At 42.9% G+C, this 72,089-nt stretch overlaps 2 protein-coding genes and 2 pseudogenes across 2 annotated transcripts; 3 read left to right on the forward strand and 1 right to left on the reverse strand.

Moving 5' to 3' along the window:
• The first annotated feature begins 2,861 nt into the window (after nt 1–2,861).
• Nucleotides 2,862–22,110, forward strand: LOC104673223 (zinc finger protein 717-like). The gene is made up of 7 exons (XM_010377192.2): nt 2,862–2,899; nt 6,420–6,478; nt 9,275–9,340; nt 10,158–10,182; nt 19,485–19,611; nt 19,845–19,937; nt 21,790–22,110. The coding sequence occupies exons 3-7, from the start codon at nt 9,324–9,326 to the stop codon at nt 22,071–22,073; spliced, it is 546 nt and encodes a 181-aa protein (XP_010375494.2). The 5' UTR covers nt 2,862–2,899; nt 6,420–6,478; nt 9,275–9,323; the 3' UTR covers nt 22,074–22,110.
• Nucleotides 22,097–24,053, forward strand: LOC104673195 (zinc finger protein OZF-like). Its single transcript, XM_010377162.2, has one exon. It carries the CDS (start codon nt 22,119–22,121, stop codon nt 23,700–23,702), a length of 1,584 nt encoding a protein of 527 aa, XP_010375464.2. The 5' UTR covers nt 22,097–22,118; the 3' UTR covers nt 23,703–24,053.
• Nucleotides 24,054–24,758: 705 nt separating this feature from the next.
• On the forward strand, nt 24,759–29,843 carry LOC104673221 (annotated as a pseudogene).
• Nucleotides 29,844–63,781: 33,938 nt separating this feature from the next.
• On the reverse strand, nt 63,782–64,985 carry LOC115896346 (annotated as a pseudogene).
• Nucleotides 64,986–72,089: the final 7,104 nt, after the last annotated feature.

A 72,089-nucleotide genomic window follows, 5' to 3' on the forward strand; every position in this document is an offset into this window, starting at 1 on the left:
TGCATGCCAAGAGTAACTCCACCTTGTTCCCCTAGGACCCCAGAAAAAGACTGTTGGCATTGCATATCGTAGCACCCTGGCACACAACAAAGGCCAATTATGCTTACCAAAATGCCAGTGAAACCAGATTGTGAAGCAAAACCCCGTAATCCTGTAAATGTCACCATTCTAAAGCCAGACATACCCATGTAGACTGCAGGTCACCCCATACATGTCTGTATGCACACACACTCAGCAACCTACATACATGTTATCAAAAAAAGACCCCAGACCCAGCCAGCCCAGCAACTCTTAAATCATTCTATAAGCAAGTAGACCAGAAGTTACCAGAGCCTACTCCTTTAGCTGAAAACCTGTTTGCTCAGGTGGCTGAAAACACTGCTGGCAGCCCAGGCGTTTCATGTTATGCTTTTAGAAAGACTAACATAGGAGACCAATGGCCTCAGGAAGCAAAAGAGTTAATGCCACAAGATAATTTAACTCTAATTGACTCTTCCCCAGAACTGATGCCCACAAGTTCAAGTGTCTGGCTCTTAAAAACTTCTATTATCAAGAGATACTGTGTTGCTCGCTGAGGCAGTAGGAGAACTAACCTGCTTAGGACAGCAATATTATAATGAAACACTAAAGAAAACTTTGTGGCGAGGCAGAGATGACTCCAAAGCACCTCATCCAAATACGTTCTCCGGTTTCTCTCCTCTAAACCACATCTGGTATCAGCTTGAAGCTCCAAATGCTTGGCAAGCACCCCCTGGTCTTTATTGGATCTGTAAGCCACAGGCTTATCGACAGTTGCCAGGTAAATGGACAAAGTCCTGTGTGTTTGAAACAGTTAGACCATGTTTCTTCCTACTCCCACTGCAACAGGGAGAAACTTTAAGGTATCCCGTCTATGATGAAGTTAGAAGAAGCAAAAGAGATGCAGATATAAAAAGAGATACAGAAATAGGAGATTAGAAAGACACAGATTGGCCCCCTGAAAGAATAATTCAATACTATAGACCAGCTACGTAGGCACAAGATAGGTCATGAGGATACTGCACTCCTATTTACATGCTTAGCTGCATCATAAGGTTGCAGGCAGTACTTGAAATGATCACTAATGAAACAGCAAATGCATTAGATTTACTGGCCCAGCAAGCCACAAAAATGAAGAATGCTATTTATCAGAACAGATTAGGTTTAGACTACCTCCCAGCCCAGGAAGGAGGAGTATGTGGAAAGTTCAGTCTAACAAATTGATTCCTGGAAACTGATGACAATGGAAAGGCAGTTATAGAAATAACTGCAAGAATGAGAAAATTACCCCATGTTCCAGTCCAAACTTGGAAAAGGCAGTCTCCAGATTCCCTCTTTGGAGGCTGGTTTTCCTTCTTCAGTGGATTCAAGACTTTAATAAGAATAGTCCTGGACATACTAAGAGTTTGCCCAGTACTCCCTTGCCTCTTACCCCTCCTCGTTAGAAGCATTCAGTCAACTATAGAGGCAACAGCAGCTAAGCAAACTACCACTCAGCTAATGGATCTGTGTAAATATCAGCCTGTGCCTAAAGAAGAAAACTTGTCTCTTCAGGCAGAATTAAGTAATAGTGATGCCTTCTATTAAACTTCTTTTATAAAAGGCATCAAAAGGAGGAAACTGAGGCACGAATTTAAAAAGAAATATGCATTCATTCACTCCAAGAAAGGTCACAGGCAAGGCAAAGGTTAAAAAGAAAAGAACCAGTTTTCCTCTGCCCAGTAAGCTCACTGCAAAGACAGTTATAAGCTAACACTGTTTGAGAAGCCGAGGCCAAAGGAATAGGCTCCAGACAACCCCCACTTCCAGAGCAAAGTTAGAAAACAAAAGAGAGAAAGACAAATTCCTTTACTGTTACTGCTTTCCCTGGCTTCTTAAGCATGATGATTTACAAATGTCTGTATTTAGCCGGTTCTTATTTTTCTTTCGAGGCAGCTACAAGGCCACCGGCTACGCAAGGCCACAAGTTACACCAAGTCAACAGTTACCCTATAGATCACGTGACCGGTCGCTGTATGATTAACAGCTTTTGTTTTGCTTCTGTGAGTTTGCTCATAAAAGCCCCGCTCCGTCTTTGTTCAATGCTCAGCTTTTTAGATATGAATCCACGAATCCAGTGCATACCCTCAAATAAACAATCCTCCTGTTCTCCATATTGGTCTGCCTAGTCTCTCTAGTCCTCTATTTCCCGCAACACCAGCACTTTTGAAGGCCAAGGTGGGCAGATCACTTGAGGCCACGAATTCGAGACCACCCTGGGCAACATGGGTTTTGGAAACCCCATCTCGATTAAAAACACAAAAATTAGCCGGGCGTGTTGGCGCGCGCCTGTAGTCCCAGCTCCTCTGGAGGCTGAGGCAGCAGGATCGCGTGAACCCGGGAGGTGGAGGCTGCAGTGAGCTGAGATCCCGCCACTGCCCTCCAGCCTGGGAGACGGAGGGAGAATCCGTTAAAAAAAAAAAAGTTTTTTCTGTAACAGCAACACTTAGAAGTAAAAAAGAAGTAAGATTACTTGCTAATATAATTGACTAGTTGGCCGCATTCGAATTTTCCCAATATTCCCACAATGTGCCTGGTTGTCAAACCAGGATTTACTAACCAGATTCCACGTCTGTCAGGCGGGGAGACGCCAACTCCGATCCGTCCTCGGCTCCGGCTTGGAACAGAATTTCCCGCCTCAGTACCGCAGTGGCTCGTGGGAAATGCCGTCGCGGCTTCCAATGACGTCACCAGCACTGGACGGTGGGAAGGGCTCTTCCGGATGGCCTTTGCGCATGCGCCGCCGCGCCTACTCCACCGTCTTCCGCGGCAGAAACCCGGCTCCTGCTGCCGTTAGGAGGCTGTTCTGGAAGCTCTGGGGTTGGGGTGTTCATCCCTGCAGGTTGGTGGTAGGATGAAACAGGAAACAGCGGGCTTGGAGGCACCATAGGGAGGCGGGGCCGACGTGCCACATTTGGTGGGAGCAGAGGCGTGGGCACATCTCGGGGGGCGGGGCCTGACGCGCAGGTGCGGGCGGCGGACTAGCGCTGGGGCTGGAAGGGCGGCGCTGCTGGGAGGGCGGGCGTGGGATCCCTGCACTGAAGCGAGTTCCAGAGGCGCCGGAGCGGGTGGGCGAAGCCGGTGGCGCGGGGACGGGATCTGCAGGCCGCCCCTACCTGGGAGGTCTGCGGGGAGGCTGCGCTCCGGCACCGCATGGACCTTGTGCGGCATTCCGTGCACCCCCTTATAAGGTCGGCATACGGACAGTTCTAGGAAGAGGCACCTCATTCCCAGATGAGGAGTATGAAGCGCGTGCACACCGTCCTACTCCCTGGCGAGTGTGTTAGTGGGGTTTCCCGGTGTCTTTTCAGCAAGTGAAGATTCTGCTTGTGTCCCCTTCTTACGCATCCCATCCCCGCTTTAGTTTATAGGAGTTTATACAAGATCTGGTTTCTACGGAAGTTGGGGGTGCCAGATGATGGTCCTGTTTTCTTTATAATAAAGTAGGTGTTACGAAGTTTGGAGGAGGGCGCCTTTTAGGAATGCCACCTAAAAGAACAACTCTCTGGACTAACCCTCTCACTGGTGCTTCAAAGCAGGGGAAGTGTCACAGGCGAAGAGTAGTTTGTATGACCCAAGCAATTATTTTCCCATTCCCCAGAGTGGTCCAGATTTGGTTGATAATACCTTATCCAGTAGCTCTCAAATACTGGGTGGTAGCGGAAGGTTTGGACCAACATTCAGAAGGAAGAGGGGAGTTTGGCTGCGGGTGACAGGCAAGGGCCAAAGAGATGTTACTTACTGGAGGGGACTTAATAGTGTTGTCCTGGGTGGAAAAATAACCTGTTATACCTGAGAGGATTTGTCTGGAGTACTCTGTAAAGACACTTTAATTCCTTCAATCTTTTCTCATTGTTTCCAGTGGTTGAACTTTCTTAAAAGTAGTCTTAAGTCAAGGCGGGAGGATCACCTAAAGTCAGGAGTTCGACACCAGCCTGGCCAACATTTTGTGAAACCTTGTCTCTACTAAAAAATACAAAAATTAGGTGGGCGTGGTGGCGCACACCTGTATAGTCCCAGCTACTTGGGAAACTGAGGCAAGAGAATCACTTGAACCCGGGAGGTGGAGGTTCCAGTGAGCTGAGGTTGTACCACCCTGCTGTAGCGTGGGCAACAGAGCGAGACTCTGTCTCTCAAAAAAAAAAAAAAAAAAAAAAAGCCTGTCACGAAATTTAGCGTGCAGTCACGAAATTTAGTGTCCAGTGATATGCCGAAGCTCCCGCTATCCTGGTAGCTCTTCCTGGCAGTTCGGTAAGGCTTTGCCAAACTATTTGCACCTTATGAGAAAGATGAAAAAAATTTGACTTTGAGGAGCTGTGACTTGCCGGCGTCACATGATATGCAGATGTTATGCTTCCTGACTTTTTGGCTAGTGTTATTCATTTTGCCCCAATTAAGTCAAAAGTTTTTTTTTTCTTTTTTTTTTTTAGATTTTTGTTGACACTGAAGTCAACTAAGAACAAACATTGCTTTAAAGTACTTTCTCAGCCCCTCCGTGCCTGCCCACCCCTCCCACTGTAAAAAATAATAATAAAGTACTTTCCCTTGCCGGGCGTAGTGTCTCACAGCTGTAATCATAGCACTTTGGGAGGCCAAGACAGGAGGATCGCTTGTGCACAGGAGTTTGAGACTAGCCTTGGCCGCATAGGGATACCCTATGTGTTTATAAGAAAAAAAAAAAAAAAATTAGCTGGTTGTGGTGGCATGCACTTGTGGCCCCAACTACCTGGGGGGCTGAGGTGGGAAGATCACCTGAGCCAAGGAGGGCGAAGCTACAGTGAGCTGTGGTTGTGCCACCGCACTCCAGCCTGGGTGAGAGAATGAGACTCTGTCTCAAAACCGACCAACCAACCAACCAAGCAGAAACATTCCGTTAACCATCTCTGTTCCTTGTTATCCCCAACTCTTCTGTGAATTATGTGACCTCAAGAGCAAATAACACAAGTGTTTCCCACTTAGTGTCAGTAATCTGTTCTTGGAAATCATAAATTCTGTAGGAAAATAATAGCATATTTTACATATTTATAAAGGGAAGATTAGACCGTGTCTCGCTTCTGTTCCAAACCAGTGTCTTAAAATGTAAGTAAAATACAGTATGATGCTTACTTATAAGAGATCCTTTTTGTGTATTATGTTTTTTTAAAGTCAACAGACATTTTTATGATGTGAAGATATGCAAAGAGTTGCTTTTTACGATTCACATGGTCTCTTAGCACCAGCAGTCTCACTGATTTCCATCAAGTTGGCATTGTGATTTGCAAAACTTCTACATGAGGTTGTGATGTTCTAGTGATTGTACTTGAAAAGTAATTTCACATTATCTCCTTCACATGATTTTCTTAAAAACATTGAGTTCTGGTGGCTTAGTTCAGTTACTATTTTCTGTCTAAAGAACCAACGAAACTCACTGGCTTAAAAAGAAGTGACTGTTTTATTTGATAGAAGTTCTGTTGATTCACATTTTGGCATGTGTTCACCTGGGCATTTCCTTTGCTAATGTTGTCTGGATCACAAATGAGGCATTAGTCATCTGGTGCCTTCACTCACATGTCTGGTGGTTCATGCTGACCCTTGTCCAAGAAGGCAAGCACCAGTGGGCAAGTACTTTTCCAGCCTATATTTTCATCATATTTTCTATGTCCCATTGGCAAAAGCAAGTCAAATGGCAGAGCCCTGTTCGTTATCAGAGCATACTCTATGAGGTCTGAGATGCAGGGAGACATGTCATTAGGAAACATTACTAAAACAGTATATCCCAAGAAATATACAATATGTACATTTTTCCCCCTATATAATTGTGGGCAAAAAATGTTGGGTTGCAAGATGCATTCTTTCAGTGATGTGTAGGTATATAAAAGATACATCCTTTCAATGATGCGTAGGTATGTAAAAGATGCATCCTTTCAATGATGCAAAGGTATAAAAGCAAGATGTGTTCTAGTGGAAACACCTGTATGGAATCGTGTAGAATCTCCATATTAGTAGTGAAATAGTTAATGTGGCTGAATTATATTTCTACAATATTAATTTCATTGAAGACTAAGTGTATATTTCTTTGGTTTAAATTATTACATTGTTTCTTTGGACAAATTAATTGTTCCTAAATCAGTAGGTAATACATGTTTTCATTAATCCAAAAATAAATTGTATGTATCTCCACTAGTTAATGTACTTGTGGGTACATCTTCAGTGGGATATTTGTTGTCCCTTATTGAGGCATGAATGACTATTTCTGTCACAGGGAGGTTTTGTTGTTGTTTTAGTCTTTTCCAGCTATTGTGTAGAGCATTTTGGGCAGGAGAATCTAGGACCAAGCCACACCAGTTCTCTCCTTAACCCACTCCATTCGACTGTTCTCCCAGCTGTGCTTCCAGAGTGCTCTGTGCGTTTCCACAATCAACAAACAAAGAATAAATCTCTGGTGAGTTATTTGTTTATATATTCCTCACTTTGTTTTACATGGCATTGTTTGCCTTTATGGAGTCCATGGATTAAAATGAAAAAAATAGAAATAAGTAAAATTCAGGTTAAAGGAAATGCACATAAATAAAATAATGCTGGCTTGTAGACATATGCAGGTTATAAGCCATGGAACTTGAGTACAGATATATCTCTGGTCTTTCTGATGCTGCAACAAAAAGGCAGTCACATTTGTTACGTGATTGGAATGGAACCTGGAAAGTACGTGCTACATTCTCATGGGACGGGAAGACTTGCTATCACTGAAGTCTGGAACATTGACTGCATTGGTCACAGAGATGATGTAGTGAAAAGTTTTTTTACTACCAACCTGGAAATAAACACTATTAGCATTTTGCAGTAGAAATAGTCACTTAGTGCTAAAGTGCAACTCCCGTAATGAGGTTTTTCTGGAGTTGCTGAAACAGTGTGATCTCAGACAGCTTTTGGAAGGTCCTACTAGATTCATGGCTAAAACCTAGAACATCTGGAGGATTGAGTTGACCACAGGTCCTTAACTAACCCCCCATATGTTTCTGTCAATTCATCTGTACATGGAGAATTTGTAGCAGATTGTTCACAATTGTATTTTCTGACAAATATTTCCACTGCTCACTTGCGCTTTCATTCAGTGTAGTCTTAATTCGTTTATTCTGATGCTCACCATTAACCTAAATTATATGCAAATCCATTGGCTATTCTCTAGTCTGCCTTACTTGAATCTTGTGCCATACAGTAATCCCCCTTATCCACAGTTTCGCTCTCTGTGGTTTCAGTTACCCATAGTCAACTGCAGACAGAAAAGACAATAAGATATTTTGAATATCTTAAATATTTTGATATTTTGAATATGTTGAATGCAGTAGAATAAGATATTTTGAGAGACCACATTCCTATAAGTTTTAGTATAGTATATTGTTATAATTGTTCCATTTTATTGTTGTTAGTATCATACGGTGCCTAATTTATAAATTAAACTGTCAAGGGTATGTATATATAGGAAAAACCATAGTGTATATAAGGTTTGGTACTATACAGTTTCAGGGATCTGCTAGGGGACCTGCAGTGTATCCCCCGTGGATAAGGGGGGACTCTTGCATTTCAAATTATCGTTCATGATTTTTCTCTTGGAAATTCTTCTGTGTTAGTTTCTATCATGACCTCACTGATGCTGCTTGTCTTTTTTTTCCTGAATTATTCTCCTTCTCCTTTACATAACTTGTCCAGTTGTTTGATCCAATTCCCCATCCATCCCACTGTGCAGTTCTTTTGTTGTTGTTGTTTGTTTGTTTGTTTTACCAGTTCTGCTCTCTGGTGTGGCAGTTGTGTTTCTCTCCAGCTTGGACTTCTCCAGCCTTTAGACCAGGGATCCCCAACCCCCAGGCCATGAACTGGTACCAGTCTGTGACCTGTGAGGAACTGGGCTGCACAGCAGGTGAGTGGCAGGCAAGCAAGCATTACTGCCTGTGCTCTGCCTCCTGTCAGATGAATGACAGCATTAAATTCTCATAGGAGCATGAACCCTAGTGTGAACTATGCATGTGAGGGATCTAGGTTCCCTGCTTCTTATGAGAATCTAATGCCTGATGAACCGTTTCATCCCAAAACCATGTGAGGGGTCACACCCTGGTATATGGAAAAATTGTCTTTCACAAAACCTGGTGCCAAAAAGGTTGGGGATCGCTGCTCTAGACCACAGGTTCAGCTCTCCATTGAATGATTCTTTGTAGCTATCTGAACGGCACCTCAAGCTTAACAAATCCAAAATAAAAGTTACATCCTTCTCTCTTCCTCTACATATGGTATTAGATTAGAGAGTAATTAGCTTCTACCTTTGAATAAGAGGAATAGTGAGAATCTGTAGCAGTCTTTAGTAAACCAGTTTTCCCTCTGGCTACAAATTATTTACATTCCTCCCATGTGCAAAATATACTTACCTGTAAAGTATTCACCCATGGAACCATCACCACAAACAGTGCGATAAACAACCTTTGCCTCCACGAGTTTCTTCCTCCCCCTTCCCCGCCCCTTTTGGGATACAACCATTTGACATAAGATACATTCTCTGTATAAGTCCGTTCTCCCATTGCTATAAAAAACTACCTGGAACTGGGTAATTTATAAAGCGAAGAGGTTTAATTGGCTGACAGTTCCACAGGCTGTACAGGAAGCGTGGCTGGGGAGGCCTCAGGAGACTTACAGTCATGGTGTAGGATGAAGGGGAAGCAGGCACGTCCTCTGTGTCTGGAGCAGGAGGAAGTGGGTGTTGAAGGGGGAGGTGCTGTACACTTTTAACAACCAGATCTCATGAGAATTTACTATCACAAGAACAGCAAGGGGCAAGTCTGCCCCCTGATCCAGTCACCTCCCACCAGGCCCCACCTCCAGCCTTGAGGCTTACAATTTGACATGAGCTTTGGACAAGTAAACAAATCGAAACCATACCATCCTCTTAACAAATTTTTAAGTATGCAATTCAGTATTAACTACATACATTGGTCTGTAGATTTGATATTTAGAACTTACTCATTGCGTAACTAAGACTTACACCCTGTGACCAATACCTCCCCAGTTACCCTTCCCCCTCAGCCCTTGGCAACGACGATTCAGCTCTATGTTTTTGTAAGTTTAACTGTTTCACATTTTTATGTACATGGAGTTCCACAGGCTGTACAGAAAATATAGCTTCATTTGTGCTGGAACAACAAAATACTTCAGACTTGGTAATTAATAAAGAACAGAAATTTATTCTTAACAGTTCTGGAGACTCGGAAGTCCAAGATCAAGGCACTGTCATCTGGTACCTGATGAGAGACTCCTTCCTGTATCCTTACATGGTGGAGGCAAAAGAGTGATGGAGAATGAATGCACTCCCAGCCCATTCAAGAGGGAAGAGCCCTCACCTCGTCCCTCCCTGGAGGCCTCACCTTACAGTACTGTCACCTTGGTGATTAGATTTCAGCATAGGAATTTGAGGGGAATACATACATCCAGACTATTGCATACATCCAGATAGGATTATGTAATACTTTGTTCCTGTTTGGCTTATTTCTTCACTTAGCACAATATCTTTCTGGCATGTGCATGTTTTTGCAAATGGCAAGATTTTCTTCCTTTTTAAGGCTGAGTAATATTTCATTGCGTATATAGACCACATTTTCTTTATGCATTCATTATCATTGAGAGTTCTTATTACAAATGGGGAAGTGGTTTTTAATATTGGTTTAATTTTTGTTATTGAAAATATTTTTAGATGGTTAGATTCTTTTTGAAAATAGATATACTCTGTTAAGGCAGTTTTAATTTCACAGCAGAATTAGGAAGTACGTAGATTTCCCATATACCCTGATCCACATATGTATGTAGCCTTCGCCCTTTTCAACACCTGCCCCCACCATAGTAGTACATTTGTTAAAATGAGGAACCTACACTGAGACATCATAGTTGTCCAAAGGCCATAGTTTACATTAGGGTTTACTCTTGTGGTTTTACATGCTTTGGGTTTGAGTAAATGTTTAATGACATGTATCCAGCCTTACAGTACCCCACAGGACACTTTCTTTGTTCTAAAAGCCATCCCTGCTCTTCCTGTTTATTATTTATCGTCCCTAACCTTGCAAACCATCTCCATCATTTTGCAGAATGTTACATAGTTGCAGTTATATAGTAAGTAGCCTTTTCAGACTGGCTTCTTTTACTTAGTAATATGCATTTAAGGTTCCTCCTTATCTTTTGAGGACAAGATAGCCCATTTCTTTTTAGTGCTGAATTATGTTCCATTGTGTGTACCATAGTTTATCCATTCACTTACTGAAGGGCATCTTGGTTGCTTCCAGATTTTAGCTATTTTGAATAAAGCTGCTATAAATCCCTGTTTACAGGTTTTTATGCTAGCATTTATTTTCACCTCCTTTGGGTAAATACCAAGAGGTGCAGTTGCTGGATCATATGGTAAGAATGTGTTTACTTTTGTAAGAACAACCAAATTGTCCTCCAACTGAGTGACTATACTATTTTGCATTTCCACACTCTGAAGGAGAGTTCCTGTTGCTCCACATTCTCACTGTCAGTTGTTGTCAGTGCTCCAAATTTTGGCCATTCTACTAGATATGTAGCAGTATCTCGGTATCTCGTTGTTTTAATATGTTACCCTAATGTTACACAATATACTGCATTCTTTTATGTGTTTATTTCCTGTATGTTTCTCATCATTGGTGAGGTATCTGTTAAGGTCTTTGGTCTGTTTTATTTAGTGGTTTTCTTACTGTAGAGGTTTCAGTGTTTTTGGAATGTTTTGTGTAACAGTCTGTTTACCAAGATACGTCTTTTGCAGATATTTTCTCCCAGTCTGTGGCTTTTCTTCTCATTTTTGTGACATTGGCTTTTGCAGAACAGAAGTTTTCAATTTTAATGAAGTCTTGTTTATGAATCATTTTAAAGTGGATCTTGACATTGGTGTTATATCTAAAAAGTCATTACCTTTCCCAGGATCATCTAGGTTTTTTCCTTTGTTATTTTCTACAGTTTTTTTACTTTTGCATTTTACATTGAAGTCTATGATCCATTTTGAGTTAATTTTTGTGATGGGCATAAGATCTATGTCTAGATTCAGTTTTTTGTTTTTTTAAATGTGGATTTCTAGTTGTCCCCACACCATTTGTTGAAAACAGCAACTCTGCTTTATTGTATCAGTTTACTGTATTTATGTGGGTGTATTTCTGGGCTCTTTATTCTGTTCCATTGTTATGTTTGCCTACAATGAATCTATATAATAAGGCTTAAAGTTAGGCAGTGTTAGTCTTCCAACTTTGTTCTTCAGTAATTGACTATTCTTGGTCTTTTGCTTCTCCATGTGAACTTTAGAATCAGGTTTACTTGTATTTTGTGTATTAAGGTTTTATGCTATTCCTCATATAGATCTTGTTACATTTGCTAAATTTATACATAAGTATTTCATCTTTTGGGTGCTAAATATAAATAGCACTCTGTTTTTCATAGCAAATTGCACTTGGTTGTTGCTGGTGCATTGGAAAGCAATTAACTTTCTCCTTTAACCTTGTATTCTGTAATCTTGCTTTTCAGTTCCAGGAGGGTTTTTTTTTTGGTTTGGTCTTTTTTCTTTTCTTGTCTTTTCTTTTTTTTTTTTTAGATTTTCTGCGTAGACAATCCTGTTGTCTGTGAATAAAGTTTTATTTATTCCTTCCCAATCTGTATGCCTTTAATTATATTTTCTTGCCTGATGGCATTCGCTAGTATTTTCAGTATGATATTGAAAGGGGTGATGAGAAAGTAGATCTTTTTCTTCCTCCTGATATTGTGGAAAAGCTTTGAGGGTCTGATTATTAAGTATTATGTTCACTGTAGTTTTGTGTAGATATTCTTTATTAATTTCAGGAAGTTCCCCTCTTAGCTTATTGAGAGTGTTTATCATGAATGAATGCTGGATTTTGTCAACTGCTTTTTCTGCACCGGATCATGTGATTTTTCCTTTTCAGCCTCTTGATATAATGAATTACGTTAATTGATGTTCAAATGTTGAACCAGCCTGGTATCCCCAGAATAAATCTCACTTGGTGATGGTATATGATTCTTTCTATATATTGTTGGATTTGATGTGCCAATGTTTTTGAGGATTTTTATATGTATTTTTATGAAAGATCATGGTCTGTGGTTTTCTATTTTGAAATGTCGTTGGAATAATGCTGGCCTCACAGAATGAACTAGGAAGTATTTCAACAGCTTCTATCCTCTGAAATAGATTGTGAGGAATGGGTATAATTTCTTCTTGAAATATTTGGTTAGTTTACCAGTGAATACATCTGGGTCAGGTACTTTCTGTTCTGAAAGTTATTAAAAAATGGGTTATTCGGATTGTGTGTTTCTTCTTCTTCTTCTTTTTTTTTTTTTTTGAGATGGAGTCTTGCTCTGTTGCCCAGACTGGAGTGCAGTGGCGCGATCTCGGCTCACTGCAAGTTCCACTTCCCGGGTTCACGCCATTCTCCTGCCTCAGCCTCCTGAGTAGCTGGGACTACAGGCGCCCAACACCACGCCCGGCTAATTTTTTGTATTTTTAGTAGAGACGGGATTTCACCGTGGTCTCCATTCTCCTGACCTCGTGATCCACCCACCTCGGCCTCCCAAAGTGCTAGGATTACAGGTGTGAGCCACCGTGCCTGGCCTGTGTGTTTCTTTTTGTGTGAGTTTCAGTAAATTGTGTCTTTCAAGGAAGCAGCCCATTTGAACTGGATGATCAGATGTATGCACAGAGTTGTTCAGAGTATTTCCTTATCCATTTAACGTCCACGGGATGTGTGGTGGCATCCCCACTTTCATTTGTGATATTATTATTATTATTTTTTTGAGACGGAGTCTCGCTCTGTCGCCCGGGCTGGAGTGCAGTGGCCGGATCTCGGCTCACTGCAAGCTCCGCCTCCCGGGTTCCCGCCATTCTCCTGCCTCAGCCTCCCGAGTAGCTGGGACTACAGGCGCCGCCACCTCGCCCGGCTAGTTTTTTGTATTTTTAGTAGAGACGGGGTTTCACCGTATTAGCCAGGATGGTCTCGATCTCCCGACCTCGGGATCCGCCCGTCTCGGCCTCCCAAAGTGCTGGGATGACAGGCGTGAGCCACTGCGCCCGGCCCTCATTTATGATATTATTAGTTTCTATTTTTTTCTTAACCTGGTTATAGGCTTTTTAATTTTATTGGCCTCTTAAAAGAACCAGCTTTGTTGTTGGTAGTATTCTCTTGATTTTTCTGTTTTCAATTTCATTGATTTCTGCAATAATTTATTTTCTTCTTCTTACTTTGGATTTAATCTGCTTATTTTTTCTTTATTTTAGATCATTCTTATTTTCTGATATATGCATTTGATGCCATAAATTTTCTTCTAAGCCATGCTTTTGCCGTATTCTACACATTTTGATACGTTGTGTTTTTATTTTCATTTTTATTTAGTGAAAATATTTGTTAGGCCCAGCATGGTGGCTCACACTTGTAATCTCGGCCAGGGAGGCTGAGATTTGGGAAGCCAAGGCAGGAGGATTACTTGAGGCTAGGAGTTTGAGATCAGCTTGAGTACCTATAGCAAGACCCTGTCTCTACAAGAACATTTAAAAAAGTTATCAGGGAGACATGTGCCTGTATTTTCAGTCACTGGTGAGGCTGAGGTGAGAGGATTGCTTGAGCCCAGGCGTTCAAGGCTGCAGTTAGCTTTGATCATGCCACTGCACTCCAGCCTGGGTGACAGTGAGACCCTGTCTCTAATAATAAAATACTAATTTCTCTTGAGATTTCTTCTTTGATCCATTCATTATTTAGAAGGTGTTCTTTTATCTCACTATATTTAGAGATTTTCCACTTGTCTGTCTATTGCTCATTTTAAGTTTTGATTTCATTGTGGTCTAAGAGTGCATATGGCAAGATTTGTTATTTTAAATTGGTTAAAGGGTATTTTATGGTCCACAGTGTGGTATATCTTGGTGATTATTGAGCCTGAAAAGAATGTATATTTTACTGTTGTTGGATGAAGTCTATAAATAGCAATTATATTTGTAAGAATTAAATAAAGAAGAGAGACACATGAAAGATGTCTTGCCAGTTAAGGCAGATTTATTTTAGAGAAAACAAACCTGAGAGATGCCTTCTGGCCGAGTTAGGTCAGAGGCTCACTCTTACAGACGGTTTTAAGGGTTCAGGGCGGGAAAGTTTATCAAGGCTTGGACTGCTTCTGTGTCTGTGTGTTGTGGCTTATCTGGGAGGGAGAGTTGTGTGTCTGTCCCCAAGCATCTTTCTGCAGCTGCAGGCATGTCCTGAGTCTGCTTTTAGCTTCCCTGTCTTAGTGCACCTGAAGGGAAAGCCATGTGCTTATTAAATGATCAAGGCCCACTGTTTTACTGGGCCTGTTGTATGAGGGTGAAGTTTGGCAGTTGAACTTTACCCAAGAGACTTTCCCCTCACCTCCCTCTGGGGCTGAGCTGTCTTATTGGTATTTTACTGTCTGCTCTTTCTGGCTACTTGTAGTTAGAAGAGAAACGATTTCCTTGAAATGCATGAGGCAAAGAAGGGAGTTGGAACTTAAAGTGGCGGTGTTTGTCCGAGGTGATGGTGCGCCTGCTCTGTCAGTATCCGGTTTATATTAATACTGAATTCAACTATATTGTTACTAATTTCTGCCTGCTGGATCTGTTTCTTTTTTCTTTCCTTTTTTTTTTTTTTAATTATGCTTTAAGTTCCAGGCTACATGTGCACAGCATGCAGGTTTGTTACATAGGTATCCATGTGCCATGTTGTTTTGCTGCACCCATTAACTCGTCATTTACATTAGGTATTTATCCTAATGCTATCCCTCCACCCTCCCCCCACCCAATGACAGGCCCCGGTGTGTGATGTTCCCCTTCCTGTGTCCAAGTGTTCTCACTGTTCAATACCCACCTATGAGTGAGAACATACGGTGTTTGGTTTTCTGTTCTTGCGATAGTTTGCTGAGAATGATGGTTTCCAGCTGCATCCATGTCCCTACAAAGGACACAAACTCATCCTTTTTTATAGCTGCATAGTATTCCATGGTGTATATGTGCCACATTTTCTTAATCCAGTCTATAATTGATGGACATTTGGGTTGGTTCCAAGTCTTTGCTATTGTGAATAGTGCTGCAATAAACATATGTGTGCATGTGTCTTTATAGCAGCATGTTTTATAATCCTTTGGGTATATACCCAGTAATGGGATGGCTGGGTCAAATGGTATTTCTAGTTCTAGATCCTTGAGGAATCGCCACACTGTCTTCCACAATGGTCGAACTAGTTCACAGCCCCACCAACAGTGTAAAAGTCTTCCTATTTCTCCACATCCTCTCCAGCACCTGTTGTTTCCTGACTTTTTAATGATTGCCATTCTAACTGGTGTGAGATGGTATCTCATTGTGGTTTTGATTTGCATTTCTCTGATGGCAAGTGATGATGAGCATTTTTTCATGTGTCTGTTGGCTGTATGAATGTCTTCTTTTGAGAAATGTCTGTTCATATCCTTCGCCCACTTTTTGATGGGGTTTTTTCTTGTAAATTTGTTTGAATTCTTTGTAGGTTCTAGATATTAGCCCTTTGTCAGATGAGTAGATTGCAAAAATGTTCTCCCATTCTGTAGGTTGCCTGTTCACTGTGATGGTAGTTTCTTTTGCTGTGCAGAAGCTCTTTAGTTTAATTAGATCCCATTTGTCAATTTTGGCTTTTGTCGTCATTGCTTTTGGTGTTTTAGACATGAAGTCCTTGCCCACGCCTGTGTCCTGAATGGTATTGCCTAGGTTTTCTTCTGGGGTTTTTATGGTTTTAGGTCTAACATTTAAGTCTTTAATCCATCTTGAATTAATTTTTGTGTAAGTTGTAAGGAAGGGATCCAGTTTCAGCTTTCTACATATGGCTGCCTGCTGGGTCTGTTTCTAATGGAGAGTGTTGATGTCTCACATTGTGATAGTGGATCCATCTATTTCTCCTTCCAGTTCTGTTTTTGCCTCATGTCGTTTGACAGTCTGTTGTCAGGTGCATACACATTAAGGATTGTCATCTTTTTGGAGGATTAACTGCTATGTCATGATGAAGTACCATTCTTTTTCCATGATAACTTTCTTTCTTTGAAGTCTATTTTGTGTGAAATATAGTTACTCTTTTTTTTTTTGAGACAGAGTTTCACTTTTGTTGCCCAGGCTGGAGTGCAAGGGCGTGATCTCAGCTCACTGCAACCTCTGCCTCCTTGGTTCAAGCGATTCTCTTGCCTCACCCTCCCAAGTAGTTGGGATTACAGGTGCCCAACACCATGTCCAGCTGACTTTTGTATTTTTTTTGATAGAGACGTTTCACCTTGTTGGCCAGACTGGTTTCGAACTCCTGACCTCAAGTGATCCACCCACCTCAGCCTCCCAAAGGCTGGGATTACAGATGTGAGCCACTGCACCTGGCCACTCCTGCTTTCTTTCTTATTGTTAGCATTGTATATTTTTCTCTATTTACTTTTAATTAATGTGTGGTTTTATATTTAAAATGGGTTTCTTGTAGACAACATATAGTTGGGTCTTGTATTTTGATCCACTCTGACAATCTCTTTTAATGTGTGAATTTAGACCATTGATATTCAAAGTGATTATTGATATAGTTGAATTAATATCTGCCGTATTTGTTATGTTATTATTCCCATACTGTTTTGTCTTCTACTCTTTCTGCCTTTTGAGATGTTAACTGAGCATTTTATGTGATTCCATTTTCTCTTCTTTCTTAGCATGTGTTTTCTTTATAGCTATAATTTTTTAGACTTTTTGTACTAGTTTAAAAAGTTGCCCTAGGGTTTCAGTATACACTTACAAGTCCAGTTTCAAATAGTACTGTACTGCTTCACAAGTAGCGTGACTATCTTCTAACATAATTTTTCTCTTCCGTCTTCCTGTCCCTTGTGTCATTGTCATCATTCATTTCAACTACATATAAGCACACATAATCGTGCATGTGTACATAATTGCATATGTTTTGTACATAATATGTAGATTGGTTAAGATACCCTCATTCTTTCTTTACTGCTTTTCCTTTCCTTATGTAGACCCAGGTATATGACCTGTGTCTTTTTCTTCTCTCTAAATAATTTTTAATAGTATGAAAGCGATAATTTTAAAAATGGGTTTGATTGATACTTAGTGCATGCGATATGTTAGGCTTGATCCTAAGCTGAATGCCTATCATATTTCAAAATGATTTGCCTTTTCCCTCCTGCCTGCAGGTGGAAGCAGGAGAGGGGAGCTGTCTCCAGTATTTACTGTAGGAGGCTACTTAAGCTCCTAGCGGTAAATTTCACAGTACTGTGGAGTCACCCTCATGACTGGGTCCCCCTGGAGTTTTTAACTTTTGGAGTTGTTCGCACTGAGCCTCTCACAGTTTGTCAGTTACAGTTCGGAATGTCCTCCTCCTGCACTGGTTCCCATGGTGGTTTTTGCTAGTGAATCTCTGTTCTTGTTTTTGCCTGTCTGTATCTCCAGTCTTGGGGCAGTGGATTGTCCTGTGTTCTCCCTCCCTTACAGATCCAAGAAGAGTTACTGATTTTTCAGTTTCTTCAGCTTTTCATTTGTTGTTAAGATGGGATGATGACTTTCAAGCTTCTCACATGCAGAAATAGAAACCCAGAATGTGCTTCTAAAAGTACCTTGTGTATGTCTATGTGCAAAATGGAAGAATTTTTCTTTATAGAACTGTGAATATGGTTATATTAGTATACTTATTAATATTGAGCTTTATTTGTAGAATAATCTTAGAAAGTTTGTCTTGGTCAGTGTTTCTGTAGATTCTGCATTTGTAGGCCGGGTGCGGTGGCTCAAGCCTGTAATCCCAGCACTTTGGGAGGCCGAGACGGGCAGATCACGAGGTCAGGAGATCGAGACCATCCCGGCTAACACGGTGAAACCCCGTCTCTACTAAAAAAATACAAAAAACTAGCCGGGCGAGGTGGTGGGCGCCTGTGGTCCCAGCTACTCGGGAGGCTGAGGCAGGAGAATGGCGTGAACCCGGGAGGCGGAGCTTGCAGTGAGCTGAGATCCGGCCACTGCACTCCAGCCTGGGCGACAGAGCGAGACTCCGTCTCAAAAAAAAAAAAAAAAAAGATTCTGCATTTGTTCATTTTTTCTTTCAGTCTCTTAAACTGTGATGGCTACGAGTACCTTACAAATTCTGATACTTTCTACATATTTATCTTCTGCTTAGATATCTTTTCTGAACTCTGGAATTGTATATCCAGTTGCTAGTTGGACATCCCCACGTACGGTACCTCAGATGTTTCCCATATAATCTAAGTCTGTGTCACTTTTAGTCATCATATTTTTAATTTTCTAAATTTACAGTGCCATTACCTCACTAGACATGATTCTGCATCATCTGAAAGTGAAACTCCGCATTTTACCCTCTGCACAGCAAACTAGCACCAAATTCTTTTTCTTTTCCCCTTTTCCTTTTTAAGGATTACTTTCCTGTTCTGTGTTCTCACTGCTTTGTGATAGGATGAATGTGGTCATCTATCACTCTGTTTTCTTCCCCTCTGAATCTCCTCGAAGTCCTTACCCATTCTCCCTCTAGGCGACTGTGAAAAGGCATATTTGGTCATGTAACATACTTGTTCTTACAGGTATTTACGCACATTACACTCACAGATGAGTGTAAACATTACACAGATTTACACATTATTTACACCCGGTGGTTAGGGAAATAGGAGTGTTCACCCTAGGGTGGACACAAGCAGTCATTGGGCGTGAGGAAGGAAATGTTCAGATGCTTATGTACATTATTTTAATTTATAAATAATTTTAAAATAACTTTTGGAGTTAGGTCAGATATTTACATGCAGACTCACTCCATAATCAGTTCCTTCAGTGTTGTGTTCTCGCTCATTACAGCCTGGGATCATTCAGCTAGACATGGTGCTGTGTGCAGTTCCGTTAATATGGTATGTGTTCTTCGTGTCCTTATGACTAGACTCCGGTGTTGCCTCATAGTCACGAGAACACATGGTTCACATGAAGTACTAAGCATCTTTGGTTTTTCAATGAAGTGCAACCTTCTAATGCAATATAGAACTGTATTCTACTTTCTTTCTGCAGTCGACGTTAAACTTGTCTCTATTAATTCATCTATCATGTTGTTCTAGGTATGTGTTTATAATTTTTGTCACCATACCAGATCACAGAATTTTTTTCTATTTTTATCTTTCACAATAAGGATGATTCTACATCTGCAAGGTAAACTTTGTAATCTATTTTATTAACAAAACATGATAGTGGCAGGATACTTCTACTCTGCTTGTTCTTTCTCCATATACAGTACAGAGAAGCTACAGTTTATGCAAGATACACGTCAGAGACATGCCGCTACAAAAGAATGAACTCTGACATTCCTGTCTTGTGACCCTGGGCTGATGACTTGAGGAGAAATGTGCCATTACAGGAGTTCGTGTCCTTTGAGGAGGTAGCCGTGCACTTCACCTGGGAGGAGTGGCAGGACCGGGATGATGCACAGAGGACTCTATACAGGGATGTGATGCTGGAGACCTACAGCAGCCTGGTGTCACTGGGTGAGTGAAGCTCCCCAGTAACCCCCAGAAGCAGCACTTACTTCCATGTTGGTAAATATAGGAGGCATTTATAAGGCTTAGTGCTATTCCATGTGAAGAATGTGTCAACCCTCTCTAACAAAAGATTCAGGTAGGCCCCTTCATTATACAGCTTCTGACACCGAGCTGTTGTCATTCTGAAAAGGACCTTACTTTGCAGTTTGGCTAAGTCCTCCCTTATTTCCCGTTACCAGGCCGTTGCGTTTCCAAACCTGAGGTGATCTTCAAGTTGGAGCAAGGATCAGAGCCATGGCTAGGAGAAGAATGGGCAAACCAGTGCCTCTCAGGTTAGTCAACTGCATCCTGGGCAGGGAAGCCAGGAAGAGTAAAGCCCGGCAGATATTTGCATCATTGACTTGTTTTCACCACTTTTTCTCCCAGGTCCCATACCTGAGGACAGCTGGTCTTTATGCATCAAACATGTGAATTCTATCATCTCCAAGGAGGGGTTTCATGCATATATCCCTGTATTTTATTTTGCGAGTATTTTAAAATATTTACTCAATCTAGTCCCTACCTTGCTCTTCTTAGACATGTTTCTTTGCTATTCATTTTCTCAATTTTCTGAATTGTTTTCTTTTCCTCCATTTTCATGGACTGTTTTTTTTCCCCTGGACATTTATTCATACATCCATTGATTCTTTCAACACATCTTAATTGAGTAGCTTGTAAGCCATGGTAACTTTATACTTGGGATTTATAACAGCAATGGTCAAAATAATGTCTTTTTTCATAAAGTGTACATCGTAATAAGAGAAACCAAATAATGTATGTTAAGTAGCTGTAAAAGAACCATGTGGAATATTTAACCAGAGTGAGTAAAAAAGGGATATAATTTAGGAAAGATGGTAAGACAATGCAGTGTCAGAGGCCTTGTTAACTTTGGCATAGCTCCAGTTCAATTGAACTGTTTTCCAATTGTGGCACATAGTAGGTGAATATAAATATATATGTAAAGAGTGGACATCACAATTGGAGATACAAACTTAAAAATCGGTAAGTCAATGCTGGTGTTTAGAATGATAATTATAAAGGAGGTCACCTAGGGAGTTGAACAAAAAATAAGAGCAATCTCATAGTGAGGCTTTTTTTATAATGACATCAGAAATCCTTACAGTGAGGAGGACCCAGCATAAGAGTATGGAGCAGGATAGGCCTGGAATTTGGAAGAGAACCAGGAGATTCTGGATTCCAAAGCCTATTGAAGCAAAGGTTTCATGTTGAAGGGCTGAGATTTCTGTTTGGCAGTAGACAATGAGAAGTGTACAAGAGACCCCATTTTTCTCTGAAACTAGGAGACAGCTGAAACTTGAACACACAAAAGCCTTCAGAAGCATTGAATTATGAAGCAGGGATGGATGTGCCAAGAATTTGGGGGGGAGAATATCAGGTCTGTTCATCTTGGAAGGAGCCAATAAATGATTTTTCAAAGATGGTGAACCCCACCCGAGTTCCAGAACTGAATCCTTAGGACCAGCAGGGATGGGATGCCCACAGTGGTGGAGTGGAGCTTCATGTACCTATTACAGTTCTGAGAAGCTAAGCGAGTCAGGTTAAATTAGAAATTTGAAAGAAGCAGTCTTCACCTAGTTTGGAGGAGAGATTTTGTATTTGAAAAATGCCCAGATGGCTATAGACATTCCCAGAGAAGCATGAAAGCTAAAGAAGCACTGGTGTAAAATCTGGTCCTGAAGACAAGTGGCCATGGTGGGCACCTGCAGGTAGCTGATCCAGGAATACCTTATCATCTTCAATGCAGAATGAGAAAATAGCACAAGATGCCTCCCATTGTTCCAAGAATGAAATGGAGAAAAACAATAGAGAAAACAATTGGCAGGTGATAAGCCCTTAGGGGAAAATCACAACTAGGTGTAGGTGAGTATTTTTTACCAAATATTTTTAATGAAACAACAGTGAAAACATAATTCCACATTAGAAAATCTATTAATGTAATTTCTTATATTAAGTTAGTAGGAACAGCCATGTGCTTATAAAACCAGTCCTGATTATTGATTTTTAAAGAATCTTATGCCACTAGGAGAGAAAGTAACTTCATTGAGTCTTCACATTCCATAACAAATGCTTGTGTGTGGCTCATGGATTTTTGCTTTGTTTTGTTTTGTTTTTTCTTCGTTGCAGATGTCCAGACAGTTGACATAATTGAAAGAAGCCAGGAAATTCATCATAGACATATATGGCAAGTTGCAATCACCAGCAGCAAAACATCAACCAAGGAAACAGTTGAATTAGGAAAAATACTTAATTTGAGCTTAAACCATATTCCAAATATGATGGTAAATAACACAAGCTATTCAGGAAAGAGGCCTGAGGAGTTAAATGTAAGTCAGAACATATGTATCTCGATTGAGCCTCATGAAATGCAGACAGGAGGAAAACCTGATGTTCAAAGTATAACTGGGTAATCTCTCACATGTCATGAGTATTTTAGTCACCATAACAAGATTCATATGGCGCAGCAGCTTTTTGAGTATAGCGGACAAGGAAAAGCCTTCAGCACTGAGGCAGACAAGGGTCATGGTGGAGAGACTGCGTGTACTTACAGTGAGCGTGGGAAATCCTGCGATAAGTCAGCAGCACTCACTTCCCGGAAGATAAATGTCGAATGTTGTGTATGTGGGAAAGTGTTCTGTAAAAAGTCTAAGCTTACCAAACATCAGAAAATACACACAGGAGAGAAACCCTATAAATGTGTACAATGTGAGAAATCCTTCATTAAGAAATCATATCTTGCAAATCATCAGAGAACACATACACAGGAGAAACCCTTTGCATGTACCAAATGTGAGAAATCCTTCTGTCAGAAGTCAAACCTGATTGTTCATCAGAGAATCCACACAGGGGAAAAGCCCTATGAATGTCATGAATGTGGGGAAACCTTCTGCCAAATGTCAGCCATTATTTATCATCACAGAATACACACAGGAGAGAAACCCTATGAATGTATGGAATGTGGGAAAACCTTCTACCAGAGGGCAGCCCTCAATGTACATCAGAGAATTCACACAGGAGAGAAACCATATAGGTGTAATGAATGTGGGGAAACCTTTTATCAGAAGTCAGTCTTCACTGTACATCAGAGAATTCACACAGTTGAGAAGCCATGTGAATGTCAACAATGTAGGAAAACTTTCTACCATAAGTCAGCCCTCACGGTACATCAGAGAACTCACATAGGTGAGAAGCCATATGAATGTAAAGAATGCAGGAAAACTTTAGCTCAGAAGTCAAAACTTACTGTACATCAGAGAACTCACACAGGAGAAAAACCCTATGAATGTAATGAATGTGGAAAAACATTTTGCCTGAATTCAGTTCTCATTATACATCAGAGAGCTCACACAGGTGAGAAACCATATGAATGTAATAAATGTGGAAAAACCTTTAGCCAGAAGTCAAACCTCAGGATGCATCAGGGTACTCACACAGGTGAAAAACCCTATGAGTGTAATGAATGTGGGAGAACTTTTAGCCAGAAGTCAAACCTGAGGATGCATCAGAGTACTCACACAGGGGAGAAACCCTACGAATGTAATGAATGTGGAAAATCCTTCTACCAGAGGTCAGTGCTTACCACACATCAGAGAACTCACACAGGAGAAAAACCTTCCAAGTGTAACGAATGTGGAAAAACCTTTCGTCAGAGGGCGAACTACAGCAGGCATCAGAAAACTCACACAGGACAGAAGCTTTATAAATGTAATGGATGTAGGGAAGCCTTCTTCCAGAAGTCAGCCCTCACTGTACATGAAAGAATTCACATGGGGAAGAAATCCCATGAATGTAAGGAATGTGGGAAGACGTTCTACCAGAAGTCATCCCTCATGATACATGAAAGAATTCACACAGGGGAGAAGCCATATGAATGTAAAGAATGTGGGAAAAGCTTTTGCCAGAAGTCAACTCTCAATAGACATCAGAGAACTCACACAGGTGAGAAACCATATGAATGCAAAGAATGTAGGAAAGCCTTCTACCAGAAGTCAGCCCTCACTGTACATTACAGAACTCACTCAGGTGAAGAGGCCTGTTAACATACTGAAGGTGTGAAAAGCCTTAGTAGCAAATGAAATCCTGCAGCATATCAGTGGATACATACAGGAAATAAACCCTGTGCATGTAACCAGTGTGAGAAATCCTTCAGCCACAAGTCAAGCCTTACTACCCATCAGAGAAGTCACACAGGGAAAGCCCTGTGGCTGTACGAGTGTTGGAAACACCTTTTGGCAGAAGTCAGACCTCAGGAGGCATCAAGAAATTCACACAAGGGAGAAAGCCTAAGAGTGTAATGAGTGTGGCCGGGTGCGGTGGCTCACGCCTGTAATCCCAGCACTTTGGGAGGCCGAGGCGGGCGGATCACGAGGTCAGGAGATGGAGACCATCCTGGCTAACACGGTGAAACCCCGTCTCTACTAAAAATACAAAAAAATTATCTGGGCGTGGTGGCAGGCACCTGTAGTCCCAGCTACTCAGGAGGCTGAGGCAGGAGAATGGCGTGAACCTGGGAGATGGAGCTTGCAGTGAGCCGAGATGGTGCCACTGCACTCCAGCCTGGGCGACAGAGTGAGACTCCAAACTCAAAAAAAAAAAAAAAAAAAAAAAAAAAAAGTAATGGTATTAGGGAATTCACACAAGAGAGAAATCCTGTGTGTCAGAGACTGGCTAAATGTGTTCTACAAAATTCACAGCTTTTTCTGTTGGACACAGACTGCATTTCTCAGCCCTCTGTTTTTGTGGGTGTATCAGATAACTGAGCTCTGCAGTAGAATGTGTACCCATGTGGCTGGGAGTGGTAGCTCACGCCTGTAATCCCAGCACTTCGGGAGGCTGAGTTGGGCAGATCACGAGGTCAGGAGTTTGAGACTAGCCTGACCAATGTGGTGAAACCCCATTTCTACTAAAAAATAGAAAAATTAATAGCCTGTCATGGTGGTGTGCACCTGTAATCCCAGCTACTCTAGAGGCTGAGGCAGGAGAATTGTGTGAACCCGGGAGGCAGAGGTTGCAGTGAGCCAAAATTGCGCCATTGCACTCCAGCCTGGGCGACAGAGCAAGACTCCGTCTCAAAAACAAAACAAAGTATGCAAGTGATGATCCTTACGGGCCTGGCCCTTACACAGGACGACGTAAAGCCTTCCACATTTTCTCAGATCCTGTGATACTGAAGTGGTGAGGACCCCTGTGATAGCCTTGGGAGCCATAGGTGGGAGAAGGTGACTGCTTTAAGACTGAAGGAATCACATACACCTACTATGTCCCAACAAAAATTAAAAATAAAAATATTGAACTGAATGTCTATCCTTGGCTTACTCCTTTAGGATGTGTGTTAATCCATGGCAAGTGGTGCACACAAGTGTGGCAACGTTTTCCCCTGAGTACAGTAGTTTAATGGGGAAGAGCAGTATTGAAGAACGTGTCAAAGACAGACACCCGCTGAGGCAAGGTAAGATATACAGGATCTTGACGAATAGGATTTTGCAGCAGTGGAGTGATACAGCTCGATTCCAAATACGGCATGGTGAAATGGGAATGTGTAACAAGGGAGCAGGGTTAGGGTCACTCAGGGTCACGGCCTAGAATCCAAAGATAGGTTTATGATTGTTACGGTGAGAATTAGGGTTGCTGTCAGTGTGAGGGTTAGGATTAGGGTATAATGTTGGGGTTGGGGATGGCGTTAGCATAAGGAGTTAGGGTTTAGGGGTTGTGGTTAGGATTAGAATTAGGGTTGGGGGTTATGGATTAGGATACGTCAGCTTTGGGATTTGGGTTGTGGTTGCATTTGAAGGTTAGGGTTAATGTTTTGGGTCAGCGTTAGCGGTTACGGTGAGGGGTTGCTGTCGGATTAGGGTTAGGATTTAGGGTTTGGGTTAGGGTTATGGGCTACGATTAAAGGGTTTGTGTTACAGTAAGGGTTGGGGTTAGGGTGAAGGCTTAGAATTAGGATGAGGGTTAGGGTTAGAGGGTTAGGGATATGGGTTCAGGTTCAGGTTACGGATAGGGTTTGGGGTTAAAGTTTAGGGTTGGAGTTAGGGCTAGGGTTAGGAGTTAGGGTTGTTAGGGTTTAGGAGTTAGAGTTAGGGTTAATGCTGGATCCCTCCCTGTGGCCAGAGACGGAGGGCTCTGTTTCACCACAGGGCACCAGAAGAGGACTGGTGTGCGGGAAGACTAGGTAATCGTAATGGTATTAATAATAGCAGTAATCATACTGTTCTATACATTGTATATGTCATAAGGATTTTAGCTTTTATGTAACATAATTGTAAAAATGTCCCCAGTTGTTTGTCTTGTGTTTTTTACATAGTGTTCAAATGTGTAAGAACTTTACATTTTAGGCAGTTTCATTTATTACTCCAATAGTACCACCAGTGGGATAATTATTCTTGATTTGTAGGTTTAAAGTGTTACCCCATTACTACACAAAATTACACAAAGTTTCTGTGTTTTTAATTCTTTCTTTTATATGTTTATTTTTGTGCCATATCAAATGTTTAATTTTGAAAAGTTATAATGACCTTAAATATCTTACAGATTTGTTTTGTAATATTTGCTCTCAGTGTGTGTTTGTTCGTCAGATGAATTTGAAATCACATTTTCTTGTTCCAAAATATTCTTCATGGAATTTGTATTGAAATGTGAGCATATTTTAAAATAATTTACAGCAAATTAATGAGTTAATATTATTGAGTCCTCTCATCCAGAAGGTGACGAGCAAATTCCTCAAACCTCCTTTAATGCCATTGAGTGAAAATTAATATGTTAAATCAATATAAGTTAGCATAAATGAATATAACTAATAATTACATAATGTGTTTGGCTCCGCTTTTCTGTCTTCTGTCACTGATGTTTTATTCCTATGTTTGTTGTTTTCTACATTTTGTTTTATTATGTCTTTGTCTTGTGATTTGGAAAGTATATGACATATTGTAATTTTTAATTTTTTAATATTTTGTTTTTTAGTTTTAATAAATAAACTTTATTTTTTAGAGAAGTGCAGGTTCACAGCTAAACGGAGCAGAGAGTACAGACTTCCTATGTGTCCCTTTCCCCACACACAGCCTCCTCACTACAGCTTCCTGCCTCACAGGAGTGCACCTGTGACAACCAGGAGCCTACCTGGACCCTTCATTATCGCTCAAAGCTTACAGTGCACATTCACGTTTACTCTTCACGTTGTATGTTCTGAATCTTGACAAAAGTATAACGGCAATGGGATATTACTCACTGCTAACAGGAGATGATTTATCAAGCCACAAAAAAATACAAGGAGGAAACTTAAATGCGTATTGCTAGGAGAAGAAGCCAATCCGAAAAGGCTACATACTGTTCAATTCCAATTATATGACATTCTGGAAACGGTGAAACTATGGGAACAGTAGAAAGATCAGTGGTTGCCATGAACCAAGGGGAAGGAAGAGATGGATACACAGAGCACCGAGAATCTTTACAGCAGTAAAACCATTCTGTGTGATACTATTATGGTAGATATATACATTTGTAAAAATATTTTTTAACTTTTAAAGTATATTTTTGTTTTAAAAACTACAGATAACCTGGGTGTGGTGGCTCATGCCTGTAATCTCAGCACTTTGGGAGGCCAAGGTGGGAGGATTGCTTGAGCCCTGGAGTTTAAGACCAGCCTGGGCAGCAGTGAAACCCCATCTCTACAAATAAAAATTAGCCAGGTGCAATATTGCATGCCTGTAGTCCTAGCTACTCAGGAGGCTGTGGTGGGAGGATCACTTGGCCCCAGGAGTTCGAGACTGCAGTGAGCTATGATCATGCCACTGCACTCTAGCCTTGGTGGCAGAGTGAGACCTCATCTCAAAACGTAAAACAACAAAAAACCTACAAGCACACCTCAGAAGTATTGTGGACTTGGTTCCAGACCCCACTGCAAGAAGACAAATGTTGCAATGAAGTTAGTCATACAAATTTTTTGGTTTCCCAGTGCATATAAAAGTTATGTTTATACTGTAGTCTAATGAGTATGTTAATAGCCTTATGTCTAAAAACTGTGTGTGCATACCTTAATTAAAAACACTTTATTGCTAAAAAAAAAAAAAAAACTAACAAATGTCTGAGCCTTGAACAGGTCATAATCTTTTTCTTGGTGAGGATCTTGCCTCTATATTGATGGCTGCTGACCGCTCAGAGTAGGGGCTGCTGAAGGTTGGGTGCCTGTGGCAATTTCTTAAAATAAGACAATGAGGTTTGTTGCATTGGTACCCCTGCTCCTTTCACAAAAGATTTGCCTGTAGCATGTGATGCTGTTTGATCGCATTTCATCCACAGTAGAACTTCCTTCAGAACTGGAGTCAGCCCTCTCGAACCCTGCTGCTGCTTTCGCAACCAGGTTTATGGAATATCCTAAATCCTTTGCTGTCATTTCAGCAATGTTCATAGCATCTCCACCTGGAGCAGATTCCATCTCCAGAAAATACTTTCTTTCCTCATCCATAAGAAGCAACTCCCCATTTGTTCAAGTATCATCATGAGTTTACAGCAATTTCATCTCATCATAAGGCTCTAATTCTAGTTGACTTGCGATTTTTACCGCATCTGCAGGGACTTCCTCCACTGACATCCTGAGCCCTCAAAGTCATCCACGAGGGCTGGAATCAGCTTCTTCCAAACTCCTGTTGATGTTGATGTTTCAGCCTCCTCCCATCAATCACAAATGTCCTTAATGGCATTTAAGGATTACTATTAAGGACATTTGTGATTCACGGGAGGAGGTTGAAATATCATTAAAGGATTAATGGTGAATCCTTTCCAAAAGGTTTTTCAATTCAGTTTATCCAGATTCATCAAAGAAATCACTATGACAGCTATACCTTTACAAACTGCATTTATTATTTAATAATAAGACTTGAAAGTCAAAACCACTCCTTGATTCACAGGCTAAAGTATAGATATTGTATTAGCAGCCATGAAAATAACATTAATTTCCAAGGACATCAACATCTAAGCTTCTAGGTAGCTAGGTGAATTGTCAATAAGCAGCAATCTTTTTCCTTTTTTCTCTTCTTTCCTTCTTTTTTTATTTTTATTTTTGTTAGTTTCACTCTTGTCGCCCAGGTTGGGGTGCAGTGGCGCGATCTCAGCTCACTGCAAGCTCCGCCTCCCGGGTTCATGCCATTCTCCTGCCTCAGCCTCCCGAGTAGCTGGGACTACAGGCGCCGCCACCTCGCCCGGCTATTTTTTTTAAAATTTTATTTTTAGTAGAGACGGGGTTTCACCGTGTTAGCCAGGATGGTCTTGATCTCCTGACCTTGTGATCCTCCCGCCCCGGTCTCCCAAAGTGCTGGGATTACAGGCGTGAGCCACTGCGCCCAGCCCATCCTTTGAAGTTTTGAAGCCAAGCATTGATTTCTCTCTAGCTACTGAAAATTCTACATCGTCACTAAGCTTAATCATTTCTAGTTCTTGACTTAAACCGAGAGACGTGCAATTCTTCCTTTCATTTGAGCTCTTTGAGGCCACTGTGGTTATTGACACCTCAGCGGGTGTCACCCTCCTCCCTCCTCTATCGCCTTCACCCACACCGGAGCGTGGGGAACGGGGCTTCCCGCACCCCACATGCCCTGCGCGCCGGGGGCTCTCCCACAGGGGGCTTTCGTGAGCCAGGGAGCAGGGGCCGTCGCCCCGCTCCAGCCCAGCCAGGCTGCGCTGGCAGCAGGGATTTCCCAACCTGCCCCGGCACGCGGGGATTGGGATTTTGCCTACGCTGCCCTGGCTCCTCCGGAAGGGGCTCTCACACCCTCAGACTCCCCGGGGGTGGCCTCTGCGCCCGAGCCAAGGCCAGGCGGACCAGGACCTGCAGCGCCACAGCCTGCCGGGCCCTTGCTCGGTGGGACAGCCTGGGCCCGCTCGAGCTGAGCCGCAGGGCCAGGGTGTGCTTGCGCCACCCACGTCCCAGGGGAGTCCGTGGTGGGGCTGGGGCCAGGGGCCCCAGGTCGCCAGGGCGGCGTGGGAATCCCAAGTCGGGGCAGCTCCACCTCCGGGGCCCGCGCCTGCTGGATGAGCTGCTGGAGACCCCAGAGTTTCTGCAGCAGGCGCAACCTTTCCTAGAAACGGAGGCCCCGGGGGAGCTGCAGGACTTGGGAGAGTCCGCTTTGCTGGAACCGCTACTCCTCAAAGAGGAGGAATACCGGGCTCTGCTGGAGGAGCTTTAGGACGCGGGGTTGGGACGGGGGCGGGGCGGTGGCCTCCCTTTCGCGGTGAACCTCTGGCTGGGTGTGGAGAGGCGTCTCTTCCCTTCCAGCTGACCTGGCCCGGATCCCTGAGTTCCAGGTCCGGTGAGAGACTCCACACAGAGCAGGGCTGTCATTCTTTCCTGAGCATCCCGGGGATCCCGGAGCCCGCCCAGGTACCGGGAGGTGGACTGTTTACTGTGCATGCGCGGGTTTGCAGGCGGCCGGCTGGGTTTTCCCACCAGCCCAGGCGTAGTTCTCATCCCTTCCCCCACCCCCCACCCACGTTCTTCAGTGGGGTGGGCGGAGACCTCCATCCCAGGAAACACTGGCCCAGACAGCCGCCAGGCCTGCTCTCCTTTACCCGTCTCGCCACCTCTGCCTCCCCCCGCCACCTTCACTCGCCTGCCGGTGCATCACCTTGGAGCGCCTGACAGCTAAATGCAGACCCTAGACCCCGCGCAAACCCGGGTGCTGCCCTTTCTACCCCGGAGGGAACGCAGGCAGAGATGGGTAGAGGAACGGAGACAGAGAGGGAGGGAGCGATGGAGGGAGGAAAGAACGGATGGACGGAGGGACTTTGGAGGGAAGGGATGGAAGGATAGAGGGAGGGAGGGAGGAAGGAAGGAAATGAGGGAGGGAGGGAGGGAACAGGGATAGAGGAAGAAAGGCAGAGAGAAAAACGGTGTTCTGCCTCCAGGACCAGCAGGACCCAGCACTCTGGGAAAATGTTGGGTGCCCAGTGCGGGCTAAGGGCTCGGCCCACAGCCCGGTTGGCTGGCGGGGCGCCCACCGGCCCCCCGGATCGCCAGCCTGGGTCACTTCATCCCGGAGCAATTCAGACGAATTCCGCCTCCCAAGGAATGGGCGATTACCCCAGAGAGCAACGAGCCGAGACTCGCGTGGTTGTCCGGTTTTCATCCACATGGTCCACAGATGACGCAGCCCCACGTTGAGCTTGCAACAGAGCGCGAGGCGGATAGTCCCATCCGCACAGGAGTCACACTCAGGCCGACTGTAGCCTGGTTTCGGGTTCCACGTCCCTTTGCCCTCTGCAAGGGGGCCTGTTGCTCACGTGTCTCTGGCCCCCGAAAGCGAGATCATATTCACTGTTGGTTTCCCGAGCTCTGTGGGGACCCAGAAACCTCCAGGGAAGCGTGGAAAAGCAGCGCCGTGTCTTCGCTCTCCTTTCCAGTTTCCAAACCGGCCACAGTGGAGACTCCCCATGTTGCAGGAAACGAATCCGTCGTCAGGCCGTGATGCCTCCATCCCCTGCCCAGGCTCCGGGCTCTCCGGGCGGCCTCCCTTTCGCAGGCGCTGCAGGCCTTCCCCGGCTCTCGAGCTCCCGAGCTTCCACCACATCGGGCCGGCTCAGGATCGGGTGTGCTCCGAGGCGTCAGGGCCCAGGGCTCAGGGTCCTGGGATCCCCTCCGGTGCTCCGCCTTGCCGCGGAAACATTGTTTTGGATCCCTCGCCGCCCCTCCTGCAAGGCTCCCTCTTTCCCCACACACCCAGAGCCACCAGGCTGCCCAGGGGCGAACAGCCGGCCCAGCTCCGCGGTCCCTTGTTCTCACCACGCCCACACCATTGCCGCGGGTCCCGACGAGGACCTGGCCCGTGGCCAATGGGGCGGGAAGGCCCTGCTTTGCCCCGCGCTGGCACTAGAGCCCCGGCATCCTGATTCCGGGAGAGAGGCGCAGAGGGACACCCAGACACACCCACCACCACTAGCAAACCCACCCCGACACACACACAGATACACACGGGCGCACGCGCGCGGGCACACACGCACACACAGACACACACAGACACACGCACGGACACGTGGACACACGCACACGGACACGCAGACAAAGACAGACACAGCTTGAAATAGAGTTAGAGAGACCGGGATGGAGCGATAGAAACGGGGAGAGAGAAAGAGAGAGAGAGAGAGACGGAGGGGGAGAGAGAGACAGAAGGTGACCGAAGAGCGAGAAGTGGAGGGGGAAGTAGAGAAAGGGAGAGGGTGAGGGAGTTGGAGAGCGAGAGGACAGAGCCTTGGAGAGGGAGGCTCTGCTCAGGTAGACAGCGTCCCTTTGAGCAGGCTGGGGTAGGGTGGAGGGTGCTTGGGCCGGTCTAGAACAGGCGGGCGGGGCCGCCCACGCGGGAAAACCAAGGAGCCCTGGGATGTGTTGCGTTTCACAGGGTCCTTTCTTTGTTTGCTTCTTTCTGTCTCTTTGGTGCGGCGGACCCCGAGATTTGTAGAGTGCGCCCGTCTGTCTGGCGGGAGACGTGGCGCCGAGCGTGTCCACGGTCCGAGGCCTGGGTCTCCCTCGTGTCCTCGGGACTGCGGTTTTCACGAAGTCGGTGGCGATGGGAATCCAGGTGCACAAGGATGGATTTCCTCGTGGCTGGGGATGGCAATGTCCTTCCCCCGGGGAAAGCAGCCCACGGGTTCTGGAGCGGAGGTCTTGGCTGGCGTCTGTGGGACCCGCTGCCCCTGCCCGCCCCTTCCCCGGCTTGGACTGTTGCGGCAGCGGTGGATGAATTGACTGAATTGCCCGGGCGTCCGGGGAGCAGGAAGACACCCGGGAGGGCAGGGAACCCACGCCTGCGCCTTCGGGGTCGGGTACCTGCCGTAGCGCCCGGCTGGAGCCGGGCTCCGGGTGGGGCTGCAGCCAGGCGGAGGAGGTGGGACGCTGCTGCCTGGCGGTGCTGCAGCTGCGGACCCCCACGAGGAGGGTTCATCTCGACATAAATATTTTTCTTTCTTCAGCTGATCTGTATCCTTAATTTTAGATTAGTGGTAACTTCAGAAATTTAGAGGCACAAAATATGGTTGCCCACACCGTATAATCGCATTACCACCTCCCATTACCACCACCTTCCCCCCTCCCCCCAGACTAGGTCTTGCGGTGTGGCCCAGGCTGGCCTCAGACTCCCGGGCTTAAGTGATTTGCCTGTCTTGGCCTCTCAACGTGCTGGGATCAGAGGTGTGAGCCACCACGCCCAGCCAACCACCACCAAGTCTTGATTCAGCAGCACTGGGTCGTGGAGCTAAGGACCCACAAATTTAGAAAGGTTTTTAAATATCATAGCGTTTCTGTGAGGAAACAGAATTTGGTATTAAATTTTTAGACTCTCTTATAATGTTCTGTTTTTTCCACTGAGCACAGTACTAAGTAGCAATTGGAAAACCACAGCGGAAGTCATATTACTTTTTCTAATACAGAGTTCTTGGCTGTTCTCTAAGCTAAACCTGATCACCTACCTTGAGAAGAAGAAAAAGCCCCCGAGTGTGAGGAGACAGGAGATAGTAGCCAAACATCCAAATAGGTGGGAGTGAATAAAGCAGATGACACAGATGAGATGTCCAAAGTCAAGGAGAAAGCCAGATCTTGAAGTGTGGTTTGCGAAGCTGTGCTCCAATGGAAATCGTTTCTGAGAAGCCCTGGTTTCTTTCTCTTGCTCTCGTATAGAGACAGACATCTTCTGCCCCAGGCTCTTCAATTCTCTAGGGCTGGGCTTCCCCTTCGGCGATCATTCTTCCAGGTTACAAACAAAATCAAAGCCCTTTGCATGGCTTACAAGGGACTGGAGGACCTGGCTGCTCCTTCTTTTATTGCTTTTGAGGACATGGGGCCGTCTGTGATTTTTGAGGAACTCTATGTTAAACGTTTTCTAATTTCCGTTTTGAGTCTTGTCTAAAATGTGTGAGAGTAGTGGAGATACTGGGATTTGGTTTAGAAATCCCGGAAACACCACATCCAGGTGTCGTGTTTTCTGCTTTACAATTTCATATCCTATGAAGGTTTCAAATGTGATTCTACAGAAATTCCTGCTCAAAAATTTTATCAGAACACTAAGCATCTGCCCCATATAATAAAACCTAATGTTATTTTCCTTCAAAATTTTGAGTTTTTTGGTATGTATTGAGGCTAATACTGTAAACATTCTGTGCCCTAATTCCTAAACTGTAATATGGTTTAATATATCTACTTGCTACATTTAAAACACGTAGTTTGCCTTTGAGGAACTTAGAACATTGCTGAGCATGTATTAAATTCCCATTTGTGGGGGCGGAGCAAGATGGCCAAATAGGAACAGCTCCAGTCTCCAACTCCCAGCGCGAGCGACACAGAAGACCGGTGATTTCTGCATTTTCAACTGAGGTACTGGGGTCATCTCACTAGGGAGTGCCGGACAATCGGTGCTGGTCAGCTGCTGCAGCCCGACCAGCAAGAGCTGAAGCAGGGCGAGGCATCGCCTCGCCTGGGAAGCACAAGGCGGAAGGGAATCCCTTTTCCTAGCCAGGGGAATTGAGACACACAACTCCTGGAAAATCGGGTAACTCCCACCCCAATACTGCGCTTTAAGCAAACGGGCACACCAGGAGACTATAACACACACCTGGCCGGGAGGGTCCCACGCCCACGAAGCCTCCCTCATTGCTAGCACAGCAGTCTGCGATCTAACCGCAAGGCAGCAGCGAGGCTGGGGGAGGGGCGCCCCCCACTGCTGAGGCTTAAGTAGGTAAACGAAGCCGCTGGGAAGCTCCCGAACTGGGTGGAGCTCACAGCATCTCAAGGAAACCTGCCTGTCTCTGTAGACTCCACCTCTGGGGGCAGGGCTCAGCTAAAAAAACAACAGGGGAAGCAGGAGAGGCCTGAGCAGACGCGAATGACACTGTCTGACAGCTTTGAAGAGAGCAGTGGATCTCCCAACACGGAGGTTGAGATCTGAGAACGGACAGACTGCCTGCTCAAGTGGGTCACTGACCCCTGAGTAGCCTAACTGGGAGACATCCCCCACTAGGGGCAGTCTGACACCCCACACCTCACAGGGTGGAGTACACCCCTGAGAGGAAGCTTCCAAAGGAAGAATCAGACAGGTACACTCGCTGTTCAGCAATATTCTATCTTCTGCAACCTCTGCTGCTGATACCCAGGCAAACAGGGTCTGGAGTGGACCTCAAGCAATCTCCAACAGACCAACAGACAGTCCTTCTGACTGTCAGAAGGAAAACTATCAAACAGGAAGGACACCCACACCAAAACCCCATCAGTACGTCACCACCATCAAAGACCAGAGGCAGATAAAACCACAAAGATGGGGAAAAGCAGGGCAGAAAAGCTGGAAATTCAAAAAATAAGAGTGCATCTCCCCCTGCAAAGGAGCGCAGCCCATCGCCAGCAACGGATCAAAGCTGGTCAGAGAATGACTTTGACGAGATGAGAGAAGAAGGCTTTAGCCCATCAAACTTCTCAGAGCTAAAGGAGGAATTACATACCCAGCACAAAGAAACTAAAAATCTTGAAAAAAGAGTGGAAGAATTGACAGCTAGACTAATTAATGCAGAGAAGGTCATAAACGAAATGACAGAGATGAAAACCATGACACGAGAAATACGTGACAAATGCACAAGCTTCAGTAACCGACTCGATCAACTGGAAGAAAGAGTATCAGCGATTGAGGATCAAATGAATGAAATGAAGTGAGAAGAGAAACCAAAAGAAAAAAGAAGAAAAAGAAACAAACAAAGCCTGCAAGAAGTATGGGATTATGTAAAAAGACCAAATCTACGTCTGATTGGGGTGCCTGAAAGTGAGGGGGAAAATGGAACCAAGTTGGAAAACACTCTTCAGGATATCATCCAGGAGAACTTCCCCAACCTAGTAGGGCAGACCAACATTCAAATTCAGGAAATACAGAGAACGCCACAAAGATACTCCTCCAGAAGAGCAACTCCAAGACACATAATTGCCAGATTCACCAAAGTTGAAATGAAGGAAAAAATCTTAAGGGCAGCCAGAGAGAAAGGTCGGGTTACCCACAAAGGGAAGCCCATCAGACTAACAGCAGATCTCTCGGCAGAAACTCTACAAGCCAGAAGAGAGTGGGGGCCAATATTCAACGTTCTTAAAGAAAATAATTTTAAACCCAGAATTTCATATCCAGCCAAACTAAGTTTCATAAGTGAAGGAGAAATAAAATCCTTTACAGATAAGCAAATGCTTAGAAATTTTGTCACCACCAGGTCTGCCTTACAAGAGACCCTGAAGGAAGCCCTAAACATGGAAAGGAACAACCGGTACCAGCCATTGCAAAAACATGCCAAAATGTAAAGACCATCGAGGCTAGGAAGAAACTGCATCAACTAACGAGCAAAATAACCAGTTAATATCATAATGGCAGGATCAAGTTCACACATAACAATATTAGCCTTAAATGTAAATGGACTAAATGCTCCAATTAAAAGACACAGACTGGCAAACTGGATAAAGAGTCAAGACCCATCAGTCTGCTGTATTCAGGAGACCCATCTCACATGCAGAGACATACATAGGCTCAAAATAAAGGGATGGAGGAAGATCTACCAAGCAAATGGAGAACAAAAAAAAAAGCAGGGGTTGCAATACTAGTCTCTGATAAAACAGACTTTAAACCATCAAAGATCAAAAGAGACAAAGAAGGACATTACATAATGGTAAAGGGATCAATTCAACAGGAAGAGCTAACTATCCTAAATATATATGCACCCAATACAGGCGCACCCAGATTCATAAAGCAAGTCCTTAGAGACTTACAAAGAGACTTAGACTCCCATACAATAATAATGGGAGACTTCAACACTCCACTGTCAATATTAGACAGATCAACGAGACAGAAAGTTAACAAGGATATCCAGGAATTGAACTCATCTCTGCACCAAGCAGACCTAATAGACATCTATAGAACTCTCCACCCCAAATCAACAGAATATACATTCTTCTCAGCACCACATCGCACTTATTCCAAAATTGACCACATAATTGGAAGTAAAGCACTCCTCAGCAAATGTAAAAGAACAGAAATTATAACAAACTGTCTCTCAGACCACAGTGCAATCAAACTAGAACTCAGGACTAAGAAACTCAATCAAAACCGCTCAACTACATGGAAACTGAACAACCTGCTCCTGAGTGACTACTGGGTACATAACGAAATGAAGGCAGAAATAAAGATGTTCTTTGAAACCAATGAGAACAAAGATACAACATACCAGAATCTCTGGGACACATTTAAAGCAGTGTGTAGAGGGAAATTTATAGCACTAAATGCCCACAAGAGAAAGCAGGAAAGATCTAAAATTGACACTCTAACATCACAATTAAAAGAACTAGAGAAGCAAGAGCAAACACATTCAAAAGCTAGCAGAAGGCAAGAAATAACTAAGATCAGAGCAGAACTGAAGGAGATAGAGACTCAAAAAACCCTCCAAAAAATCAATGAATCCAGGAGTTAGTTTTTTGAAAAGATCAACAAAATTGACAGACTGCTAGCAAGACTAATAAAGAAGAAAAGAGAGAGGGATCAAATAGATGCAATAAAAAATGATAAAGGGGATATCACCACCAACCCCACAGAGATACAAACTACCATCAGAGAATACTATAAACACCTCTACGCAAATCAACTAGAAAATCTAGAAGAAATGGATAATTTCCTGGACACTTACGCTCTTCCAAGACTAAACCAGGAAGAAGTTGAATCCCTAAATAGACCAATAGCAGGCTCTGAAATTGAGGCAATAATTAATAGCCTACCAACCAAAAAAAGTCCAGGACCAGATGGATTCACAGCTGAATTCTACCAGAGGTACAAGGAGGAGCTGGTACCATTCCTTCTGAAACTATTCCAATCAATAGAAAAAGAGGGAATCCTCCCTAACTCATTTTATGAGGCCAACATCATCCTGATACCAAAGCCTGGCAGAGACACAACAAAAAAAGAGAATTTTAGACCAATATCCCTGATGAACATCGATGCAAAAATCCTCAATAAAATATTGGCAAACCGGATTCAGCAGCACATCAAAAAGCTTATTCACCATGATCAAGTGGGCTTCATCCCTGGGATGCAAGGCTGGTTCAGCATTCACAAATCAATAAACGTAATCCAGCATATAAACAGAACCAAAGACAAGAACCACATGATTATCTCAATAGATGCAGAAAAGGCTTTTGACAAAATTCAACAGCCCTTCATGCTAAAAATGCTCAATAAATTCGGTATTGATGGAACGTACCTCAAAATAATAAGAGCTATTTATGAAAAACCCACAGCTAATATCATACTGAATGGGCAAAAACTGGAAAAATTCCCTTTGAAAACTGGCACAAGACAGGGATGCCCTCTCTCACCACTCCTATTCAACATAGTGTTGGAAGTTCTGGCCAGGGCAATCAGGCAAGAGAAAGAAATAAAGGGTATTCAGTTAGGAAAAGAAGAAGTCAAATTGTCCCTGTTTGCAGACGACATGATTGTATATTTAGAAAACCCCATTGTCTCAGCCCAAAAGCTCCTTAAGCTGATAAGCAACTTCAGCAAAGTCTCAGGATACAAAATTAATGTGCAAAAATCACAAGAATTCTTATACACCAGTAACAGACAAACAGAGAGCCAAATCATGAATGAACTTCCATTCACAATCGCTTCAAAGAGAATAAAATACCTAGGAATCCAACTTACAAGGGACGTAAAGGACCTCTTCAAGGAGAACTACAAACCACTGCTCAATGAAATAAAAGAGGACACAAACAAATGGAAGAACATACCATGCTCATGGATAGGAAGAATCAATATCGTGAAAATGGCCATACTGCCCAAGGTTATTTATAGATTCAATGCCATCCCCATCAAGCTACCAATGAATTTCTTCACAGAATTGGAAAAAACTGCTTTAAAGTTCATATGGAACCAAAAAAGAGCCCGCATTGCCAAGACAATCCTAAGTCAAAAGGACAAAGCTGGAGGCGTCACGCTACCTGACTTCAAACTATACTACAAGGCTACAGTAACCAAAACAGCATGGTACTGGTACCAAAACAGAGATATAGACCAATGGAACAGAACAGAGTCCTCAGAAATAATACCACACATCTACAGCCATCTGATCTTTGACAAACCTGAGAGAAACAAGAAATGGGGAAAGGATTCCCTATTTGATAAATGGTGCTGGGAAAATTGGCTAGCCATAAGTAGAAAGCTGAAACTGGATCCTTTCCTTACTCCTTATACGAAGATTAATTCAAGATGGATTAGAGACTTAAATGTTAGACCTAATACCACAAAAACCCTAGAAGAAAACCTAGGTAGTACCATTCAGAACATAGGCATGGGCAAGGACTTCATGTCTAAAACACCAAAAGCAACGGCAGCAAAAGCCAAAATTGACAAATGGGATCTAATTAAACTAAAGAGCTTTTGCACAGCAAAAGAAACTACCATCAGAGTGAACAGGCAACCTACAGAATGGGAGAAAATTTTTTGCAATCTACTCATCTGACAAAGGGCTAATATCCAGAATCTACAAAGAACTCAAACAAATATACAAGAAAAAAACAAACAACCCCATCAAAAAGTGGGCAAAGGACATGAACAGACATTTCTCAAAAGAAGACATTGATACAGCCAACAGACACATGAAAAAATGCTCATCATCACTGGCCATCAGAGAAATGCAAATCAAAACCACAATGAGATACCATCTCACACCAGTTAGAATGGCAATCATTAAAAAGTCAGGAAACAACAGCTGCTGGAGAGGATGTGGAGAAATATGAACACTTTTACACTGTTGGTGGGATTGTAAACTAGTTCAACCATTGTGGAAAACAGTATGGCAATTCCTCAAGGATCTAGAACTAGATGTACCATATGACCCAGCCATCCCACTACTGGGTATATACCCAAAGGAATATAAATCATGCTGCTATAAAGACACATGCACACGTATGTTTATTGCAGCACTATTCACAATAGCAAAGACTTGGAATCAACCCAAATGTCCATCTGTGACAGACTGGATTAAGAAAATGTGGCACATATACACCATGGAATACTATGCAGCCATAAAAAAAGGATGAGTTTGCGTCCTTTGTAGGGACATGGATGCAGCTGGAAACCATCATTCTTAGCAAACTATCACAAGAAGAGAAAACCAAACACCGCATGTTCTCACTCATAGGTGGGAACTGAACAATGAGATCACTTGGACTCGGGAAGGGGAACATCACACACCGGGACCTATCATGGGGAGGGGGGAGGGGGGAGGGATTGCATTGGGAGTTATACCTGATGTAAATGATGAATTGATGGGTGCTGACGAGTTGATGGGTGCAGCACACCAACATGGCACAAGTATACATATGTAACAAACCTGCACGTTATGCACATGTACCCTAGAACTTAAAGTATAATAAAAATAAATAAATAAATAAATTCCCATTTGTTTCCTGATTTTTAAATAGTTATCATTTTATCATTTTCTCTTGTTTAGTTTGAAGCTTACTAGGACTGTGTCATTGATATGTATGTGTGTATATATATATATACACACAAGTATATACATAACATATGTCATTGATATATATGTATATGTTTTATATACATGTATATACACACTTATGTGTATATACAATAAAAATTGCATAATTATGTATTGTGTACATTATAATACTTTGATAGGTATATATATTGTAAAATGTTTAATACAATTAAGTTGATGAACATTTATGTCACCTCACATGGTTATGTTTTTTGTAGTGAGAGCACTCGAGGTCTCCTACTGTTGTAGCAAATTTTAAGCATACAAAGCACTGTTATTAACTACATTTTAAAGCTATACATTAGATCCCCAAAACTTATTTATCTTATAACTGAAAGTTTGTACTCTTTGAGCACCTTATCATTTTTTCTACCTCCAGACCTGGTCATTACCACTGTACTCTCCGTTTCTATGAGTTCAGACTTTTTAGGTTCTCCATTTAAGTGAGAACACACAGCGTTTGTCTTTCTGTGCCTGGCTTATTTTGCTTAGCATAATGTACCCAGGTCCATTCATGTTGAAAGAGCAGAATTTCATTTTTTTATGGGTGAGTAATATTCAGTTGTCTATTTATACCACATTTCCCTTATCCATTCAGCATCTACAAATATGTCGTTTTTTTTTTAAATCCTTGATAGTTGTGAATAATGCTGCATTGAATACAGAGGTGCAGATATTTCTTTGAGATACTGATTTTATTTTGTTTATAGTCAGAAATGGAATTTCTGGATTGTACGATAGTTCTATTTTTTAAATAACCTCCATGCTAATTTTCATAATGACTCTTCCAGGTTACAACTTATTACGACTGAACAGACATATTTTGTCACATCCTTGCTAACACTTGCCATATTTCTTCTTTGGTATTAACCATTCTAACTGCTGTGAAGTGCCATCTCATCATGATTTTGATTTGCGATTTTCTGACGAATGGTAACGTTTAGCAGCCTCTACACACCTGTTGGCCATTTGAACATGTTTGTTAAAATCTTTAGTCTTTTGCCTATTTTTTTAGTTGGGTATTATTATTATTATTGTTTTGTTTCTGATTTGTGCAACTTTCTGCTACATTTTGAATGCTAACCTCTTATCATACACGGTTTGCAAGTATTTTATCCCATCTTAAAGTTTTCTTATTTTTTGCTGTGCGCAATAGTTTGATACACCACAACTTTATGTTTGGTTTTATTGCTATACTTTTGATATCGTATTTTAAAAAATCATTGCCAAGGCCAGTATCATGGAGGCTTTTCACGTGCTTTTTAAAAGATTTTCTCTTAAGGATTTATGTATCAAATTTAAGTCTTTATTTTAAGTCAATTTTTGTGTCTGGCGTAGGAAATATGATCTAATTTTATTATTGTGCTTACAAGTGTCCAGTTTTCCCAGCACCAAGTATTCAAAAGGCTACACTTTCTGTATTGCGTATTCATAGTGCACTTGTCAAAGATTAACTTTAGATGCATAGATTTACTTCTGGGCTCTGTGTTCTGTTCCGTTGGTTTTTGTGTTGGTTCCTATAAACGTACCATTCTGTTTACTGTAGTCTTGAAATGTAGTTTTAAATATAAAGTGTAATGTCCCCAGATTTCATCTTATTCCTCATGACTGCTTTGGTCATTCAATATTTCTTATAGTTTTCTATACATTGTAGGCTTTATTTTCTATTACTGTAAAAGGTGGCACTGCCTTTTTTTTTTTTTTTTTTTACTGTAAAAAGTGGCACTGCCTTCTTTTTTTTTTTTTTGTCTTCTCCAATGTCTCAGTGACATGAAGCTAATGCCAGGTACTGTGATTGTTCACCCAATTATTGGTCCCTTTGACAGTGTTTCTCAAATGCAGTGAATTGTGAAAATTGGGTGTTTTTGTGTGGGGGACGAGGGTGTAGGCTTCTATTCTGCCCTCTTACTCTGTCTCTACCTTAAATTTTTCAGATTCAGGGAGTACGTTTTCAGGTTTGTTACATGGATATATCGTGTGATGCTGAGCTATGTGGGATATTGTTGATCCCATCACCAAGGAAGTGAGCACAGCACCCATAGTTTCTCACCCCCTGCCCTCCTCCTTCCCTCCTTCATCCAGCAGTTCTCAGTGTCTATTGTCGACATCTTTATATTCATGAGAACCCCATGTTCAGATCCTGCTTATGGGCAAGAGCACATGGTATTTGGTTTTCTGTTCCTGTATTAATTTCCTTAGGATAATGGCCTCCAGAAGTATCCATGGTGATGCACAGGACATGACTGTATTCTTTTTAATGTGTGCATAGTATATTATGGTGTATATGTGGCATATATTTCTATCCAGTTTATTGATTCACACACAGGTTAATTCCATGCCTTCCCTGTTGTGAATAGCAATATGACAAATATACAAGTGCATGTGGGGTTTCTTTTTGTAGAATTTTAAATTTTCTTTTGCATATATATTCAGTAATGGAATTGCTGGTTGAATGGTACTTCTGTTTTAAATTCTTTGAAAAATCTCCAAACTGCTTTTCACAGTGGCTGAACTAATTTACATTCTCACCAACAGTGTGTAAGCATTTCATTTTCTCTGAAGTCTAACCAGAGTTTGTTATTTTTTTACTTTTTAATAGTAGCCATTATGACTAATATGAGATGGCATCTCACATTGATTTGCATTTATCTGATGATTAGTGATGTTGAACATTAGGAAAACAACCCCATGAAAACATTGACAAGGGACATAAGCAGACACTTCTCAAAAGAAGACGGGCCGTGCGTGGTGGCTCACGCCTGTAATCCCAGCACTTTGGGAGGCCGAGGCGGGCGGATCACGAAGTCAGGAGATTGAGACCATCCTGGCTAACACAGTGAAACCCCATCTCTACTAAAAATACAAAAAATTAGCCGGGTGTGGGGCGGCGCCTGTAGTCCCAGCTACTCAGGAGGCTGAGGCAGGAGAATGGCGTGAACCCGGGAGGCGGAGCTTGCAGTGAGCTGAGATAATGCCACTGCACTCCAGCCTGGGCGACAGAGCAAGACTCCATCTCAAGAAAAAAAAAAAAAAACAAAAAAACAGACATACAAGTGGGATTCTTATTCTATCACAATAAGCTGCCTTTCCTTTGAAAAATAAAAAATCAAAGCATTTTTCAGATTGGTTTGATTTGAAATTTACAATTCTTTAATTGTAGGGACTGACAGTATGTTTCTCCTCCTCTATCTCCTTTCCTCCTTTGTGATTTTTTTCTGATCATTATGAATCCACTCAGCAGAGTAACACCCACCCTTAATCTGTGTGAATTGTGCTGATGAGCTGGTCGGTTCTCTTAAAATCACCAACAAAAGAGTTTTAAATTTCCTAGTTAGTAATACATTTTTAGCGTGCCACAGGGTACTCTTAGAGCAATGACTTCTGGTCCAGGCATTATGGATTATGGTGATTGGTTCTCTGGATTTCTATAAGCTTTGAAATTAAGAGGTAAAAATCTAAAGTAAATTGGACTTCATACTCCTTATACATTTATTGGATATGTTAATTATTCCATAGGAAAACAGACACAAGACTTTTGTAGAGTTCAATTCTGTTTTACCATATTTAGGGTTACAAGAAGGGAATTATATTGATGTAATTGAGAGACTAGATTAACTTGAGTCATCACATGTGATTCTTCTAGAGTTTTTTAAATGGTACTGACGTTCTCTTCAATATGTCCATGCCTAGCTTGGGCTTCTGGGGGAGACATGAGTAGCTAGTACTACCCATCTAAAACATAATGTCCATTAGTTGGAATAACAGTGTGATAGGATAGTCTTCAAGATGATGTCCTCAATTTCCTTCCTCCCTGCATGCACATGCTGTTCTTTATATTGACAGGTAGAGTCTAGTCTCCCATTTCTTGAATCTGTGCTGCTCACAATGACTTGCTTTACCAACAGGACGCAGCAGAAGTCATAGTCTAGGACCTCCAAGGTCAGGTCATAAGAAGCTGTGTAGTGTTTATCTGTGTGTCTTGGGACCAACTACCACATTGTGAGGACTCCAGGTGACATGGAGAGTCAGACAGGACCACACACAGCAGCCAGTGTGCACTGCCAGCCAAGTGAGTAACCACCACACACAGCAGCCAGTGTGCACTGCCAGCCAGGTGAGTAATCCATCCAGGCTCTTTAGCCTAGCTGAGCTTTCAGGGGACTCCAGGTAACATGGAGAGTCAGACAGGCATCGTACACAGCAGCCAGTGTGCACTGCCAGCCAGGCGAGTAACCATCACACACAGCAGCCAGTGTGCACTGCCAGCCAAGTGAGTAACCATCACACACAGCAGCCAGTGTGCACTGCCAGCCAGGCGAGTAACCACCACACACAGCAGCCAGTGTGCACTGCCAGCCAGGCTGAGTAACCACCACACACAGCAGCCAGTGTGCACTGCCAGCCAGGCGAGTAACCACCACACACAGCAGCCAGTGTGCACTGCCAGCCAGGTGAGTAACCACCACACACAGCAGCCAGTGTGCACTGCCAGCCAGGCGAGTAACCGTCACACACAGCAGCCAGTGTGCACTGCCAGCCAAGTGAGTAACCACCACACACAGCAGCCAGTGTGCACTGCCAGCCAGGTGAGTAATCCATCCAGGCTCTTTAGCCTAGCTGAGCTTTCAGGGGACTCCAGGTAACATGGAGAGTCAGACAGGCATCGTACACAGCAGCCAGTGTGCACTGCCAGCCAGGCGAGTAACCATCACACACAGCAGCCAGTGTGCACTGCCAGCCAAGTGAGTAACCATCACACACAGCAGCCAGTGTGCACTGCCAGCCAGATGAGTAATCCATCCAGGCTCTTTAGCCTAGATGAGCTTTCAGGGGACTCCAGGTAACATGGAGAGTCAGACAGGCATCACACACAGCAGCCAATGTGCACTGCCAGCCAGGCGAGTAACCATCTGGGCTCTTTAACATAGCTGAGCTTTCAGGGACTTCAGCAGCAGCCAACCAACCGCAGCTGCAAGAAAGACTCCAAAAGAGACCTTCTGTAGCGCCTGTCAACCCACAAAACCATGAGAAATAATGTTATTTAAAATTACTAAACAAATAATAACAATAAACAATATTAAACAATGAATAATTCATTAAGTTTTGGAATGGCTTACTATTCAGCAAGAGGTAGCTAGAACAAGTACTAAATATTGCATAATACTGAATAAGTGTAAGTTTAGTTGTGTAATATACTTCTATATTTTAAAGCCATTGACATTTCTGGACAGAGTGTGAAAGTGAGCAGTGATTAAATGGTTCCCAAGAGAAGTTGTCTGTTGGATCTCAACAGCACCATTTACCAATGGGAGCTCTATTTTGTTTTTGGAAAATATACATTTTAATGTTCATTTAAAAAAATATACTAAATTGTTTAGAAAGGTATATGCTATTTTGAAAAAAGTTTGAGAGAACCAGAAAAGTGTAAACTTTACGCTTCTAATCACACTTATATGCTATTTAACTCATAAATCCAAAGTCTGATGGCAGATATGTTTACATAACACTGATATCTGGATAAATAAGTTAAACGAACAGTTTTTTTTAAACGATAGGCCTTATAATTGGTATGATGTTGAGAAGGCTGCAGTGGATGGGCTCATCACCATAACAATATTTTCTCTTTAATACTTATTTAGAACACTGACAACCAGAGAGTCTAAAACCGGGTTACATGGCAGGAATAAAATCAGAGTGACACTTATTTTGCAGCAGCAGGACTGGAATTCTTGCTGTTGGGGTTGGCGGTAGCAAACTCAATTATGGGTGTCTTCTGCTTCATGCTTAGATGGTGTGTTGGAAATTTCCTGTTTATAACTTTCTAACACTTCCTAACTAGAGCTGTTTACAATAGAAACAAACCCCTCCAAGTTTGAATTTAGCCAATTTGTTGTTATAATTTGTTCATACATTTCTACTTTTTAGAGTGTGGCTTTCGTATAGACAGAAATTGTATCTTATACCTCTTTTTCTTCAGCAGCGGTGTGCCTGGCACTTAGTTGAACTGTCAGGTTTGTTGAATAAGTATAGTAAAATTATACCAGAAGTAAACTGTTAAATTTATCAGTTTTACTCAGAAAACTAAGTAAGATGTATGAATCAATTCAGTCATTTATTCAACAAACATTTATTAAGTGACTACAGTATGCTGTGAGCTAGGAATATGGCAGTAAACAAATCTCACCTTGTCTCAAACTTCAGTGAATCCAGGAATCTCTAGAAGTTTAATTCTTGCTCAATCAGCAATTCCTTTTCACTGAAGACTTGACAAGAAGGTTTGAGAAGGCAAGAGTGTGTGAACTCAGCAGGTGTTTGTGATGCACCTACTGTGTGTCAGGAGCTGTAGTGTCACAGGATCTGCCTGTGTCTCCTAGGAAAGGTGAACACTAAGGACAATATTTTAAACAACAAATAATGCCAAGTATGCCACGTGACGGAGAGGGAAAGTGCTGGGTCCCGAGAGTATAACAGGCACTGAGCCTAGCGTGGGGTCCAGGCGTCTCTGGCATGGTGCCCTCCTAGGTCGTGGTTGTCCCTCCTTGTTGCTCCTGCTGTCTTCTTCAGCTACATCTGTTTCTCTGCATTTCCTCATTTTTCAGTGTGTGGGATGCAGTTATCTCTGAACAGGAATAGGCAACTATATACCTGTTACGCTGTGCTTGTGTGTGGGATGCAGTTATCTCTGAACAGGACTAGGCAACTGTACTCCTGTTACGCTGTGCTTGTGTGTGTGTGTGATGCAGTTATCTCTGAACAGGAATAGGCAACTATATACCTGTTACGCTGTGCTTGTGTGTGGGATGCAGTTATCTCTGAACAGGACTAGGCAACTGTACTCCTGTTACGCTGTGCTTGTGTGTGGGATGCAGTTATCTCTGAACAGGACTAGGCAACTGTACTCCTGTTACGCTGTGCTTGTGTGTGGGATGCAGTTATCTCTGAACAGGACTAGGCAACTGTACTCCTGTTACGCTGTGCTTGTGTGTGGGATGCAGTTATCTCTGAACAGGAATAGGCAACTGTACTCCTGTTACGCTGTGCTTGTGTGTGGGATGCAGTTATCTCTGAACAGGAATAGGCAACTATATACCTGTTACGCTGTGCTTGTGTGTGGGATGCAGTTATCTCTGAACAGGAATAGGCAACTGTACTCCTGTTACGCTGTGCTTGTGTGTGGGATGCAGTTATCTCTGAACAGGACTAGGCAACTGTACTCCTGTTACGCTGTGCTTGTGTGTGGGATGCAGTTATCTCTGAACAGGACTAGGCAACTGTACTCCTGTTACGCTGTGCTTGTGTGTGGGATGCAGTTATCTCTGAACAGGACTAGGCAACTGTACTCCTGTTACGCTGTGCTTGTGTGTGGGATGCAGTTATCTCTGAACAGGAATAGGCAACTGTACTCCTGTTACGCTGTGCTTGTGTGTGGGATGCAGTTATCTCTGAACAGGAATAGGTAACTATACACCTGTTACGCTGTGCTTGTGTGTGGGATGCAGTTATCTCTGAACAGGAATAGGTAACTATACACCTGTTACGCTGTGCTTGTGTGTGGGATGCAGTTATCTCTGAACAGGACTAGGCAACTGTACTCCCGTTACGCTGTGCTTGACGCTCTGCATTGATGTACACTGGGCCCAGGTTTCCCTGGTGGACTGCTTGGACCGTTCTTGTCATCTGGCTCTGAAGACTTTGTTCACAGAGGTGCACTTGCCAGGCGGGGAAGCCAGAGATCTGGGGTCCTCTGATGAGGCCACTCTCACCTGCTTATCTTCCCTGACATACCTAACAGAGGAAGCTCAGGTGGGCGATGCACCTCAGGCCACAATGTGGATCATGTACAATTCTTCAAGCTCCAGCTTCAACTCTCTTTCTTATTGCTCTCTTAGGACAATGTATTTAGATGGAAAAAATGAAAATTCTGTTATTAGGGGATAAGATTAAAATCGATCCCATTTGTAAAAAAGGAAGTAGATTATTTGTGAACTGTAATACTTTATTTTTAGTCAGAAATCACCTTAAAAGTTGGAACCTGGATACAAGATAATTACTTCATTCCGCAAATGTTTAGTAGCAAACTCTATGCCAGGACTGTGCTAGGTACTAGGGATACATGGTTGAATACATAGTATAAACATGCCTTGGAGTGTCAGGTAGTTTCCTATAAATGGCTCATGCAGTATAGCGACAGTGTGGTAAAAAGAGACGTCTGAGATGCACAGAGGACAGACAATAAAGGGTCTTTGAGTGGTGGATAAATGTGTTTGGACGTTTCACTCGGGGCTGTTGAAGTTTTTGACAGTCAGTGGCCTCAGAGTTTTGGCGTTTTCAGGCCCTGCTAAGTAGTTTGTTTCTAGCTGGTTATCCGCCACCATTACTGATCTTCAATTGGCTCTGTCTGATTCAGCAATCACCACCACTGGCTATCTACACAAAGGAAAAGAAATCAATGTATCAGAAAGATGCCTGTGCTTGTTGTTTGTTGCAACACTATTCACAGTATTACAGATATAAAATAAATCTAAAATGTTCATCAACAGGTGATTGGAGGAAGAAAATGTAGAAAATATACACAATGAAATACTATTCAGGCATAAAAAATAATAAAATCATAACTTTTGCAGACACATGGATGGAACTGGAGGCCATTATTGTAAGAGAAGTAAGCCAGACACAGAGTAAATATCATATTGTATCACTCATAAGTGGGTGCTAAAAGATGTGTAGGTATTGATGTAGAGAGTGGAATGATAATGGAGACTCAGCAGGTGAGGGGATGGACGGGGTGAACAGTGAGAGGTTACTTAATGGGTGCAATGTGCGTTATTCCGGTGATGGATCCCTAAAAGCCCTGACTTCACCACTATGCAATCCATGCTGACAGCAAAATGGCACTTGTAACCCATAAATTTATACACAAAAATCTTAGACCTTGCTCTCTTCTCTCATAAGCCTCAGAGCTCAGTGATCCCCATTGGATCTCCTCAGCCTGCTGAGTTTTGACGTTCCTACCCAAGGTGGTTTTGGGCAGAGATAGGGGAGAGTTTCAGGAAGATGCTCTCAGGCACGCTGCTTCTGAAGAAACATTAGAGGCTCTTCTGGTGGCCTTTATCTAGTCACTGCTTTAAGCAAGGAATAAAACATCTGTGGCTAACATTTTAAAAGCTGTGTTTCCCGCCCACCCTTCAGACCTGACAGAACAGATTTTAGGAGTTTAAGGGAACAGCTTTTTCCTAACCCAAAAGGGCACAGTCGTGCAAAGGCCAATGTCACGTAAGTACCTTTTCCCCATCTGTAACATAACTCTCAGATACTGTTCCCACAGCTGCAATCAGTACAGGGTTTTGACTGAGGTATTGGAAAAGCCTATGAGCTCGTTATCATTTGAACATATGAATAATGTAAAATTTAGACAGAATTTTATTTGAAAGTTTTATTTATAAAATTTTTAGTTAACTGATTTATATTGTGGTTGTTTCAAACATTAAAAATCAGGTTGTTGTGTTGTAAGCTAGAAATATTTACAATAACACATGGTCTTGTTTATCTCACATGATGAATTGAAGATTAAAGTAAAATAATTTATCTTAGGGAACTTTGTGACAATTTCTGTTTCACTTTGCCTAATAATGACTTCAAACTGTTGTGCATATATAGAGAACTCCTGACTAAAGAAACTTACTTTGACTGTTGTGCTATGTTGCTTATTGTAACTTTTTAAGATCTAGAGGAACATACATTTAGTCTCAGTCGACCAACTAAATGTTATGGAGTCAGCTTCTGTGTTATGCTGAGCGTTGAAGGAACAGTGGAGACAAGGCTGCTGCCCTCGCAGAGTCTGGGGGAGAAAACCTGATGGAGTGTGTCAGGGAACACGCTGGGAGCATCCCAGGATGCCAAAAGCACACACAGATGGAGCACCTGCCTCAGACCAGGGGAGGGTCAGACAACGAGAGGATGGAACACCTGCCTCAGAACGGATGAAACAGACAAGGAGAGGATGGAACACCTGCCTCAGACTGGGGGAGGGTCAGACAAGAAGAGGATGGAACACCTGCCTCAGAACCGGGGGAGGGTCAGACAACGAGAGGATGGAACACCTGCCTCAGAACGGATGGAACAGACAAGGAGAGGATGGAACACCTGCCTCAGACCAGGGGAGGGTCAGACAACGAGAGGATGGAACACCTGCCTTAGAATGGGGGAGGGCCAGACAAGGAGAGGTGTCAGGAAAAACTAGGAAAGTGGGAGAAAACCTGATGGAGCGTGTCAGGGAACACGCTGGGAGCGTGTCAGGGAACCCGCTGGGAGCATCCCAGGATGCCAAAAGCACACACAGATGGAGCACCTGCCTCAGACCAGGGGAGGGTCAGACAAGGAGAGGATGGAACACTTGCCTCAGAACCGGGCAGGGTCAGACAAGGAGAGGATGGAACACCTGCCTCAGAACGGGGGAGGGCCAGACAAGGAGAGGTGTCAGGAAAAACTAGGAAAGTGGGAGAAAACCTGATGGAGTGTGGCAGGGAACACGCTGGGAGCATCCCAGGATGCCAAAAGCACACACAGATGGAGCACCTACCTCAGACCAGGGGAGGGTCAGACAATGAGAGGATGAAACACCTGCCTCAGAACCAGGGGAGTGTCAGACAAGGAGAGGATGGAACACTTGCCTCAGAACCGGGCAGGGTCAGACAAGGAGAGGATGGAACACCTGCCTCAGAACCGGGCAGGGTCAGACAAGGAGAGGATGGAACACCTGCCTCAGAACCGGGCAGGGTCAGACAAGGAGAGGATGGAACACCTGCCTCAGAACCGGGCAGGGTCAGACAAGGAGAGGATGGAACACCTGCCTCAGAACCGGGCAGGGTCAGACAAGGAGAGGATGGAACACCTGCCTCAGAACCGGGCAGGGTCAGACAAGGAGAGGATGGAACACCTGCCTCAGAACCGGGCAGGGTCAGACAAGGAGAGGATGGAACACCTGCCTTAGAATGGGGGAGGGCCAGACAAGGAGAGGTGTCAGGAAAAACTAGGAAAGTGGGAGAAAACCTGATGGAGTGTGGCAGGGGACATGCTGGGAACATCCCAGGATGCCAAAAGCACACACAGATGGAACATCTGCCTCAGACAGGGGCAGGGTCAGACAGGGAGAGGTGTCAGGAAAAACAAGGAAAGTTTGATCTACAGGAGTAGAAACACACTTGAGAAATCCATGGGGAATGAAAAGAGAATGACTGAGCAGCAGCAGATTATCAAGAAGGAAACCAAGAAGGAGCAGCCAAAGAGGTTGATGGAAAACCAGGAGGAAGAAGGTGTCACTGAAACCAACGGAAGGAAAGTGTTTCAACATTTCTGGAAAAAAAAAAATGACATGCTCTGTCTTAACCTTGCTGTTTTATGAGTCAAATAGCCACATTCCAGGTTCTGAGAAGTCCAGCACTAAAGATGTTTCTTTTAGTTTGCTTAACCCAGCATTTGCCAGAATAATCTAGGCTCAGTGTGAGTGTGTGTGTGTGTATGTGTGTGTGTGTGTCTGCCTGTGTGTTCCACTAATATCTCACTGGGGCTACTGCTCTGTACGACATAATTTTTAAAACACTGGTTTTATCCATCCTATGTTCAGCTGCAGCAATACTTACAAAGGTCAACTTTGATCATGTGTCTAAGTTACTAAAGAAAACAAAACAAACTAATTAATAAAGCTCACCGTGCAGTGACTCCTCATACCCGTACGATGGAGCCCACCTGGCTTGGCCTGGGTGCCTGTGCTGACCTGGCCGTGCTGTCTTCTGCCTGCTGCTTTGCCTCCCCTTTCCTCCTGGAGAATGTAGAGGTGCTCTGAGCTTTGGCGTGTCTGGAACATGTGTCCTTCTCCTAAAGGGGACCATGTTTTCTGAGTCCACTTCAATCTCTTTTAAGGGTATGAAACTTTCCTTAAAGCTTTTGGTCAGGTCTCACTCTCTATGCAGTCTTCCTGCCACTTCTACAATGTACATACGTTACCGATACATTAATTATGCTTTACCAGGCCAGGTTTTTTACCTATATGTCGTTGTAGATCATCATCTTTTTTTCTTAGAACTTAGTTCACTTATTTATTCAGTCTTTCCACAATATAATTGTATGTCATATAATTTTATATTTGTTTTCATTGGTGTTTTATTATCTTTTCTGTAGAAATGGGAGCTTTCTAAATAGATCTTCATTCTCAGCCAAAAGGAGTTCCTCGCATGCCCAGGAGGGATGAAACAGTTGCATTGTTGCATTAGATATTCTTAGAGAGAAAGAGAACCATGTGACATGGAAAACTGCTAACTTTGCCTCAGGGACACCAGGTTGATTCCCTGAGAAAGTTTGAATTGGTTTAGAAAGCATGATTCTGAGTTTTCCAGGAGAAGGAAAAAAGTTAGGGTAGGGCATAAGAAGTGAGTCCACATCAACAAGTTAGAAAGATCTGAAACTAACAACCCAACATCACAACGGAAAGAATTAGAGAAGCAAGAAGAACTCAGCCACAAAGCTTCTAGAAGACAGGAAATAACTAAAATCAGAGCTGAATGGAAAGAAATTGAGACATGAAAAACTCTTCAAGAAATCACTTAATCAAGATTTTTTGAAAAAAAATAAGATACGGCACTAGCTAGACTAATAAAGAAGAAAAGAGAGAAGATCCAAATAAACAAAATTAGAAATGAAGGGAATGTTACCACTGAGCCCAGAGAAACAAAAATAACCAGCAACTACTATGAACACATCTACACACACAAACTAGAAACCCCAGAGGAGATGGATAAATTTCTGGCCACATACACCCTCTCAAGACTGAACCAGGAAGAAATTGAGTCCCTGAACAGACCAATAACGAGCTCCAAAAATTGAATCAGTAGTAAATAGCCTACCAAAAAAAAAAAAAAAAAAAAAAGGCCAAGGACCTGATAGATTAACAGTCAAATTTTAACAGATGTACAAAGAAGAGCCAGTACCATTCCTACTAAAACTACTTCAAGAAATAGAGAAGGAGAGACTCCTCCCCAACTTATTCTACGAGACCAGCACCATCCTGATACCAAAGCCTGGCAGTGACACAACAAAAAAAGAAAGCTTCAGGCCAGTGTCCTTGATGAACATCCATTCCATAATCCACAACAAAATCCTGGCAAACTGAATCCAGCAACACATCAAAGGGCTAATTCACCACAGTGAAGTAGGCTTCTTCCCTGGAATGGAAGGTTGGTCCCTCATGGGCAAATCAATAAAATGTGATTCATAACATAAATAAAACTAAAGACAAGAACCACATGATTGTCTCAATAGATGCAGAAAAGGCTTCCAGTAAAATTCAACAACGCTTCATGTTAAAAACTCTCAATAAATGAGGTATTGAAGGAACATACCTCAAAATAATAAAGGACACCTATGACAGACTCACAGCCAACATTATACTAAATGGGCAAAATCTGGAAGCATTCTCCTTGAAACCCACATAAGACAAGGATGCCCTCTCTCACCACTCCTATTCAAGATAGTATTAGAAGTCCTTGCTGGAGCAATCAGACAAGATAAAGAAATAAAGAGTATTTAGATAGAAAGAGAAGTCCAACTACCTCTGATTGCAGACAACATAATTCTCTATCTAAACCCTGTAGTTGTGACCCAAAAGCTCCTTAAGCTGATAAACAACTTCCACAAAGTTTCAGGATACAAAATCAATGTACAAAATTTGCTAGCATTCCTATACACCAAGAAGAGCCAAACTAAGAGCCAAATAAGAGAGGCAATTTCATTTGCAATTTCCACACAAAGAACAAAATACCTAGGAATACAGCTAACCAGGGAGGTGAAAAATCTCTACAATGAAAATTACAAAACACTGCTCAAAGAAGTCAGAGAAGACACAAATGAAAAATCATTCCATGTTAATGGAGAGAAAGAATTAATATCATTTAAATGGTCGTACTGTCCAGAGCTATTCCTATTAAACTACCAATGACATGCTTCACGGAAGTAGAAAAAGCTATTTGAAAAATTCATGTAGAACCAAGAAAGAACCTAAGTAGCCAAGGCAATCCTAAGCAAAAAGAACAAAGCTTGAGGCATCACATTACCTGACTTCAAACTATACTACAGCACTACAGTAACCAAAACAGCATGGTACTGATGACACTTAAACAGACACATACACCAATGGAACGAACAGAAAGCCCAGAAATAAGACCACATACCTACAACTATCTAATCTTTGACAAAGCTGGCAAAAACAAGCAATGGGGAAAATATTCCCTATTCAATAAATGGTGCTGGGATAACTGGCTAACCATATGCAGAAGGTTGAAGTTGGACTTCTTCCTTATACCATACACAGAAATCAACTCAAGATGGATTAAATACTTAAATGTAAAACCCAAAACTATAAAAGCCCTGGAAGACAATGTAGGCAATACCATCCTGGACATAGAAATAGGCAAAGATTTCATGATAAAGACACCAAAAACAATTACAACAAATGGAACTGTTGACAAGTGGGATCTAACTAAACTTAAAAGCTTCTGCTCAGCAAAAGAAATTATGGGTACAGTGAACAGACAACCTACAGAATGAGAAAAAGTATTTACAAACTACATATCTGACAAAGATCTAATATTCAATATAAGGAACTTAAATTTACAAGAGAAAAACAAACAGTCCTATCAAAAAGTGGCTAAAGAATTGTCTATTCATGTCCTTAGTCTACTTTTTGATAGGATTTTTTTTTTTTTTTTTTGCTAATTTGTTTGAGCTCATTGTATATTCTGAATATTAGGTCTTTGTGAGATATACAGATTGTGAAGATTTTCTCCCATTCTGTGGATTGTCTGTTTACTCTGTTGACTGTTCCTTTTGCTGTGAAAAAGCTCTTTAGTTTAATTAAATCCCACCTATGTATCTTTGTTTTTCTTGCTGTTGGGTTCTTGGTCATGAAATCCTTGCCTAAGCCAATGTCTAGAAGGGTTTCTTTGATGTCGTCATCTAGAATTTTTATAGTTTCAGGTCTTAGATTTAAGTCTTTGATCCATCTTGAGTTGATTTTTGTATAAGGTAAGAGATGAAGATCCGATTTCATTCTCCTACATGTGGCTTGCCAATTATCCCAACCCTATTGGTTGGGTAGGGTGTTCCTTCCCCACTTCGTTTTTGTTTTCTTTGTCAAAGATGAGTTGGCTGTAAATATTTGGGTTAATTTCTGGGTTCTCCATTATGTTCCATGTGTCTGCGTGCCTGTTTTAATACCAGAACCATGCTGTTTTGGTGACTATGGTCTTATGATATAGTTTCAAATCAGGTAATGTGATGCCTTCTGATTTGTTCTTTTTGTTTAGTGTTGCTTTGGCTATGCGGGCTCTTTTTTGGTTCCATATGAATTTTAGGATTGTTTTTTCTAGTTCTGTGAAGAATGATGATGGTATTTTGATGGCAATTGCATTGAATTTGTAGATTGCTTTTGGCAATATGGTCATCGACAATTCTCAGAAGATATACAAATGGCCAAAAAATGTATGAAAAAAATGCTCAACATCACTAATGATCAGGGGAATGCAAATTACAACCACAATGCAATACCACCTTACTCCTGCAAGAATGGTCATAAAAAAGAATAATAATAGATGTTGGTGTGAATGTGGTGAAAAGGGAACATTTCTCCAGTGCTGGTGGGAATGTAAACTAGTACAATCACTATAGACAACAGTGTGGAGATTCCTTAAAGAACTAAAAGTAGAAGTACCATTTGATCCACCAATCCCACTACTGGCTATGTACCCAGAGGAAAAAAAAAAGTCATTATACAAAAAGATACTTGCACACACATATTTATAGCAGCACAATTTGGAATTGCAAAAATGTAGAACCAATCCAAATGCCCATCAATCAACGAGTGGATGAAGAAACTGTGGTATATATGTATGATGGAATACTACTCAGCCATAAAAAGGAATGAATTAATGGCAGTTGCAGCAACCTGGATGGGACTGAAGACTATTATTCTAAGTGAAGTAACTCAGAATGGAAAACCAAAGATCATATATTCTTACTTACAATTGGGAGCTAAGCTATAAGGATGCAAAAGCATAATAATGACACAATGGACTTTGAAGACTCAGGGAGAAAGGGGAGAAGGTGGTGAGGGATAAAAGGCTACAAATTGGGTTCAGTGTATACTGATGATGTGATGGATGCACCAAAATCTTACAAATCACCAATAAAGAACTTACTAATGTAACCAAATACCACCTGTTGCCCCAAAACCTATGGAAATAAAAAAAAAATTTTAAGTGGACAAAGGACAGGAATGCATTTCAAAAGAATACATACGTGTGACCAACAACCATAGAATACAAAGCTCAGTATCACTGACCATTAGAGAAATCCAAATCCAAGGCACAGTGAGACACCATCTCACACCAGTCAGAATGGCTACTATTCAAAAGTCAAAAAACAACAGATGCTGGCAAGGTTGTGGAGAAACAGAACATACACTGTTGGTGGGAGTGTACATTGGTCCCACCGCTGTGGAAAGCACAACAGTGCTTTCCTCGAAAGAGCTAAAAGCAGAACTATCACTCAACCCAGCAATCTCGTCACTGGGTATATACCCAGAGGTATATAAATTGTTCTATTGCAAAGACACAAGCACGTAAGTGTTTATTGCAACACTATTCTCAATAGTAAAGACATGGAATCAACCTAAATGCCCAATGATGGCAGATTGGATACACATAATATGGCACATTGTGGAGGAAAAGTTAAATATTAAATTTGACCTCAACTGAACAGGGACACAAACAATGGTCACTAAGTCCTGGAACGAGTTGTGTGAGCCCTTTGAGGCATCCATCCAGTGCTGTTTCGGAGAAATAGTTATTGAAAAACAACAGACAATCGCAAAAACAAATTGGCCTTTTTGTGTTCCTTGAGCCCAGATGTGAAGGGCCCTCATGACTGGGCCTCATGACAAACAATTTGTTACAAAAAGAGCTAGTTTCCCAGACAGCACCGAAGCTTGATGGGACCTCTCCTCATCTGTGTACGAACTAGTGGCCAACTCTGGAGCCCAGGCTCTTGCTTCCCAGCCTGGTGATGAATCCTCCATAGTTTAGTGAGTGTAAATATATATATACACACACACACACCCCTTTTCCCTTCTCCCCTTCCCATTACAATTTGTTTATTATATCATTGGTTTATTAGGTTATTTGCTTATTATATCCATATTGTCATATACTTGGGATAAAGTCTGTTTACGCTTAAAAGTATTGTGTGTTTCTTTTCTTCTTTCCTCACACATTTCCCACACAGAACACACATATGCACCATGGAATACTACGCAGCTACATGTTCTCACTTATAAGTGGGAGCTAAATAATGAGAACTTATGAACACAAAGAAGGAAACAACAGACAACAGACACTGGGGTCTACTTGAGGGGGGAAGGTGGGAGGAGGGAGAGGAACAGAAAAGATAACTATGGGGTACTGGGCTTAATACCTGGGTTATGAAATAATCTGTATAACAAGCCCCTGTGATATGAGTTTATGTAACAAACCTTTACATGTACCCCCGAGCCTAAAATAAAAAAAAATTAAATCCTTTATGAAAGCTATAAGATCTGCTCCTATGTGTTTGTATGTCTATATGTGTTACGTGTAAGTGATAATATTTTGTAAATAAAGCTCGTTCTTAAGTCGTTAGTAAAATAGAAATGGCTTTACAATTATATATAATTAGATACTTGCTTGATTTAACTATGATCTTATGTCTTTTGTTGAGAATTTCTGGATTCAGGGGGTCTTGAAAGGTGACCATGATTAAGTATGGAGACATGTTCTCAGTGCCTAGACCAGCAGCTACAAGCCAGAATCAAGCCCAGTCAGCCCCTTCTTTCTGTGCTTTTCCTGTTCTGCCTTCTGGCTATTTTAGGAGGGGTTGGATCCTCCAGTTACAGCCTTTACAGCTCTGTCTTTAGTCCTGATGGACTCAGGCAGGCCCTGATCTTCATAGTTTTCTGGGGTGCCATGTGGCTACTTGGGACCTAGAATTACTGAGGGAAGGCATTAGGGATGCTGCCTGTGTCACAGTTCCAAAATTCAGTTCAGTAATTTAAACTCTTACAGTCATGTTAAATTAAGTAATAAATAACCATAAAATATCTGGAGTCATTTGTAAGCTAAAATAGTGAAATATTAACCATTAAAACTTAGTTTAGGTCTATCTACCATGACATGTTACTTGTATATGACATAGAAAACCTAAATATCTTTAGTTTTGTTAATAAACAGTAATTTGAAGAACTATATTTCTTAAAAGCAATAAAAGGGTTTTTATCTAAAAATACTGATATAAGACAGTTAAAAATCACTTTTTAGGGTTTTCACTGAGAATTGGGGCTCCTAAGACTTAATTACTAGATATGAGAGAAACAATTCTGCATACAGAGTATATAAAAAGCAATATATGCTTTTTTTTTTTCTTTTTTGAGAACGAGTCTTGTTCTGTTGCCTAGGCTGGAGTGCAGTGGCATGATCTCAGCTCACTGCAACCTCTGCCTCCCCGGTTCAAGTGATTGACCTGCCTCAGCCTCCCAAGTTCAAGACCAGCCTGGGCAACATGGCCAAACCATGTCTCTACTAAAACATACAAAAATTAGCCAGGTGTGGTGGCTGGTGCCTGTAATCCTAGCTACTTGGGTGGCTGAGACTGGAGAATCGCTTGAACCTAGGAGGCGGAGGTTGCAGTGAGCCGAGATGGCGCCACTGCACTCCTGCCTGGACAACGAGTGAAAACTCTGTCAAAAGAAGGAAAGAAAAAGGAAAGAAAGACAGACAGACAGAAAGAAAGAAACTAACTTAGAAACTTGAGAGGCAACGCTTAGCTAAGTGGCTGTCAGCCCAGGCTTCCAGCCATAATCACACGGCCAGCTTAAAGAAATACCATCACCTGTGCCCTCCATCACCTGTGCCCTCCCCAGAGACTGTGTCTATTGGTCTTGGTGGGAGCATCTATGTGATTGTAATGAGAAAGTCAAATTGTCCCTCTTCGATGCTTACATAATACCATATATATATATAAATCTAAAGACCACCAAAAAACTCTTAATATGATAAATTAATAATGTTTCAGGATGCAAAAATCAATGTACAAAAATTAGCAGCATTTTTATACACTAATGATGATCAAGCTGAGAACTGAATTAAAAAGTCACTTCCTTTTACAATAGCTACAAAAAAGGTAAAATGCTGAGAAATACAATTAGTCAAAGAGATGAAAGATCCCTACAAGGAAAACTACAAAATACTGATGAAAGAAATTGTACCTGACACAAATGAGAAAAACATCCCATGCTCATGGATTGGAAGAATTGTGATCATTAAAATGACTCTACTGCCCAAAGCAATCTACATATTAAATGCAATTCCTACCAAAATGCCAATGTTATTTTTTTATAAAATTAGAGAAAAAATTCTAAAATTCACATGGAACCACAAAAAGAGCCTGAATAGCCAAAGCAAATCTAAGCAAAGAGAATAAAGCTGGAGATATTACATTATCTGACTTAAAATTATACTAGAAGGTTTTATTAACCAAAACAGCATGGTACTGATATAAAATGACACATAGATCAATGGTACAGAATAGAGAATCTAGAAATAAAGCCACATACCTACAAACAATTGATCTTTTACAAAGTCAACAAAAACATACACTGGAGAAATGACGTCCTATTCAACAAAGTGTGCTGGAAAAATTATATTGCTGTATGCGGAAGTATGGAATGAGATCCCTATGTCCCACTATATACAAAAATCAACTCGATATGGATTAAAAGACTAAAATGTAAGACCTGAAACTATAACAATACTAGAAGAAACTCTCGGATAAACTCTTCTGGACATTAACTGGACAAAGAATTTATGACTAAGATCTCAAAAGCAGATGTAACAATAACAAAAATAGACAAAAGGAACTCAATGAAACTAAAAAGCTCCTGAAAATGAGTTTTGTACTTAACACAGTGAACAGAAAACCTATGGAATGAGATAAATGTTTACAAGTTTTGCATGTGACAAAGATCTAATGTCCAGAATATACAAGGAACTCAAACAGCTCAGCAAAAATAAAACAAGTAACTCATTAAAAGGAAGCAAAGAATATGAACTTAAAAAAAAAAGACAATGATGGTCAACAAGCACGTAAAAGATGCTCAGCATTGTCAATGATCAGAGAAATGCCAATTAAAAATCACAGTGAGATACCAACTTACACCATGCAGAATGGCTATTACTAAAAAGCAGAAAAAATGAGCTAGCAGCAAGGAAACACAGAAAAAAGAACACTTATACATTGTGGGACTGTGACTTTCTACAACGTCTACGGAAAACAGTACGGAGATTTCAAAGAAGACTAAAAATAGGCCGGGCGCGGTGGCTCAAGCCTGTAATGCCATCACTTAGGGAGGCCGAGACGGCCGGATCACAAGGTCAGGAGATCGAGACCATCCTGGCTAACACGGTGAATTCCCGTCTCTACTAAAAAATACAAAAAAAACTAGCCAGGCGAGGTGGCGGCGCCTGTAATCCCAGCTACCCGGAGGCTGAGGCAGGAGAATGGCGTGAACCCGGGAGGCGGAGCTTGCAGTGAGCTGAGATCCGGCCACTGCACTCCAGCCTGGGCGACAGAGCGAGACTCCGCCTCAAAAAAAAAAAAGACTAAAAGACTAAAAATAGTGCTTCCATTTGATTCAGCACTCCCACTACTTGGTATCTACCCAAAGGAAAATAATTTATTCCTAAAGAAAATGCCCATGCTCACATGCTTATCACGGCACTATTCACAATAGCCAATATATGAAATCAATGTAAATGTATCAATCAATAATCGAATAAAGAAAATGTGCTCTACGTTTATACCATGGAATGCTACTCAGCCATGAAGAAGAATAAAATCATGTCTTTTGCAACAACATGAATAAAACCGGAGGCCATTATTGTAAGTGAAAAAACTCAGAAACAGAAAATCCAATTCCGCATTTTCTCACTTGTAAGTGGGAACTCAATTATGCATATATTTGGATATAGAGACTGGAAAAATAGACACTGGAGACTCAGAAAGATGGGAGGTTGGCAGAGGGTTTAGGAATGAGTAAATAACTAACTGGGACAATAAGCAGCATTCAGATGATCGTCATACCAAAAGCCCATACTTTGTCACTATGCAACACGCTTCTGTGAGGGAGATGCATTTGTACTCTCTAACGTATTAATAAAGAGATAAAAAAGGCCTAGCTCAGTGGCTCAAGCCTATAATCCCAGCACTTTGAGAGGCTGAGGCAGGCAGATCACGTGGTCAGGAGTTCAAGACCAGCCTGGCCAATATAGTGAAACCCTGTCTCTACTAAAAATACAAAAATTAGCCAGGCATGGTGGAGCACACCTGTAGTCCCAGCTACTCAGGAGGCTGAGGGAGGAGAATCACTTGAACCCGGGAAGCGGAGGTCGTGGTGAGCCAAGATTGTGTCACTGTACTGCAGCCTGGGGAACAGAGGGAGACTCTGTCTCAAAAAAAAAGAAAAAAGAAAAAAAAAAAAAAAAAAGATATCGGGGTGATTAGACATGCAGGATGGAGGATTTCTGTCTAAACCAACTTAGCAGGTTTCTTGCTAAAACTGGACAATGTAGAGATGGACATGGGAGTCCAAAAGTCAGGCCTAGGTGAAAAAGAGTTCAGGGGGGCCTGAGTAGAGTTTTGTAGAGAGGATCTTTGTCATGAGTTTGGAGAAAATACTTTTGAAGGCCAGGGAGGTGCCAGCCATGCGTTTCCACTGAACTCTGAGAGACTGCGGTGGGAGTTTGCACACCTCCACCTTCCGCTGCACAAAGCCCTCCTGGTCTGGCACACCATGCACGCACAGCAGCACCATTTCTTATTCAGCTTGCCCTGGCAGCTGTTTGTGTTGAGCACCTTGCCAAATTCCCACATCATCTCATTGGGCTCCATGGAGCCTGAGATCTTCATACTATATATAAAGCATAGCAAGTGTGGCTCTGCCTCTTCAAGTTTGAACATCTCCACTCAGTTTTTTAGGTTCCTTTTGGCAAACCTGAAACAAAGATGCCCCTGTATAAACTTGAAGGAGAACTTGCTGTTTGTGGCGAGGGCTGGCTGCATGGGGGACTGGCAGGCACATTGGCTGTGCCCCTGGCTTCTGCCCTATCTCCAGAACCTCTTGAGGATCCACCTTGCTCCTCTGAATGTTCTTAGTGCAGCAATTTTTAAGGACTGAATTGTGACCCCCATGTCCCCAACATTCATATGTCAAAGCCCTAATCCCCAGTGTGATTGTATTTGGAGATAAGGCCTTTGAAGAGGTGTTTTAAAATTAAGGCCTTTAAAGTTTTTTTGAGACAGAGTTTCGCTCTGTTGCCCAGGCTGGAGTGCAGTGGCATGATCTCGGCTTTCTCTGCCTCCCAGGTTCAAGTGATCCTCCTGACTTAGCCCCCCTAGTAGTTGGAATTATAGCCACCACCCCCCAGCTAATTTCTGTATTTTCAGTAGAGACGGGGTTTCACCATGTTGGCCAAGCTAGTCTTGAACTCCTGGCCTCAGGTGATCCACCTGCCTCAGCCTCCCAAAGGCTGGGATTACAGGCGTGAGGCACTGCGTCCAGCCAGGGCTTTAAAGTTTAAATAAGGGCATAAGGATGGGGTCCCAATCAAACAGGACTGGCTTCCTTATAAAAAGAGGAAGAGACACCAGGATGCATGGGCACAGAGAAAAGACCATGTGAGGGACACAGTGAGAAAACTCTGCAAGACAAGAAGGGTGGCCTCAGAAGAACCTAACCCTGTTGACACCTTGATCTTGGACTTCCAGCCTCTAGAACTATGAGAAATAATTGCTGTTTAAGCTTCCAGTTTGTGGTATTATGGCAGCGCTTGCACACTAATACAGCAATTAAAGGTGGGAGTGGTAGGCTCCGTGAAACTCAAGCTTGGAGCTGGCAGAGACTCTGTGCTGCACCCTGTGGCATGGGAAAGTGTGCTGCTGTTGGTCTGATCTGCCAAAGGCTGGGGATGCAAAGGGATGGTGCAGACCTCCAGCTTGGACCTCTTGTAGCCCAAGAGCAGATCGAAAGGCATCGCCTTGTTGTACCTCTGGCCCATTGCAAGTCTTTTTTTCTTTTTTTTTTTCCTCGAGCATCTGAAATCCTTTATTGGACCATAATCGCTGTTTGCCAAATAGAAGACACAGAAAGCAGACGACAGTGAAAACAGAGCCCCGTGACCAGAGCCAGTCTCTTGGTTGGGGACCCTCCCCTACTACCTGGTGGACCAGCCTGGCGACCTCTGCCCCTCCCCGGACCCCCGGGGCCTTTGGCATAATGCTGATGAGGGGCTGCAGGCAGTGAAGCCCCTTGATTCAAAGCAGAGACTTGAGTGGGCGCTGGAGAGTGGGGGCAGTGGAGAGGCCAGGGAGGGCTCGGCGGGCCCCCGGCTGGGCCAAGGCTAGTGGAGGAAGCCAGGAGTGGGCGAGATGGTGTCTATCTGTTTTTTGAAAAGGGGCACGTAGGGGCCTGCAGCAGGTGGCGATGGCGGCTGGGGCGGGTCCACACGCGGACATCCTTCTCATCACCTGTCTTGGGAACAGTTTCCAGCAGCGGTTCCCCAGGACCTGCCTCCATTCCCACCTTGGCCTCGCTGGCCTTAGAGTGGGAACTCAGAGGCGGAGTCAAAGCAGCGCTGCATATGGTACTTCGCGTCTGTGGGGTCCACCTTGCTGATGGCGTCTTGCAGCATCTGCACGTCTTTCACATGGAAGCACTTCTGGAGTTCCTCGGGGAGGGGAGGGACTCGTAGCCCTCGATGGGGTCCAGGCCGCCAGGGCCGAGCCGCTTCTCGCGCTCCTCCTCCTCGTACTCCTTCATGGCCTTCTCGATGTGCAGTTTGGCACAGACCTGCACATGCTCCTTGAAGGCTTCCAGTTCGTCGTCGAAGCCCTCCATGTACTGGCAATCGGCTGTCTTAATCTTAGTGAAGAACTGCCGGAAGCAGGCCCGGGGGTCCACCTTCAGGCTCTTGGCCAGCTCCAGGATAAACTGCATGACGATTGTCTGGGGGACCACCTGCTCCATGAGTGCACATTTCTCCTCCACCTCTAGATCAATGCATCCGATGACCAAGTAATTGGCTGTCTCCTCGCACACCAGGTGGACGTTGTCTGACAGGTACTCTTGGCTGTCATCCCAGTGACGAGCCTGCCGAAGTGCTTGGTCTGTTTCTCGTACGTTTCCACGAAGGTCTTGTGTTTCTGCTCCCTCACCTCCTCTGAGTCCTCGTCCACCTTCTTGGGCTTGGTGTTGACCATTCTCTTGTTGAAACCGTCTTTTCTGAGCGTGTCCACGTTCCAGGGCATGTTCTTCTCCTTCTTGTGCATCTCCTCCAGCTTCTGCTCCCAGCCCCGATCCTCCTTGCGCAGCTGCTGTGCCTTGGCCTGCAGCAGCCCCAGCTCTGCCCTGCCACTCTCGGCTACCTCCAGCTCCTTCAGCTTCCTCTGGCACTCGGCCACCTTGCGCTTGCACTTGTGGCAGCCCCTGTCCAGTCCTCCTTCTCCTTCTGGAACTGCTCCATGCGCTGCCCCCGGGCCTGGTGCCGCCAGTGGAAGAGGCTGGCCGTGTCGATGTCGGGGTGCGTCTCGTCTTCATCATTAGACACCTCTATGTGGTCCCACATGCTGTAGTCCACCATCTTGCCTTGGCGGCCCAGCCCACTCTGGCTCGGGTGGCGGCGGCAGTAGCGCTGGAGTATCCCAAGGCAAGTCTTAAATCTCTTCATGTGTGGAACCTACGGACACCATCAACTCTGTCTGTTGCCACGTGAGGGGGAAGGTCCTTGTAGTCATAAAATGGCTCCGCATAGGGTTTAGTTCATCTTTTTGAGGGATATGGAATACATTCATCCATGGAGCATTCATTATTTGTTCCAAAGAGTCTCTCTTGCTGGAATTGAGAATGAGTAATTTCTTAAGGAGGTTTTCACCTTCCATGAACAAGTAGAAGTGAATGTGATACATTCCACTCTGTACTTCATCCTACAGCTCCTTGAAGTTCTGTCCATCAAAGGCAGGGATCCATTGACCAGTGTATAGAAACTGACTCCTGAAATCCGTGGTGAGTCCGTCATACTTTTGACCACGAAGAGTTCCAGGGCAGCAAAAGGGATAACTGGAAGGAAGACAACCACCTTGTTGACAACGGTGAATTTGTTGCCGATGCCGAAGTCTGCAATCTTGATGTTCATGCCAGCATCCAAGGGCAGGTTTTCTGCCACATATTTATGTGTATATGTATACGTGTGTGTGTATACATATATATATATATTTTTTTTTTTGAGACGGAGTTTCACTCTTGTTGCCCAGGCTGGAGTGCAATGGTGCAATCTCGGCTCACTACAACCTCCGCCTTCCAGGTTCAAGTGATTCTCCTGCCTCAGTCTCCTGAGTAGCTGGGATTACAGGCATCTGCCACCATGCCCAGCTAATTTTGTATTTTTAGTAGAGATGAGATTTCTCCATGTTGGTCAGGCTGGTCTCCAACTCCCTACCTCAGGTGATCCACCCGTCTTGGCCTCCCAAAGTGCTGGGATTAAAGGCATGAGCCACCGCGCCTGGCCTGTATATTTGTTTGAGACAGAGTCTTGCTCTTGTCACCCAGGCTGGAGTGCAGTGGCATGATCTTGGCTCACTGCAAACTCCACCTCCTGGGTTGAAGCAATTCTCCTGCCTCAGCCTCCCGAGTAGCTGGTATTACAGGTGCATGCCACCATGCCTGGCTAATTTTTGCATTTTTAGTAGAGACAGGGTTTCACCATGTTGGCTAGGCTGGTCTCTTCTCCTTCTTGTGCATCTCCTGACCTTAGGTGGACTGCCTGTCTCAGCCTCCCAAAGTGCTGGGATTACAGGTGTCAGTCACCATGCCCAACCATCTGCTTTTGAGTCTCTATAACAACAAGCTTCTGGTGACAGTAATGCACAGCAGATACTATCTGGTGGAATTTGACTTGGTCGTCTTGTTACCAAGCAAAAGGGGCTCACTGCCCAATGTGCTGCAAGCCAATACAATGACTCCAGGTTTTGGGGAAAAGCAAAGCTTTTTGTTGCAGGTTGACCAATAAGGAGACAGGAGTCCAGCTCAATCTGTCTCCCTGTGCTGGCTTTAAGGCAATATTATTAGAAAAGGTTTGGGAGTGAATTCTGAGATTAGCAGGTGGTTGGTGGAAGGAAAGGGGAGGTCTGGGAAGTCCTCCAGCATATGCAGCCATCTCTTCATGCTTCCTCATGGGTCGCATGTGCAAATTTGGGAGGAGTTAGTGTGAAATATCTGGTGGAGATCCAGACTGTGAGGTAAGAAACCTTGTTTTCCACAGATTCCATTTGGTCATATCGGTTCCAACCAATTTCAGTCAATTTTTAAATCTCGTAAGCAGAAGGAATTTCAGCAATTCAGCAAGTTATTTCTTATCTGCCATGCTGAAAACTCAAGAATTTCTGTTAGTCACTGGTTTCTTGAACTCTTTGGGTCACGATTTCACTCTTTTTCTTTCATACTTCCATGAGGCAGGAGGACTCTTCTCCAGTGGTGTAGTCTGTGACAAGGAATCTTATTCTCAGCTTCATCCCTTCAGATAATTTCACCGTGATGGGATGATTCTAAGCCGTCATGCTTTTTACTTCGCAGGATCGTCTCTGGAAGCTAGAGGAATTCTGTTGAGTCTGGTCAATCATCCTCACGGCTACATATTTCCCAGTAAGGATGTGCCAGGCCAACTTTGATAGGCAAAGTTACCCTTGATGATGGTGTTGAGGAGCTGGTGTTTGCTGACATGGGTGTTCTCAGCCGAGATGGACAAAAGGCCCTGCTGTACGTTGGACTTACTGCTGGGCTTGAAGGCAGAGTGCCCCAAAGTCAGCTTAAAACTGAGAAAAGCTAGAGAGAAGCTTGGTCTAGATCACCTCAAAAGAAAAATCACTCCCAAAGACCACCTGACCAACTGATCTTTATAATGGGATCAACACACAATGCTAAAGTAAAAATAAAAATCAGACACTAACAAATTTTTTTTTTTTTTAATGAAGTAAAGAAGGGCTGGGCACGGTGGCTCACGTCTGTAATCCCAGCACTTTCAGAGGCTGAGGTGGGTGGATCACGACATCAGGAGATGGAGACCACCATGGCTAACACAGCGAAACCCCGTCTCTACTAAAAATACAAAAAAAATTAGCCAGGCGTGGTGGTGGGCACCTGTAGTCCCAGCTACTGGGGAGGCTGAGGCAGGAGAATGGCGTGAACCCGGGAGGCAGAGGTTGCAGTGAGCCGAGATCGCACCACTGCACTCCAGCCTGGGCAACAGAGTGAGACTCTGCCTCAAAAAAAAAAAAAAAAAAAAAAAAAGGAAAAGAAATGAATAAAAAAAGAATGAGAGAAAAAAACCCAGTCTGGGTGCAGTGGCTCATACCTGTAATCCCAGCACTTTGGGAGGCTGAGGTGGGAGGATTACTTGAGCTCAGGAGTTTGAGACCAGCGTGGGCAACATAGTGAGACCTCATCTCTATTTATAAAAATTTAAAAAGAAAGAAAAAAGTGAGAAAAAGAAAAAAGGATAAGGAAAAACAATGAGAAAAATGAAAGTAAAGAAGACCAAGAAAAAGGGGAAAATGAGAAAACTAAAAAAGAGAAAGAATACAAATGAATAAAATAGAAAAAGAATGAAAAGAGAGAGAGAGAAAGTTAATAACACACGAAAAAGACAGAAAACCTACAATGCCAAAAAGAAAACAAGTTAACTTTGCGCAAAATCCCTTAGGTCATTGAAAACCAGCCTCCTGAACTGGAAAGCCTGGAAACCTAAGCGCAACCAGGGACTTACGCAAGTGCCTGGAATTCTCTAACAGTGGCTTCTTATGAGGTCATAGCAAGAAAGGAACCTTTCATGGCTGATGATAATCCACAGTGGTTTCCTCATTTTTTGGTCTCAAGAAAGCCTTACTCTTAAAAAAATTTTGAGAACCCTGAATAGCAACAGTTTTTCCTTTATGTTGGTTACAGATATTGCTATTTGCCTTATTAGAAATTAAAACCCATACAGTGCTTCAGTGGCTTTTTCATTTCTAGCTCGAAAAGCTATAACATGTTTTGGCTTATTATGTTTTTAAATGTTCAAATATGGAGTGATTTTTAATTTATCTTTTTATTAGTTTTTAAATTTTATTCATATTTTAGTGTATCTATAATAAAAGGACTCTGTATAAAAAAATAACTAAAATACCATTCTAAAAACAATAATTCCTCAATGTTAACATATTTTCAGTGTTAAAAATTTTAATTGTCCCATATATTTTCAATTAAAAATTTTTTATTTTATTTAAAAATTTTTTCATTTATTTATTTATTTATTTATTTATTTTTGAGATAGAGTCTCACTCTGTCACCCAGGCTGGAGTGTAGTGGTATGATCTCTGCTCACTGCAACCTCCACCTCTCAGGTTCAAGCCTCCTGAGTAGCTGGGACTACAAGTGTGTATTTTTTAGTAGAGATGGCGTTTCGCCGTGTTGGCCATCTTGACCAACAAGTTGACCTCAAGTGATCCTCCCGCCTCGGCCTCCCAAAGTGCTGGGATTACAGGCGTTAGTCACCGCACCTGGCCATTTTGAAATTTTTTGTTTTTCAGATTGTCTATTTGAATCAGGAACCAAATAAGGTCCATATATTGTGATTGATTGATATTATGGCCTTTAAAAGGCTTTTAAAATCTATCAGTTTCCACTCTAATCTCCTTTATAATTTATTTTTGAGAAATCTCCTTTATAATATATTTATTGTCAGCATCCTCCTGTTTTGAGCTTGCTGATTGTATTCGTGGTATAGATTAGCCAGTTTCTGTGTATTTTCTGTACATTGATAGTTGAATCTTGAGGTTTGATCAGATTTAGATGTGAATTTTTTTTGGTAAGACTCCTTCACAGGTGGTGTTCTGCTTTTTTATTGGGAGCCACATGATGTCTGATGAGCTCTCTTTTTGTGATATTCACAGACTTTCATTCTAATTTCCTAGATCTATTAAATCACGATGAGTAACATGATGGTTAATTTTAGGTACCAACTTGAGTGGGCTAAGGGATGCCCCAAAAGCTGGTAACATATTATTTCTGCATGTGTCTGTGTGAGTATTTCTGGAAGAGATTAGCATTTGAACTAGTAGATTGAGGGTCTTAGTCTGTTTGTGCTGCTACAACAAAATACCTGAGACTGGGTAATTTTTTATTTGTATTTTTGTATTTAATTATTTATTTGTTTTTGAGAAAGAGTTTTGCTCTTGTTGCCCAAGCTGGAGTGCAATGGTGCGATCTCGCCTCACCACAGCCTATGCCTCGCCTCCCTGGTTCAAGTGATTCTCCTGCCTCAGCTTCCCAAGTAGCTGGGATTACAGGCGCGTGCCACAACGCTGGACTAAATTTTGCATTTTTAGTGGAGACGGGGTTTCACCATGTTGGCCAGGCTAGTCTTCAACTCCTGACCTCAAGGGATTGCCTGCCTTGGCCTCCCAAAGTGCTGGGATTACAGGTGTGAGCCATCACGCCTGGACTATTTTTTTTTTTTTTTTTTTTAAATAAAGATGGGAGTCTCATTACATTGCCCAGGCTGGTCTTGTACTCCAGGGCTCAAGCAATCCTCCCACCTTGGCCTCACAAAGTGCTGGGATTACAGGCATGAGCTGTCGCACCTGACCAAAATACCTGAGACTGGGTATTTTATAAAGAACAGACATTTATTTCTCATAGTTCTGGAGGTTGGAAAGTTCAAGACCAAGGCTCTGGCAGTTGAGGATGTTTGGTGAGGCTGCGTCCTCTAGACAGGTGGAATGCTGTGTCCTTGCAAAGCAAAAAAGCTAAAGAGCAAGCTACAGACCTAGACAAATGCCATAAAAAGCCTTTTTCATAAGGGCCTTCATCTCTTTCACAAGAGAGCAGCCCTCGTGGTGTAATCACCTGTTAAAGGTCCATCTTTTAATACTATTACCTTGACAACACCTGGATTTTGGAGGGGTTGTCACATTCAGACCGTAGCACTGAGTAAAGAAGATCCCCCTCCCTCACGTGGGTGGGCAACATCCTAGCTGGTGAGGGCCTGAATAGAACAAAAAGGCAGGGGAATTGTGAATTCAATCTATCTGCTTGATTTGGGACATCCAGTGCTCTTGCTCTGCGACATTGGAGCTCCCTGTTCTTAAGTCTTCAGACTCAGGCAGGGATTTTCACTATCAGATCTCCCACTTCCTGTTTTTGGACCTTGGCACTCAGACTGGAGCTTATACCATTGGCTTTCTGGCTCCCAGGCCTTCAGGCTTGAACTAGAACTAAAATTATTGCTTTCCTGGGCCTCCAGTTTGCAGATGGCAATTTATGGAACTTCTCAGCCTCCATAATTATGTGAGCTAATCCCTCATAATAAATCTCTTTCTATATATCTCTATATATCCTATTTGCTTTGTTTCTCTGGAGAACCCTGACTAATACAAATAGCAAAATAAGGCCGGGTGCGGTGGCTCGTGCCTGTAATCCTAGCACTTTGGTAGAATGAGGGCCGAGGTGGGCAGATTGCCTGAGCTCAGGAGTTTGAGACCAGCCTGGGCAACATGGTGAAACTCCATCTCTACTAAAAATACAAAAATTAGCTGAGCACGGAGGCATGCGCCTGTAGTCCCAGCTACTTGGGAGGTTGAGACAGGAGAATTGATTGACTCCAGGAGGCAGATGTTGCAGTGAGCTGAGATCATGCCACTGCACTCCAGCCTGGGTGACAGAGCAAGACTCCATCTCCAACAACAACAACAACAAAAAAGGCAAAACAATAAATCTATCATCCCTTCTTTAATTATTGGCTGAAATACTTTAACAGAGAGAAATGTGTCATCTATTGTTATAAACTTCCAACTCACTTAACTTGGGACGAGAGATGATTCCTGTTCTTGCAATAAAAGGTATTTTGAAAGGTTCCAAATTAAGCTAAAGAAATAAATCGCCGAGAGAGGAATTTTGGCATCAGAAACATCACTTTAAATGTTTGAGGTCCTGAGAATATTTGAGGTCTTGTTATGGCTGAAATAATATAAAGTGAGTAATCTACAGTGCTACCCACAGCTCTCAACAATGTGCCCAACCTGCAATACACATTCAGTACATATTAGCCATTATTAACATCATATAATCTAGTCATCGCATTTTAGATGTGGAAAATCCGGGGTTATTCATTTGTTTGTTCACTCAACAAATGTTTACTGAGCCCTTATTAAACTCTCTGAGGAGGCACAGTTCTAGGGGCTGGGGAAACCACAAAACCACGTCTCTGAGTTTGTTGTGCTTTGTTGTGAGTTGTGGGAAATCTAAGAGGGTGATAAATGATTTGAAGAAAATAAACAGGGTGATGTGTTAGTCCTAGTGGGTGGGGCATTACTTTAGGTGGGGTGCTAACATTGGGAGAAAGGAGCCCAACAGGTAGAGGCGTAGAAAGAGGATTTTCCACGCAGGGGATACTGCAAGTGCAAAGGTTCCGAGGTGGGAATAAGCTGAACATGTTCCTGGAGCAGAAAGGCAATCGGTGTGGTTGAGTCTGAATGAGCAGGCAGAAGGGTGGTAGAAGGTCCGTGTAGAGAGACAGGTGGAAGCAGAGATGAGAATCCCGTTTTCCTGGGGGCTTCTGCATTGGTATATTTTGTATATCACTTTGTACGATTCTGGGGCCCACTTTGTATGATTTGCGGCTACAAAACACAGTGTTTTCAAAATCATTTTCCTC

Source organism: Rhinopithecus roxellana, chromosome 3 (genome assembly GCF_007565055.1).
Source record: "Rhinopithecus roxellana isolate Shanxi Qingling chromosome 3, ASM756505v1, whole genome shotgun sequence".
In the NCBI taxonomy this organism is placed as follows: Eukaryota; Metazoa; Chordata; class Mammalia; order Primates; family Cercopithecidae; genus Rhinopithecus; species Rhinopithecus roxellana.

Bases quoted from the DNA above. Each gene is read 5' to 3' on its own strand.
- LOC104673223 (XM_010377192.2), top strand. The intron at 10,183-19,484 runs GTAAGTAGCCTT...GTGCCATTACAG, and splicing joins TACATAGTTGCAGTTATATA to GAGTTCGTGTCCTTTGAGGA. The intron at 19,938-21,789 runs GTTAGTCAACTG...TCTTCGTTGCAG, and splicing joins GGCAAACCAGTGCCTCTCAG to ATGTCCAGACAGTTGACATA.
- LOC104673195 (XM_010377162.2), top strand. From the start codon at position 22,119: ATGGCGCAGCAGCTTTTTGAGTATAGCGGACAAGGAAAAGCCTTCAGC.